The sequence below is a fragment of the Ranitomeya variabilis genome, chromosome 5 (assembly GCF_051348905.1).
Source record: "Ranitomeya variabilis isolate aRanVar5 chromosome 5, aRanVar5.hap1, whole genome shotgun sequence".
Taxonomy (NCBI): Eukaryota; Metazoa; Chordata; class Amphibia; order Anura; family Dendrobatidae; genus Ranitomeya; species Ranitomeya variabilis.
In genome coordinates this window covers 81,565,293-81,626,240 of record NC_135236.1, presented here as the reverse complement: position 1 = coordinate 81,626,240, position 60,948 = coordinate 81,565,293, and the positions used below count along the sequence as shown (strand labels likewise).

At 42.8% G+C, this 60,948-nt stretch overlaps 1 protein-coding gene across 4 annotated transcripts; it reads right to left on the bottom strand.

Annotated features, from left to right (window-relative positions):
• Nucleotides 1-275: 275 nt before the first annotated feature.
• On the bottom strand, nucleotides 276-44,138 carry PAX8 (paired box 8). Of its 4 annotated transcripts, XM_077262671.1 has the most exons (13): nucleotides 43,991-44,136; nucleotides 43,047-43,139; nucleotides 33,704-33,754; nucleotides 29,229-29,394; nucleotides 26,146-26,343; nucleotides 25,010-25,092; nucleotides 18,173-18,298; nucleotides 16,516-16,691; nucleotides 13,852-13,972; nucleotides 12,699-12,887; nucleotides 8,269-8,367; nucleotides 4,716-4,802; nucleotides 276-3,255 (listed from the first exon to the last, which is right to left on the bottom strand). In XM_077262671.1, the coding sequence occupies exons 2-13, from the start codon at nucleotides 43,069-43,071 to the stop codon at nucleotides 3,179-3,181; spliced, it is 1,398 nt and encodes a 465-aa protein (XP_077118786.1). In that variant the 5' UTR covers nucleotides 43,072-43,139; nucleotides 43,991-44,136; the 3' UTR covers nucleotides 276-3,178. The 4 variants fall into 4 exon arrangements, with proteins under 4 accessions (XP_077118786.1, XP_077118788.1, XP_077118787.1 ...); XM_077262673.1 differs by lacking the exon at nucleotides 12,699-12,887 and having other exon boundaries at nucleotides 26,146-26,346; nucleotides 43,991-44,138; XM_077262672.1 differs by lacking the exon at nucleotides 12,699-12,887 and having other exon boundaries at nucleotides 4,716-4,805; nucleotides 26,146-26,346.
• Between the last annotated feature and the right edge of the window lie 16,810 nt (nucleotides 44,139-60,948).

Below are 60,948 nucleotides of genomic sequence, written 5' to 3'. Positions count from 1 at the left end.
TGGAGTGCCACCGTCCTTTATAGCATTGGATAAATGGGATGGTGTGGGACCACCATTGGTATTGTTGGCCTTTTTTGTTGTTGTTGCTGCTACAATTACAGGAAATCTGCACAGACTGACTGTCCAAACCAAGTGCAGGCGATTGGTGCACCATGGCGTAGCCAAACGTTTTAGTTCACCTTCCCACCTACTTGTTTTCCATTGATCTCCACTCTTCTCTGGTTCTATAAAGCCAGAGCTGTCAATCAAAGAAGAGGTGAGGGGTGGACATAAAGAGAAAACAAGTAGGTAGGAAGGGGCACTTAAATATTTGGCCACATCATAGAGCAACGAGCGACCGTACTTAGTTTGAACAGTCATTTTGTGCTGACAGGGTCTTTTTAAGCGGGTAAATTGTAATACTCCAATTCCCCAGTGGGGGCACTGCAGGGAAAAGCAGATTTTGCCACAAAGTACAGCTGATCGCTGGGGATCAGCTAGTTATCTTTTATTGTCATATGACCTAATAACTTTTATTGTGCACAGCAGAGACCCCCTTTTTTGGGAATATTATAGTTATTTTTTTTTCCCCACACCCTCTTGTATTCCCCTTTATCCATGAAGACCAGGAGCCATATTATTTCATCATGCTTATTTATTTAAAATATGTTATCTTACAAATATTTTCTGTACATTGTGTTTTATCTCTTTCCAATTATTTACAAACCGTTCCGGTGGAGAAAGTCCCTTAGGAGGAGCACCACCCCGTATATACCGTATATATATATTCCTGTGGTCCTCTGGGCGGATCCCAACGTTATTACACAGCGACAGAGAAATCACAGATTGTGCCCATCCCCAGGCTTGAGGTAAAAATGTCTACAGGTAGAAAACTATCCCTGTTTTTTTTTTGTTACTTTGTTGCTTTTTATACACATATATTCTAGATGTTTACATTTTTGGAAGCCAAAAATTATTTTTGGAATTTTAGATTATTTCCCATTCTGGATAATTTGCACCCGCACTGAGAAGACTTGGAAGTGCGTCCCATATAGGATATATAGAACTGCAATAAATCCGGGTTATTATAATAAACAACCAAGTGTAGGTGCAGTAAATTATCAATGGCGGTCGTCAGAATGACTGTAGCCTTCCCGCAGGCAGATTTCATACCTGTGCCTACAAATAGTACTTCGGCATTTTTATTAATTACGTTCACATGAAAACTCATTTTCCGGTTTACATATAGATAAAACCTACAGAATAAAAAGTTATAAAAAAACTTCAAATGTTTGTGTTTATTTCTAAAGTCACATTATGGCTGTAACCAACGCTGGGCTGGAGTCTCCTCGCACGGACGGCCCGCAGGTCTCCTCGCACGGACGGCCCGCAGGTCTCCTCGCACGGACGGCGCGCAGGTCTCCTCGCACGGACGGCGCGCAGGTCTCCTCGCACGGACGGCGCGCAGGTCTCCTCGCACGGACGGCCCGCAGGTCTCCTCGCACGGACGGCCCGCAGGTCTCCTCGCACGGACGGCCCGCAGGTCTCCTCGCACGGACGGCCCGCAGGTCTCCTCGCACGGACGGCCCGCAGGTCTCCTCGCACGGACGGCCCGCAGGTCTCCTCGCACGGACGGCCCGCAGGTCTCCTCGCACGGACGGCCCGCAGGTCTCGCACAAACCTGACAGCCTCATATACGCCTATGAGGTTGTTGAGTTTGGGTCGGTCAGTGAATCCCAGATGTAGGATGCAGCGGTAGGGAAATTAAAGGTCCGCTTAGACGAGCCAATTACAGCCCAGTAACGAGCGCCAATAAACTATGTATAAGTCATTTAGTGCTTGTTTATTGTTTAATCTGTATGCACAGGCTGACCAATACTGATGGGGACATAACGATTGTTCTATCTCCATACAGTATCATGTTATCGACAGAACATTTACACAGGGTGATGTGCTGCCGATAAATACTGATGGGAACGGAATGATTGTTCTCTCCCGTACAGTATCAGGTTGTCGACAGCTTGTTTACGCAGGGTGATGTGCTGCCGATAAATACTGATGGGAACAGCACGATTGTCCTATCCCCATACAGTATCATGTTATAGACAGCTTGTTTACACAGGGTGGTGTGCTGCCGATAAATACTGAAGGGAACGGAATGATTGTTCTCTCCCGTACAGTATCATGTTGTCGACAGCTTGTTTACGCAGGGTGATGTGCTGCTGATAACAATGATTTTTTATGCTAGCATAAATGATAGTCGCCTGACAAACGAGCGTGTTATTCGTTCATCAGGTGATCACCGGCACCTTTACACGGGCTGATAATTGCGTTCTTCCGATTCTTGACTCCTCCAAACACTCCTTAACTGGCCCACTGCATTACAGATGCTCGGCTCATGCTTTTCACAGATTCTAATAGCAACCAGTAGAATTGTGAGTGCAGCTCTGGAGTATGTGATTTATGTGCACATATGGCGGATATGCCATGAATTTTCCATTTGGGTTAGCGTGCAGTAAATCTGTGTACTACGGTACTGGCAAGACTCATTGGCACGACAAGAAAACATTTCTTAGTGGAAATTGAAACCCAATGTTGATTTTTAAATCCACATTTTCACTACAGATTGTGATGGGGAAATCCACAGCAAATCTGCAACAAAATCCATGACAGAATCTGCAGTGGATTACCTCTGCCATGTGTGACGTGTTATTTTTACTAACTGTGGATTCAATTTAGGAAATATCTTCTGTTTTTCCGGTACTGTGCTTCTCTACTATCTGGACCCCAAATCTCTCCTTCCCCCTGTGAGTATAAGACTACGCCAAATTATAATTTAGGATCAGCACAAAAAAGTCATGTAGATTACAGCTATATATGACGTCTGAATGGTGCTCAATGGTGGACGTAGGCAGGAACGCCGATGCTGCGCTCCATTTCATGGGTGCAGTACTTTATCCAGTGTCGGGAATAACTATTTTATTAAGAGAAAGTTGTAGCATGCCGTGTGGGCACGGGCCGGCTGTACGTCTGTCTTCTACGAAACGTCTGCAATTACACGAGTCTTCCCTGCATTGTCGTTACACATAATAAGGTATAGTCCATGTTGTTCGTGGCGTTGGCAGCACCGTAACAAGCCAAGCTGATCTCCTGGAGCCGGGTCATGGTGACGGTGCTGCAAGAATAGCATCTGGGGAAACTACAGGAGGTCATATGCCCCGGCGGTGGTCGGAGGTGGCGCAGTTCTTGCAGTGGAGCTGTAGTAGTAAGGAGAACCTGGGAAGTAAAAGGGATAATGTTAACCAGGGTCAATGATGGGACTAGTAAGTATGGGAAGTGAAAGTCGTCCATTCGGCACTCTAGGAAACACATGGTGCTCATGACGGGGGGGTGCCCCTGTGTGGGGATGGTGCTCATGTACGGGATGTGTCCCTGTGCATGGATGGTGCCCCTGTGCGGTGATGGTGCCCTAAATCATATGAAAAGACTGGCACTCCCTTCATACAAAAACTGAGTGCCTGTTTTTTCTTTTCAAATAAGTATGGAAAGTCCAGTCCTTATTATGCTAAGATATGAGCTGGCGTACACATTAATTTACTGCTTTTATCAACTATACTGTAGGTTATATCCATTAAATAGGTGAGAAAATGATATCTGCGGATGGCCCTGAGCTTAGAGGCTCAAGTGAATGCTCCGATCAAAAGCGCTTTCTTCTTGTCAAAACAACGGGCCCCATTATAAATCGATGGAGGCTGTCAGGTACCAGGGACATTGGTTGTACAACAGATCTTACAGAGCGTGGTGGCCTCTGTTACAGACATCAGCAGTGAGGACAGAGCCTGAGAAGAACGGATATTTATCAGATAAGCTACATTTTTAAAGGAATCTGTCAGCAGGATTGTGTTATGTAATCTGACAGCAGCATGTTGTAGAGACAGAGACTCTGATTCCAGTGATGTGTCCCTTAGTTTACTGGGTGCAGCAGTTGTGATAGTCAGGGTTTTCTCAGTTTTCTCTGCTGTAGATCTAGCAGAGCTCTGAATGCTGACCTGTATATAACCCCGCCCACACCACTTATTTGCACCTTTCTGTGTATAAAGTATAGTGACAGAAAGCAGCCAGTCAGTAGTGGGGGAGGGGTTGAACTAGGAGACACCTAGTCCTGTAGTGATAATCTCCTGATGATAAAACGCTGATTGTAGTGAAACGGCAAAGCACAGCCCAGTAACTGATAGATCGTTGGAATCAGGGTCATGCTGCTGTCAGATTACATAGCCAAACGCTACAGACGGATTCCATATAAATGAGTCTTCCTATGTGAGGCCTGCATAAAGTAGTGACAGACACCTTATAATACGGTGTATTTTTTTGTGAAAATTTACTCAATTTACAACGCACCGTGAGCCAGGATTGTTTGATATTCATGATCTCTAGGATAAGCCCACCCATCCCTGCTCTTCATCTGATGATTGACAGACGGAGAAAACTTGCAGAGAAAACTGCCAGTATGTAATGTATTGGTTATAATGTGCCGCTTCTTATATATAGCAGCCCCCCTGTGCCTGTTTCTGTCCCCGCAATTCCCAGTAAGCACCCAGTTCGACACCAGGAGAAGCGGTGCCAGCAGTCTCCTGCAGCAAGCGATGAAGATGTTGGGAGTGATTGTACCTGGCTTACACCGATGTCCTTTTTGTGAATGAGTGCGGAGAAAATCCTATTATGTTTAATGTACTCACTTAGGAGGCTGGAGCTGGGGAACCGCCAACTGTCTCCATATGCCGCATAGGCCCCATGGCTATAAGTATTACCGGAGTAATCGCTTCCTGCTGAGAAAACAAGAACTGTCAGGTCAGATGGAACAGGCGTAGTAACATCTCACCCAGAGCACCGCAGCCAACGTCGTCCTCATAGCCCCCTCCTGCACGCCGCGGACCGCCGCTGCCAGGGCGCTGGAAATTATTACCCCATACAGAAGGAAATGTGACCATACGTCTACAAAGATGGAGCACCTTGTCTCCCCCTCCATCTACAGACAGGCCAGGTGTATCCATAATCCCGAAATCAGATTTCTAATATATCCGCCATGTACCCTGCTAAACAGCCATCGCCATTTTATTAAATGACTGCATTAAACAAGACCTCACTAGATACAGGATGGGTCGGAGAAAGGGTGTACAGGATTCGGAAGACAAGGCGGCTTTCTTCTAGAAGCAGCGCCACACCTGTCCAATGGTTGTGCCTGGAATTGCAGCTCAGCTCTGTCGAAATGATGAATGAGACTAAGTTCTCGTTCAGACATCCAATTTTCTCGTACAAGCGCTATCCGTGTTTTTCACACCAGTCATGGTCTATGCGGCCACTCACATGTCCGATTCTTTCCTCGGAAAATTGCGAGGACATGTTCGATCTTGATCCAAGCGTCAGAGCAAAATCGACAATTCAAGTCTAAGGGTCCGTGAAAAAAATTGGGAGTGGGCTCGGATGACATCAGAGTTTGGTCCAATTTTCACGGACTGACAGAATGGGGAAGGTGGAGAAACTTTTTTTTTTTTCCTTTACGTACAAGAAAAACTGATGACACTCGGACCAAACTCTGATTAACGGTCTGACCAGAATAATCGGTTCCTTTTTTACGTTTGTGAGGAAAACAGACGTCTGAATGAGGCCTTTTATCTGCAAGGCCACACACGACCTGATGACAGGTGTAGCAACGGGTATTTTAATGTTAATTTTTTATGTATTTAAATCACAATTAATTTTACTTAATACAAAATCATTACGTACTAGACGTGTGAGGAGCTTTGTAAATGTGTGTAATCTTCAGATTCCTGCCGCCTGCTGGTTTCACAAAACTGTGTATCGTGGTCCAAGAATGGACTGTGATGTACGGACCGTCCCGGGTCTTCTGGCCTAAACCCAACAGCCTCAGGCCACGTTCACACATTCACTATTTGGTCACTATTTTACCTCAGTATTTGTAAGCCAAGAATCGTCCCACTTTTCAGGATGATTTTTTTATACTGTCGTGTGAACCTACCCCTAGGCTAAGTTTTCATGAATGCTGAACTTATCGGACCAGTCACTTAGCGGCTATCACTGGCTCCACGTACCGTGCAGGCGTTGCCACCTATTTCCATCTTAATTGGACCAGACGAGTGCATTCTGCAGTCTGTTAAGCCAAGGCCAAAGTTGGCCTTATCCTATATTTTGACGCATTGCGAAGAATTGCACCCGCTATGGTGCCGACCAGATAAAAATGGAAAGATCTGACTCCTCTTGTGTTGGCAGTGGCTCCGACATTGTCGGGACTCTCTCCAACCATAGTTGTCAGCACGGCTCACCTCATCTACAGCCATTGACATCCTAAAACTAGGTATATCGGGCTTAAATCTGTCCGTCACTGACTCTGTGACCATCTGCAGGTTAGATGAAAGGAGTAAATGAGTCACCGGTCCGACACTCTTCTCCCGCCATCCGGGGGGATGTTTTATATGGCCCGTAGCAGATAATTTGTCCTTTTTGTGCATGTATGGGCATGTAGATTACAGGCGGTTGGGAACAAATCCGTCTTTCGCGCACACAGTTAAAATATAACTGCTCTTTTTTATTTATCTTGACCAATCTCATTTCACGCTCCAGGAGAGGAAGGAGGGTGTGCACGCGGGTGTGGGGAGCCGGGGAGGGGGGTAGAAGTACTTTATATTTTTAACGCTGCATTAAGCGCGTCTCCGTGGTAACACAGTAACACGCTGGCTCAGCAGGTTCCGGAGATGTGAGCCGAGTGGGTGAGGGACCCGCGGTTCTGCATTTCTTTTCCATTTAAATCTACCTGCAAAGGTCACCGGGGGTCAAACCCCTCCAAAAACACATCTTCATTTATAAACTGCGCAGTGTCGGACAGGTCTACGCTTATGTTTTGTCCAAATGTCCCCATGGGAACGTATTCAGTGCTGGGAACTAATACAGTACTAGAAGACCAGAGGGATAAGATCCAAAATGAATTAAGCGTTTGGATCTGCCATAAATCCTACAATAACGACAATAGATGACGGATTGGGACAAGCGATGCACAAAATGCCACCATTAACATAGATGTTACCTCAGGTTTGCTACAGATCTGTTCTTTAACCCATTGAATGGACAGAAAAAACATCATTTAAGAACCTTTGAGGTCCAGGAGGGCCGAGACATCTTGTCTAAACTGCTCTTCTCCCGTCTTAGTGGTGACACTGACCACCATGTTTGACTTTTTTTATTTGCTTGATGTTTCATACATCCATCATTCATGGTCCAAGTACAGACTCCGACATTTGGATTGGATGCGGGCCTCCTGACCCCAAGTCAACAGCCTCATAATTGCCTATGAGGCTGTTGCGTATCGGTCAGGAAAACCGTGGTCGTTTCAGACATCGTAGTCCATAGTCCGTACTTAGACTATGAATGCCGGATGTGTGAAACCAACCTTACTGTAGGTTACAGGGGCCTAGTTCAATACAGGCAGTAGGGTCTTCCTAAATAGTATTATTAGGGTGAGCCCATGCAAACTGGCATTGCCGGGGATTATTCCGGGTTGATTATTAGATGGAAAATCCCCAGTAGAATACACTGAGAAATCCCATCAACAAAAATTGACATGCCGCGGATTTGAAAATGTCCACCACCTTTCACATCAATTTTTGTTGATGATTTATTCCAGATTTCTCCATTGTGTTGGAAAGTCAAGTCAAAATCCGTAACAAATCCTAATTGTTGCAGAATTTGCTTCAGATTACCCACTGCAGAATCTGCAAGTGAAGATTTCGAAAGCATTTTTCTTTTTTTTTGCAAAACCTATAGGAAAATCTGTAGCTACAAATTAGCAACAATTCCCTCATGTGACTGAAGTCATCGGGCCTCCTTGGCCTCATTCCCACGTCAGTGTTTAAACACGTACGTGAAAAAAATGGTGAGAAGTGGATGACGCACTCGGTGGAAGAGTGCGTCATCTGTGTGTCCGTGACCCATACACTTGTATTGGCCATTGTCATCCGTGGAGCCAAAAAAAAACGTCACCATAGATTAAAATGGACATGGAATGAGGCCTAAGACTTAGGGCCATATTACTATATAGTAAGTCTCATCCAAAGGGGATGGGATTTTGCAAAACCGTGCCCAAAAGTGGGCATTTTGGAATGAGACTTAAAAGTCATGAATTTTTTTCTTGCGAACGTTGATTACAATTATGTGTTACTCTAAAACCGAGCCCGATCCCTCATTAATAACTATAGTGAGCAGCGGGAGATTACATACCAGCAACCATTCCAGCAATTGCAGATGAGGCATAGTTTCCCTGCCCACTTGGTATGTGCGGAGGGTAACCCGGCAATGTGGATCCTACAACATCGCGCCCTGGTAAAGAATAGACAGTTATTAGTATGACATATTCCCCAATCGCTATGCCATTATGTAGAGATCGTGACGAGTGATAGCGATAGTGATGAGCGAACGTGCTCGGATAAAGTCCTATCCGAGCACCCTCGGGTGTTATCCGAGCATCTGGGAGTGCTTGTATATTATGTGCGAGTCTCTGCGGCTGCATGATTTGTGGATGTTAGACAGCCTGAAAACATGCGGGATTGCCTGTTTGTTAGACAACCACAACACGTGGGGATTCCACATCCACAAATCATGCAGCCGCAGGGACTCGAACATAATATACCAGCACTCCCAGATGCTTGGATAACACCCAAGCATGCTTGGATAAGACGTTATCTGAGCACGTTTGCTCATCGCTAAGATTCGCTAGGCCTTATGTTTGAAATCCATCATGGATCCCATAGCAACTACCCAGAGTCCTCCATTCCTGTGCAGGTTAGAAATGACCACATCTTTACTGAGGGTTCTGACATGATTGGTTAGACCCATTTCTGGAGCTTCTTGCCACTGCAGGAACTCTACCTATGCTCCTTTATACCCTATAACCTTACAGTTCACACTCTCCCCTGATGATTCCTTCATACGGAGGAAGAAATGTCAAGGGAGGGCTACAATCTTTTTTTGGGTACTATTAAGGCAGTATTATACTTGGGTACTAAGGAGCAACACATGGGGCACAACGACAGGGTATAATATTAGGTCCCTGTTACATTCCGCTCCTGCAATCCAGCTTGGACGATATTGGTTCATCATGACACAGTGGTGAGATCAAACCTTTTTATATAAGCATTGATTTACTGAGCACTTGCACTTTATATTACAATTATTGATGGTCATTGTATGTGTTCTTTTTATTCTAGGTTCTTTTAATTATAGATTATTATTAATTATCATTAACAGATATATTTTATATTATAATACATTCATTGAGCGATCCTTGTAGATCTGTCCTATCATATCGGATCCTTGCTGTTTTTCTCCACAATGTCTATCTGATCTAATACTGGAGATGCCACGAGTGCTGAGGTGAGAAGAGGCTGCTCACACTGCTGTCTATCTGATCTAATACTGGAGATACCACGAGGGTGAAGGTAAGAAGAGGCTGCTCACACTGCTGTCTATCTGATCTAATACTGGAGATACCACGAGGGTGAAGGTAAGAAGAGGCTGCTCACACTGCTGTCCTCTCTATCTGATCTAATACTGGAGATACCAGGGGTGCTGAGGTAAGAAGAGGCTGCTCACACTGCTGTCCTCCCTGTCTATCTCATCTAATACTGGAGATACCACGAGGGCGAAGGTAAGAAGAGGCTGCTCACACTGCTGTCCACAATGTCTATCTGATCTAATACTGGAGATACCAGGGGTACTGAGGTAAGAAGAGGCTGCTCACACTGCTGTCCACAATGTCTATCTGATCTAATACTGGAGATACCAGGGGTGCGGAGGTTAGAATAGGCTGCTGACACTGCTGTCCACAATGTCTAGCTGATCTAATACTGGAGATACCAGGGGTGCGGAGGTTAGAATAGGCTGCTGACACTGCTGCCCACACTATCTTTATGATATAACACTGGAAATACAAGGGGTGCTCTGGTAAGATGACCCTGCTCACATTGCTATCCACCCTCTCTATATGATCCAATACTGGCAATACCAGGGATACTGAGGCAAGAAGATGATGCTTACAGTGCTGTCCACCTTGTCTGTCTGATCTAATACTGGAGATATGCTGAGATGCTAAGAGGCTGCGCACACTGCTGTTTAGCCTCTCTTTTTGATCTAATACTGGAGTTACCAGAAGTACTGAGGTAAGAAGAGGCTGCTCACACTGCTGTCCACCCTCTTTTTCAGACAGAGTGGGCAAAATAAGTATTTGATACACTACCGATTTCTCAAGCTTTCCCACCTACAAAGAATGGAGATGTCTGTAATTTTTATCGTAGGTACACTTCAACTGTAAGAGACAGATTGTTAAAAAAAAATCCATAAAATCACATTGTATGATTTTTTTACATAATTCTTTTGCATTTTATTGCATGAAATAAGTATTTGATATAATAGAAAAACAACTTAAACAGGTTGTCCACAACTAGGACAACCCCTTCTTGATCAAAATATTTGGCCCCCATAAAATAATAAAGCCTATACTCACCTGCTGTGTCGGCGCTGTTCCCACACTTGGCAGTCACTCTCCCCGGGGCTTTTGAGCGGTGTTGTGTGCTGGCGTCACTGTCCCCGCTTTCGGATAAGTCAATCATGAAGAGAAAGTCTGGGCTGAAGCTGATCCCGGACTTCCTCTTCATGTTCAATTTGTCCGAGGATGGGGGCAGTGATGCCAGCGCTAATTGAACACCGATGTCACAACACCACGGGAGAGTGACTGCGAACACCGTGGGAAGGGCGCCAGCACAGGAGGTGAGTGTAAGCTTTATTATTTTATGGGGGTCAAGCGAGGGGTATGACAAAAAGTTGTTTAAATAATGGACAACTTCTTTAATATTTGGTACAGAAACCTGTGTTTGCAATTACAGAGGTCAGACATTTTCTGTAGTTCTTGACTAAGTTTGCATACACTGCTGCAGGGATTTTGGCCCATTCCTCCATACAGATCTTCTCCAGATCTTTCAAGTTTCGGGCGGTCACTGGGCAACATTGAGCTCCCTTCAAAGATTTTCTATTGGGTTTAAATCTGGAGACTCGCTAGGCCTCTCCAGGACCGTGAAATGCTTCTTATGAAGCCACTCCTTAGTTGCCCTGGCTGTGTGTTTTGTGAAGAACCAACCACGATCCATCTTCGATGCTCTTACTGAGGAAAAGAGGTTGTTGGCCAAAATCTTGCGATACATGACCTAATCTTCCATTCAATATGGTGCAGTTGTGCTGTCCCCTTTGGAGAAAAGCACCTCCAAATTATGATGTTTCCCCCACCATGCTACACTATTAGGACGGTGTTCTTGGGGTTGTATTCATCCTTCTTCTTCCTCCAAACACGGCGAGTGGACTCGATACCAAAAAGTTCTATTTTGGTCTCATTTGACCACATGACCTTCTCCTATGCCTCCTCTGGATCATCCAGATGGTCATTGGCAAACTTCAAACGGGCTTGAACATGTGCTCGTGTGAGCAGGGGGACCTTGCGTGCCCTGCAGGATTTTAATCCATGACAGTGTATTGCGTTACTAACAGTAATGTTTGAGACTGTGGTCCCAGCTCTCTTCAGGTCATTGACCAGGTCCTACCGTGTAGTTCTGGGCTGATTCCTAACCTTTCTCAGAATCATCCTTACCCCATGAGACAAGATCTTGCATGGAGCCCCAGACGGAGGAAAATTGTGAGTCACCTTGTGTTTCTTCCGTTTTCAAATAATTGTGCCAACAGTTGTTGCCTTCTCACCAAGCTGTTTGTCTATTGTCCTGTTGCTCATCTTAGCCTTGTACAGGTCTACAATTTTGTGCCTGGTGTCTTTAGATGACCGCTCTTTGATATTGGCCATGGTTGGGAGGTTGGAGTGTGATTGATTGTGTGGACAGGTGTCTTTTATACAGGTACCGAGTTCAAACAGGTGCAATTAATACAGGTAATGAGTGCAGAGTAGGAGGGCTTCTTAAAGAAAAACTAACAGATCTGTGAAAGACAGAATTTTTGCTGGTTGGTCGGTGATCAAATACCTATTTCATGCAATAAAAGGCAAATTATGTAAAAATCATACAATGTGATTTTCTGGTTTTTATTTTTAGATTCTGTGTTTCACAAGTGAAGTGTACGTACGATTAAAATTACAGACCTCTCCATTTTTTGTAGGTGGGAAAACTTGCAAAATTGGCAGCATATCAAATATTTATTTTCCCCACTATATAATACTGCAGGGGTGCTTTTGTAAGAATACACTGTTAAGTTGGCAGTACATGGTATTGATTATCTCCAGGTCACAGCAGTTGAGGCTCCTACTGCACATGCTCACTAGCACTCTTCCTATCATTCTAGTATGATGACGCCCATTTATAACAGTGATTATCTCTTTATTCAAAACTGTTGTGATTTAGTAATTAAAGGTATTTAAGAATTTATTCATAAAATAAGGACCTCTTCTTTTTTTTTTTACATTTTTATCTATTCCCAGAAAACCCATTAAAGATGTTTGTTGGACATGTTGAATTCACATGATGCATTAGAGCAGGGTTATATATATATATATTTTATAGAAAAAAAATATTATACAAGGTTGTATAACTTCATTATTACACTTTATTTATATAAAACCAGGCGACATTACTCCCCGGGTCGGACACCCATGATCGTACCTGTGACCGTCTGACTGGTGAACTGTCCGTACACAGAGGACGCATGAGAAAATGCACTGAAAGCTGGAGCAGCAGCTGCTGATCCGATCGGCTGCAGGTCCAGGAACGTGGGACTATACAGCGATGGCGGGGTGGAGCTGGCGCTAGAGCTATCTGAGATCTCTTGCTTAATGGCGAAAGATGAGAGTTCTACAATGGAGCAATGAAATGGAGGCGTTACAATGAATAAGACATGGTACATGAGGGAATAAAGTGATGTGGTGTGGTGGATTGTCACAGGCCGATGACGTGTGTGAAATTGACATGATGACAAAGTTTGGTCTATGGAAACAGAATATTGCCGATGGTACTGTCATGTTTATAATGGCATCCAAGGCTGGACTGGCCATCTGGCAATTCTGGCTAATGCCAGGTGGGCTGGTCCAGTCGTGGGCCGCATTGTCTGCTATGCTGCTAACAGTATCAGCGTCCTCATGGTGCAGTTAAGATGGAGCATCGGGGGGGGGGAGGAACAACATTGGCCTATGCGCTTTCAAATGCCAGGACTCCCAGTCCGTCCCTGATGACATCCATGGGATTAACAAGTGGCAGCCTGGGGAATAACGATTATCCCTGATGATAAGCAAATCACCTCGAACCCCCCGGCAATCAGACATAAGGCCTTATTCGTAACACACAGGAACACACATTTGTGACTCTATCAGACGTTCCGTTTGAACCCCCTAAAAAAGGGGGACAGCCGTGCCCCTGTTGAAGCCCTTTACTATGAGGAGGCAGACTGAATCACTTTGTACTTTCTGGGAGTGTTCTTTTTTTATACGGACATATAAGCGTAGTCAATAACACTTTTGGGTCCGAATTTCAGATAGAACAACCCCCGACGGAGTCACAAACGTGTTGCCCGAATATGAGGTGAACAGGACCTAACTCTGCAGTGCCCCCACAGGCGGAAAAGAAGAATTACACAGCTCCCATTGAAATCAATGATCAGTATAAGATCTGGTTCCTCCAGAGTTTGAGCAAAACTTTGATGTAACTCTTTGATGTGGCTACTAATGGGGGTCCTAAACTGGCTAACCCTTCTATAAAATGCCTTCAAGTTTAGAAATTTTAGTAAAAATTTTGCCCAGATTGTATCAATTTTTCAGCTTACCTGACAAAGCAGAGTAGCCCTGATGTGCGGAGAGATTTCTACCTAGAGCAGCATTGGACGCGGTCAGCGCAGATTTCCCCTCGTCCATTGCATTATTTAGCAGCGGTAGTGGATACAGGGCCTGAAATCAAAGGACAGAAAATTAGTGACCTTTTTATATAAAATCAGAATCCTGCCTATAAAGGCTTACAATTCGAGACGAGTGATTCTCCTAAAATTAGTTTTGGGTAGAATCTCTCGATTTTAACCAGCTGATCTTATACGGTCCTAGTAAAATCGGCCCTAATTGAAAGTGCCCAGAAAAGACATTTATTATCTCTGAGGTCTCTTCAGATACCAAAGCATTATAAATGCAGGGAAGGGGTTAAAAGAAATAAACATTATATACTGACCCGTTTAGGCCGTCTTTACCTGTCCCGACGCCGCCTTTGCTCTCCAGGCCTAGGACAGATCAGTATATCGTGCTCATTGCTTTTAAACCCCTTTCCAGCCCTCAAAAGACAGAAAAATGGCAGCCAACGGGATTCTTGCAAATCATATCCAAAAATTTTCAGATTTGCCAGAATCTCCAATTTTTTTTATTTTAAATAAAAGAATATTCACAGAAACCGGAGGACTTAAAGGGAATCTGTCAGCTCAAATTGGCGGGCTATGTAAATGCCCTGTGTTCGGTCAGATGGGCGTTGTGTTTCGTCTTCTTTTCTCCACCCCATCCTTCCCCGCTGTCCGCAATATTTTCGGGAATTTGAGTAGGTGTCCTCCATAGCAATGCAATCTTGCCTCGCGCATGCGCAGTATGCTTTGACCAACTGCGGGCAAAGCCGAAAAGCATTACTGCGCATGCGCCGGCGCACTATGTCCAGGAACACAGCTAAATACTTCCAGGACATAGTGCGCATGTGCAGTAATGCTTTTCGGCTTTGCCCGCAGTTGGTCAAAGCATACTGCGCGTGCGCGAGGCAAGATTGCATTGCGCACGCGCGAACTATGGACGACACCTACTCAAATTCCTGAAAATATTGCGGACAGCGGGGAAGGATGGGGTGGAGGAAAGAAGACGAAACACCGCCCATCCGACCGAATACAGGGCATTTACATAGCCCGCCAATTTGAGGTGACAGATTCCCTTTAAGACAAAATTACTATACGGATTGGTGACAGTATGGATGTAAAATAGTAAGTGTGGTTGTAACATGATATCGATCTAAGAAATATCTGTAGATCGCCTGATACATATGTGTACGAAAAATACTGTGCAAAAGTTTTAGGCAGGTGTGGAAAAAATGTGACAAAGTAAGAATGCTTTCAAAAATCGAAGTGTTAATACTTTAATTTTTGTCAATTAAAGGGAACCTATCATGATGCCCAAATAGTGGCTAGCATGAGTCGCAGCTTGGCTGCATGTGTGCCAGATATACTGTTCTCTGAGATGCTAGCATAGTCCAGCTACACCCCCGGCCAGCTATTCCCAGTGCCGCTGCAGGTGATTGACAGGTCTTTCCTTTGCATGTCCATACCTGTCAATCACCGGCAGCAGCACTGGGAATAGCTGGCCGGGGGTGTAGCTGGACTAGTCTCATCTCTGGCTATACTTACTGGACAGATCTTCAAGGTATATTTTCTCTGACACTAAGAATCATTTCAGAGCATAATATACCTAGCTGCCATCATGTAGCCAGGCTGCGATTCATCCTGCCTCTGGTTTGGGCAGCATAAATTCGCCTGACAACTTCCCTTTAACAAAATAGAAAGTGATTGAACAAAAGAGAAATTTAAATCAAATCAATATTTGGTGTGACCGCACTTTGCCTTTAAGGCAGCATTAAATCCTCAATTCTTCTAGGTATATTTGTACTTGTACACAGTTTTTGAAGAAACTCAGCAGGGAGATTGTTCCAAACATCTTGGAGAACTAACCACAGATCTTGTGTTTATGTCACTTGTGCAAATCCTTCTGTCTCTTCTTGTAATCCCAGACTTTGTCTTGTAATCCCAGACTTTGTCTTGTATGACCTCTGACATGAAACTGTCTTCCACAACCTCACCTTTTTACTCACCCACTTTTAAGCCTCCTACTTTGTTGTTTCTGTTTCAGTTAATGACTATGCTTCAACCTACATATGAAAATGATGATCATTATCACCTGCTTGGTAAAATTGGTTACTCATACACCTGACCTAGAGAAATTGATGCTGCTTTGATGGTAAAGAATGGTCACATAAAATACCGATTTGATTTAGATTCCTCTTTCATTCATTTACTTTGGAATTTTGTTAATTAATAAAAAATAAAACTATGAACACTTCTATTTTTTAAAGCATTCTTTACTTTGCAGCATTTTTTCCACACCGGCCTAAAATGATTAAATAGAACTGTATGTATCAATGCTCTATACATTTTACCAGGGTGCTACTATGTACATATACAGGCTCGGACTGGCCCACGGGAGAACAGGAGAATCTTCAGGTGGGCCTCTCTGAAGAAGTGCAGAAAAAAGTATCAGCTTTTCATTCATTAAGCAAGATAACCAAATTAATATTACACAGAAGCAAAAGTAAATCTGTTTACTAGGGTCAGGGTCATGTAGCTAAACAATGGGCCCCAAGATTCTGGGCCTTTGCCGATCCAGTGTGATACTGCACATATAATGTATACACTACTCACTTGTTCAGCTTTGCTGTGACTGGCGGAGGGGTAAGATTCAGGAAAGTGTTGCCTCTGGAATGGGCACTCCAGTCCATCGAGTGGGTGCTGGATATAGGCTTCTGTCCGCATCTGCTTCCGGCTCAGACCGCCGCTGCCCTGAGAGTCTATGCTGAGCCTGCAGCTGTCCTGATCACCTGGGAAAACCAACAAGGAGTTAATGCTATTATTGCACTGGCACCTATATTTTATTCTTTTATATATATTTACATTGTCTAGTTTTTGTGTTTTTCACCTGTCTTTCATTTGTGCCCAATTCTTCGTTTAATTTGCGCCTTTTTTTTTTTTAAGTCTGATTTTGTTCACCTTTTTTATTCATTGATGTCGATGGAGCCTGGGGTTCCCTAAATGCTTTTGTCACATACATCATTTGTGACTTTTTAAAAAGTTTGGTGCAAATATACTCTAGTCACCCATGTAGTGGTTTTATATATAAAATATATATATATATATATATATATATATATATATATATATATATATATATATATATATATATATATATATACGGTATATATATTTTTTTTTAAATAAAGATTGCACCAGCGATATTTGTGTGCAATTTTTGTGCCATTTTACCAAAAGTGAGACTTTTTGTGCTAAGGTCAGAGACAAAAATAAAGACTATTTTTTTTACTTTGTGTCAAATTCATGAACCGTTTGCACCATTTTGAAAAATATAACACAATAGACAGCAAATTCCATACCCTAAAAGTGTATAACCCCCCTGCAAATGATGAATTGGGGACAAGAAGTTGCTATAGTGGTAAAAATACTTTTTAATTCCCCTCTTTATTATTGTTTATAATTCCATTGCAAATAGTCTTGATTATGATTGCAAATATTTTGTGTATACAGCTCCCATGCAAACCTATGTGTGCTTTTTGCCGCAGTGTAAATTGACATTCTGTTTTTGAAGGGAACCTGTCACTTGATTCATGCTACCTAAACCATGTCCAGCATGAATTAGTTCATGATTGCAGCCAGGTATGTTTTGCTCTGAAACTGTCTGGCGTCTCACAGAAAATATAGTTAGAAGATCCGGTTTTTGCCAGCGCTGCTCCATGTGATTGACAGATCTATTTCATATGTTTACTTAGACCTGTCGATCACCTGGAAGATTCGGGGAGAAGTTGGGGTTGGAGTCATTAGTCTCGTCTCCGGCCATGGTCTCCGGCCAGATCTTTTAACCAGGCTTGGACTGGCACGTCGGGTAACAGGAGAATCCCCTGGTGGGCCTCCCACATGAGCAAATAATTGCAACATCTCATCATTCATTTAACAAATTACCCAATTCAATATATAGAAGCATAAGCAAGTTTTATGAAGAACGAGGGTCGACTAATATTGCATACAGCTGAACAGTAGGCCCCCAGTGTCTTTGTTACTGGTGGACCCCTGGCACTCCAGTCCGACACTGCATCTACCTATATTTTGTCAGAAATGCCGGAGCGTTTCAGAGAGAAGTCTACTTGGCTGCAGTCGTACTGCCCCATTATGCCAGTGGTTTGGGCAGCTTGAATCAAGCGCCAGGTTCCCTTTAATATATGTTAGTGACGATGGCGCACAGTCTTGTGGAATACGCAGTCTCCCGGACACGGCAGGGGATTCTACTCACTGTCATCTAGTTTTCGTTTGCCATCTGTAGACGGATGAGAGATTCCTAACAGACCATTGATGGAGTAAGTGGATCCAAGAGAGTCCGAGTGTGGAGACTCGGGAGGTGTCACTGCTGAGCTTGGAACTAGGAGAAAAATACTCAAGATTATCCATCAATTTGGCTCCTCATTAGTAGATATTAACCAATTATATTTACTAAGACCAATATTTGGAATGTTTTGTCATCAGCTTCAGGATACAGTGTGTTATTGCTTAAAGGGAATCTGCCAGCAGGTTTTACTATATAATCTGAGAGCAACATAATGTAGATGCAGAGACCCTGATTCCAGCCAGGGATGTGTCACTTGCTTGGCAGCTTGCTGTAGTATCAATACAATTAGTGTTTTATCAGCAGGAGATTATCATTGCAGGACTAGGTATTTCGTGCAGATCAGTCAAGCTAATCTTTGCAACCACGCCCCCCCCCCCACACATACACACTGATTGGCCGATTGCTGACAATACACAGGAAGCTGCCAATCAGGGGTGTGGGCGGGGTTATACACAGCTCAGCATTCTGACCACTGCTCATCTACAGCAGAAAAAACAGGGATTATATCAAAACTGCACCAAGCAGCCCAGTAAGTGACACATCGCTGGAATCAGGATCTCTTCCTCTACATCATTTTGCTCTACGATTACAAAGCAAAAACCTGGCGACAGATTCCCTTTAAGTAAAGAGACCATTTCCTTCCTTATTACTCTCCCAGTACATTCTTGACTACCTTATGCCACCACTAGAGGGCGATCTATTTATTGCTTCTATTGACTTCTCCGAATCCACGTAGAGACTGGCCCTTATAAGATTTTATGAAAATGCAGAATACTATAGATTTGTTCACACCAAGGGTGTACTATTGTGCATTTTTCACATCAAAAATCCTGAGGCTGACTCTTGTTTTTCCATTGTGGGCATGCAGCTAATTTGCAGTTTGCGCTGCTGTCCCCAATCCCCAATGCAATAGGGCGAATGCTTGCTTTTCCATACTGTGTCTGCAGGAAAAAAGTAACATGCTATATAATGATACACCTGATCTTTTTCCAGGGCGGCATGCATGTGGTAGGTTTGCAGAAATCCTATTTACATGCATGGGATGCAAATTTCACACAGATTGAGGCACAGAATTCAATCCAAAATTTACATGAGCTAATCATGTGAACTTACCAAGATATTATATTATAATTTATAATACAAAGTAAGTCGTAGTCCCCTTAACATGACCCTGACCACTGGACTATTCTTATATGCTGAATCAGTAAAGCAAAGTTTTCCCATGTGCCACAACTCATTGTGAAGTCCCAATCTGTGGCTTTACACAGGACTGCAGATAAGGCATGGCACTGAGATATCAAGGGCAAAAAAAAAGACAGTAATACCAAATCCAGATCTGCTACATCTGTTGATTAAAGATAATAAATGGAGACATACTAGCCTTTGAAGACTTCATGGACCCAATTTAGGACCCTCCGGAGGTCTCCACTGCAGTGGTCAGATAATTAGGAGAGCGCAACATCGGATGTTTCTCCAATGAAACGCTCTTCAGCCCCCATGACTGCTGCAGGCAATTACAGGCTGAGGCTATGTGCAAACGATGCGGATTTAGTGTGGATCCGCAGCGTTTTTTTCTGCGCAGAAACGCTGCAGATCCGCAAAGTGATTTACAGTACAATCTAAATCTATAGGCGAAAAAAATGCTGTGCTAATGGTGCGGAAAATTCCGCATGAAGAACGCTGCGGATCAAAAGAAGGAGCAGGTCACTTCTTTTGTGCGGATCTGCAGCGTTTCTGCACCCTTCCATTATAGAAATCCGCAGGGGTAAAAAACGCATGAAATCCGCAACAAAAACCCACAAAATCCGCATAAAAAACGCATCAAATCAGCAACAAAATCCGCAACAAAAACGCACAAAATCCGCATAAAAAAAAAAACGCGTCAAATCTGCACCTGCGTTTTCTGCCAGGAGATGCGGATTTTGTGCAGAAAATTCTGCACCCCAATCTGCAACGTGAAGGTGGCAGAAAACCTCCAGGAACATTCGAAGACCTAAGGAGTGGCTTGAGCTGGATCCACAGTGGCGCTGGAAGATGAGTATGCTGTTTACTGCTAGACAATCCCTTTCAGAACACAGACCTCACCGTTATAAAATTCTTGTAAACTCTTTAAAGAAGGTCTGTCACTTGCTATAAATATAAAGTTGGGTAAATGCTGCTGTTTTCCAGAATCTGTTGCTGTTTTTCATTTGTTCCTGCTCCTCTTCGCCGCTGAGTAGAGATGAGCGAACCCGAACTTAAAAGTTCATGGTTCATTCCAGTTAGTGTCCGGAGCTTAACGACGAACATGGACTTCTCCCGGAAGTCCCTTGCAATGTACAGAGTACCGGGGGAAGTCCGGGAGGAGAGAGACGGAATTTTCCAGCTCAAAAGTTCGGGTTCCCATTCTTTTCAATGGGGTTCTGGTTCAAGTTCGGGTGCAGTTCTGGTTCCCGAACCAAACTTTGGAATAAAGTTTAGGTTGGGTATCAGAATCCAAACTTCCCCAAGTCCACTAATCCTTATTCCTGAGATATGGCCCCTCTTCTCTGTAAATAAATATTTTTTAGCCAACTGGGTATGGTTATCAGCTCTACCTTCTACTAGATTTATATACCAGGAAGAGGGGCCATCTCATATCACTTCTCCCCTATGCCTCAAAACTACTGGAGCAAAATGTCCATTTTGAACTGTCCTCCCACGTCTCCTCCTGCTCCCTCTTTGACTGGTTACAATCTGGCTTCTGACCGTACTATTCCACTGAAACTGCCCTAACTAAAGTCACCAATGACCTACTGACTGCCAAATCCAAGCGATGCTACTCTGTCCTCCTCCTCCTGGACCTGTCCTCTGCCTTTGACACAGTGGACCATTCCCTATTACTACGGACCCTCTCATCTCTTGGCATCACTGACTTGGCCCTATCTTGGATCTCGTCATACCTAACAGACCGGACATTCAGCATCTTCCCCTCACACACCACCTCCTCACCTCGCCCCCTATCTGTCAGAGTCCTGCAAGGTTCAGTCTTAGGTCTCCTACACTTCTCCATCTACATCTTCGGCCTGAGACAGCTCATAGAGTTGACGCTGATCTCTCATTCAAACCACGTATCCAATCCTTTTCCACCTCCTGCTGACTCCAGCTCAGAAATATCTCCCAGATCCGCTCATTCCTCAACCAAGAATCTACAAAACACAAGTCCATGCCCTCATCATCTCCCGCCTCGATTACTGCAACCTCCTGCTCTGTGGCCTCCCCTCTAATACTCTTGCACCCCTCCAATTTATCCTAAACTTCGCTGCCCGACTAATCCACCTGTGCCCCCGCTATTCCCCGGCCTCTCCTCTCTGTTAATCCCTTCACTAGCTCCGCATTGCCCAGAGACTCCAGTTCAAAACTCTAACCATGACCAAGACATACAAAGCCATCCACAACCTGTCTCTTCCGTACATCTGTGACCTCGTCTCCTGGTACTTACCTGCACGCAACCTCTGATCCTCACAAGATCTCCTTCTCTACTCCCCTCTTATCTCCTCTTCCCACAATTGCATCCAAGATTTCTCTCACACATCACCCATACTCTGGAACTCTCTACCCCAACACATCAGACTCTCACCTACCATCGAAACCTTCAAAAGGAACCTGAAGACCTACCTCTTCAAGCAACCCTACAACCTGCAGTAACCACCGATCAACCAAACCGCTGCACGACCAGCTCTATCCTCACCTACTGTATCCTCACCCATCCCTTGTAGATTGTAATCTCTCACGGGCAGGGTCCTCTCTCCTCCTGTACCAGTCGGTGACTCATTTTGTTAAAGATTATTATAATTTGTTTTTGTTATGTATACCGCTTTTCATATGTAAAGCACTATTGAATAAATGGTGCTATAATAATAAATAATAATCTCAGGATTGGAGAGGCACAGGAACAAATCATAAACAACCCTGGATTCAGTACAACAGCGGCATTTACTCCATTTTATATTTTTGTCAAGTGATGGGCCCTCTTTAAACCATAAGACACTACAACTCCCAACATCATCAATATAGAATATTTTGGATTATTTTTTTTTTATAAATGCTAACAATGAGCGTTAGGCTATGATCACACTAGCAGTATTTGGTCAGTATTTCACATCAGTATTTGTAAGCCAAAACCAGAAGTGGATGAAAAATGTAGAAGTGGTGACGTGTCTCTATTACTTTTCCTCTGACTGTTACACTTCTGATTTTGGCTTACAAATACTAAGGTAAAATACTGACTAAATACTGATAGTGTGACTGCAGCCTTAGGGTAAGTATAGGATGCGTTTTTCCCATTTTCCTTGCAGTGGCACTGTCACGGTCTTACCGCAACAGAGAGGAGCCAGAAGACCACAGCGTCTGATTTCCCGCACTCCTGCACTGACTAGAAGCACCACACCATCATATTACATGGTGCAGGTTTCTGCTAGCAGTGCAGGGGTTGAAATGTTCAGTTGATACCTTCTAATAGCTTTCCAGGGTTGATGGTCTCAGCTGTTCAGTGTTGGTCACTCCCCTCTACTATATATGCTTGCCTCTAACTATCATGGATGCCAGTGTTAGTTTCATGCTGCCTGGACTGGAGGAGTTGGTTTGGAGTGTTTATCTAAAGACTGTTGCTTGGTTCTTTGGTTGTGTGCAAACCCTCATTCTCTCCTATTTGTTTGTTAACCCTTCCTTCACTCCCTGGTGTTCCACTCTGCTTATGAGAGAATATTTGTATGATTGGTATTTTTCTTTATCCCTGTACATCATCTCTTATTAGTCTGGTTGGTGTATTTACATACACTACTACTCCCCACTTCTCTTGGTGGGGGAGGGAACAGATAAGGGCTGAGTCAGGAGCTCAGCAAAGTACGTGGCCCTAGCATCTTCACCATTAGAAGTAATCCAGGGCGAAGGGATAGCTAGGGTGGCCCTAGAGTTTGGTACAGGGAAGGACCTCTTGACACAAGGATATCCCACAACAGAGTCGTTACTGGCACTGGAAGAAAAATGAAGCATTTCGTGACACCTAGTAATGAATGCTGCTGGTCCCCAAAAATAGTCATCGTGCATAAAGAAACCTTTTGTGAGTGTGCAGCTTATAAAGTGGAAGGATCCCGGATAATATGGAGGGATACACATGAGGTTATTGGACACTCAGCTGAATTCTTGTTATCTCAGGAAGTTTTGGCAAGTGCTTTTCCTGCCAAAATGGTCCTGGTTTCCATTCACTTGGTTGTTGAGTAGAGTGGGGTTAGGTTAGTGATGGCAGATGATTGGGTCATTGTTTGAACTATAGGGCGGCCATCTCAAGGGGAATTAAGTTTGGGTAGCAATGGGCAGTGATGGGGTCTTTGTTTGGACCTATGGGGCTGCTGTTGTGGGGGGCAAACCTGCTTACCAGCCTCGGTAACTGGGTTGAGTAAATCCCATGTGAGCCACTGCTACCGTATAAAATGTGTACTATGGATGAGGCTTTATCTGTTCTGAAGACTGTATTCTTGCCTCTCCCCCCTCCTCCTACCTTTATATTATTGTGTCTGAATTGTTTCATAACGGCCTCTTTGTTATAAAGTGGTGAATCGCTTGCGTAAAAATATGCAAGTGGACCGTTCATGAGATAACCAGATGGTTGGCTCGGGCATTTGGCTGAACTTTTTGAGCTTTGGTGATTGTTATTTTTTATGAAGGTATTTATTAAAGTTGTGGTTTGATAAGCTTTTCATTAAATATGGTCGAACTGGCCCATCGGGGAGCAGGTAAATTCCACGGTGGGCCCCTGTGAAGGAGTGCTAATAAGCAGTACTAATTTACTTGATTCAGTATTTACAGAGAAAGGAATCAATTAATCATCCATTATGCAAACTATTTTGTTTAAGATTACATAGAAGGAAAAAAAATTTGTGTACTAGGGTCAGGTTATTTTTGATGTAGCCCTTGCCACCCCAGTCCAACACTGCCTGTGGCCAATTTCCACCACTATAAAGCACTGTCCACTTGTTCGTTTTAGTTATTAAGTGTGAACAGAAGATTTGGGTGTGACATACTGTATAATCCCATGAACTCTCAATATCACTCATTTATGAAAAGATTTCTGGAGATATATGAGCGCAGGTAGCCCCACTCAGGAATACTGCAGCCTGAAATGGTTGATACCTGGGAACAAGAGTGGGCACAAACAGAAGAAGACCCCTGTGCAGTCTAATGGCTCATCATAATGCACAATTCCACCTACTTTGGAATAAGCTGTGACCCCCAAATCTCTTGGGCCCCTGTGGGGTTGAACAAGTTACACCAATGGTATGTCCGCTCCTCCCTGGGAATGATATAGTATATGAAATTTTAACATAATACAAAGTATAGATCGATATGAGTTACAGCTTCCAAAACAACATCAAAAGTCACATACTTTTGTCACAACTTGAAACTACGCCAAAATCTTGTGGCTTTTGGTGTTTTTACACCAATCCCGGCCATCCATGGATGACGTATGGGCATGGCTTCCCGTCTAATTCTTCCAATTCACTCCACGTTAGTGGCAAAAATTGTGCCAGAAATATATGCCAGAGCCAGATTAGAAAAATATTTATGTCGGTGGCGCTCCGAGGCGCGTACCGAGGTGTGCCGAATTCATTAAGAGGCGCCCCTTACTCCAGAAGTCCCAATCATTAAGAATAGGGCGCATCATGCCAGTCTTAATGAATCGGAGCCTACGTATAGCATAGTCAGCAGGCAACATTGGCCACTTACTCAGAGTGTGTCCAGGACTTAAAGACTTCACGCAGCTCTCCATGGGCAGATTAAATAATTGCTGGACCTTTGTACGGATTATCCTAGAAGAGAGAATGACGTGTAAACTGATAGCAAGGACATGGGCACAGATGGGGTAAAGATTCAGTATGCCTCTAGATACCCAGATAGTAGTGACTTCTTGGAGCAATCAAATTCCCCTGGCCTACTATACCTTTGGCTTGTAATCTGCCCATACTTTACAACCCTCCTTGGCCTCTGCCAGCAAGTTTCCTTCTCAAAACTCCAGCAAGGCCGTGCTCCCCAAACAATACCTTCACCATCACACAGTCCTGTTCATACGTACATATGGGAGGCAGGAAAGGGTGGATGAGGGTATTTGCTGTTGAAAGGGGTTTGTGTAAGCAGGGGGGGGGGATTGAAGCTGACAAGTATAGATTAAAGGATGTAGAAAACACCCTTTGTTAACTTTTTTTACTTAAATGCATGTGTTTTAAGCTAAAAATCTTGTTTTGCAATTGGGATTCATAAACAATTTAGCTCTGTTTGCATTGTTGACCACAGAAAGAGTTAACTAAGAATCTGTCAGTGGGCTCCTCTTAGTTTATGTTCAGATTAGAAAGTTCACCTCAACATTCATGAAGTCATACAACTACTGAAAGGCGCTCAAAGTCATAAACTCTCTCATCTCAACCAGCTCACTGACAGATTCTCAGTTAGCTCATTCTTCAGCCAGCAATCGACAATGCAAAACAGAGGCTACAGAAGCAAAATATTTAATGAAAACCATTTGCAAAAAATTATTTTTAGCCAAAAATAAATGAATTTAAATAAAAAAGAACCAGCCAAGGAGGATGTCTATATCCTTTTAAAGTGTACCTGTTATTTCACTCAACAGTCTTAAAAAATGTGCATGTATTATTCAGGCTGATTTTTTTTCTCATGGCATTAGCCACATTCATACCTTTCACTTTGCCCCAATGAAATTGCACACCATCTGTCCGTACACTAGATTTCTATGGGGACTGGCATCTGCCAGTACTATATGTACTGGTACTTGACGCTTCCTTCCAGCTACTAACAGTCATACATTGCACCTCTACCAGTAATAATTAATGATATATCTCTTTTGATACCTGTTGATGGAGCTGACACTGGGCACTGTGTCATTGTCACATACACCTTCTGCCAAAAGCCGATCCCTGATCTCCCAGGCAAACATGGTCGGATTTTGCCTCTTATAATCTCCAATCTTCTCCACCACTTTGGGGGTTGCAACTTTAGGTTTGGACCCACCGATGACTCCTGGTCTGATACTGCCAGTTTCATAGTACCTACTCCAATACAAAGTAAGATATAATTACCCAAATCCATTGATCTTCTAAGCATGGTTTGTCACTAGGCGCCAGGGCTAATGTCCTACGGCCTAGAATGTGCACCATGAAAGAAGAAAAGCACATTTACAATATTGATATTCAATGAGACATATTGTATAATGATTGAATTCCGATACAGAATGGCTTGGATTGCCAATACTAGGCAGAGTGAACATTTATGCTTATGGTGTCGTAAGTGTTGTGACTTGCTGTCCTTGCTCCAACCGTTTTTGGGGGAACCTAAATTGCTTTCCTTAAGGGGGTCATAGATTGTGCGATTGACTTGCCCTAGGATACTACACTATAGATATCTGGCCCTTATGGCCTTAGAGTGCACTAGACTTATAAGCTCCCCATAGGTGACACACGTCACCAGTGTTGGACTGGGATGCCAAGGGCCCACCAGTATCATCAACTCCAGGGCCCCACTTTTCAGTGACATGCAAATATAACTTTATTCTCTTTCAAAAATTTCTATATTAATAAACTGGGTTCATTCTTACATAAGTAAGATGCCGTTTTTGACTGTACATAGTGAATCAAGTGTATTGTGCCAAGTACTGCTCAGATAAAATGCTGGTGGCCCACCGGAGAATTCTCCTGTTCTCCTGTGGGCCAGTCCGAGCGTGCATTTCATGGACTACCTTGGACTGTATATTGTTTAGACACCAGAACTAAAATATACAGAGCTGGTGCCCCTGCCGAATTCTAGAGGTTAGGCAACTACTGATCCTATTGAGTAGGTAATTGACCTTTATGGTTTTGCTCTAGAAATCATGACCTGGTCTCTGTCTGGTGGGTCAGACTATATAAATACCGAATGTGCCAAATTTGCTGTGACTGTTCCGGCATGTTTGTGGTGTCCCTAGACGAAACAAAGTGGACTTTACACAAATTAAGCCCACAAATGGGTATTTCTGGGTGGGATTTGTGGCCATCCCAAACCCAAATTCCTCAAAAAGGGGCAGATGTAGATCACCTCTGATTTGCCAAACACCAATAACTATGAGACTCCAATATGGATGCACCCAGTGGCGTAACTTGAAGCTCATGAGTCCCAAAGCAAAAGCTCTGAATGGCCCCCCAATTATTGCAAGTCTTTAATAGCATTATAGGCCAAAGGGACTTTTTGGGGCCTCCTAGGCTCCAGGGCCCTGATACGACTGCAACTCCTGCACCTATTGCAGTTACGCCCCTGCATACACCATACCAACCAAATAATACCAATGTACTTTGCCCAAATGTTCCAAACCAAATAATACTGATGTACAGCGTCTATATAATACCAACAAACCAAATACTAACATAGAAAACACAAATAATACCAATATATGGTGAACAAATAATACTAATTTACAGTGCCCAAGTATCACAAACCAAATAATGCCAAAATACAATGCCCAAATAATACCAGTAAAATACCAGTATAATACAATATACAATACCCCTGTATACTAGAGAAGACGTCTGGTCCTAACTCCTGATTATAAGGACCATCATGCACCATAGAATGCAGTTTGGAATTCCAGGACAATGTATTTCTGCCTATCAATGCCCAAGTTCGCGGTGCCATCTCTAACTATGTGATTGACTACGTCCACCTTTTATTTAGTCTTTACTCCCTATTGAACAGAAATGTGACCATAGTCTCACATGGATTAGCAATCCTAAAGTCTATTCTGTATGACTCTAGCTCACTGTCCTGCAGATGGCCGGTGACTGAAATAGGAAATAACAGGGCATGAGGTATATCTGTAGGAGTCTTTATGTAATTTTATAATGTCAAAAATATGACAGACTGGTATAAATGTTGTGAAAGTGGTTGGAATATTGTTCTAAGTCCTCCCTCAACTCCATGACAACATATTACAGCGTCTATGTAATTGTCTATGTACCGCGTCTATGTAATACCCATATGAATCACTTTAAACAGTATGTACGCCATTAATGGACTTCTGCACCAGTTAGGGGTTTGCCACTTGTCAACAAGTAGGGCATCACATCATTGATGGGTGAATCTCCCCAAATCCAAAAAAGTGTTATAGATGGAGTTGGATGAATATCATAAAATGATCTAGTTATTTCTTAAATATGATAACTAAAGCAGGACATATCTCATTGTAATGAAGGTTCCATTAGTGACGGCAGCAGTTAAGTGCCCTCTGCCCTGATGAATCCACTTGCTCTCACAACACATTAGTTGTCGCTGATATCTACGCCATTTACATTCACTAGAGGCTCAACTCAATATAGCAATGTGAAGGTCATCTGCCGATCTGCACGAGAGCCTCAAGAAAAAACGAAGACAAGCTTGCATAATGTTCATTAGATAATGGGAGATAAAGATGCCAGATATCTAAAGATGTTGAGGGTAGAAGAAAAATTGAATTGATATTTTGGTGGAGAAATCTACTTTATTGAGCTTCTTTAATCACATGTGAAGTTTTCTGCTAAATACATTTTCGGTGCTCAAGGGCCGGACTGTGCACTGTGTCTTCTCCTCCATGTCTGTGATTCCTCGGACCCCTCTGCCTGCCTCCGGTCTGTGAAGGACATGCCTCCTCTGTTTGACAATTCACCAGTGACCTGTCATTCAGGGACCGAAGCGGTAGGAGAACACAGACATGGAGAAGACCCAGTGCATAGTCCGGCCCCTGTGCAGCAAAATTTAATTAGTAGAAAACTGATTAAAGAAGAACTACAAAGCAGATTTCTTCACCAAAAGTAAGAACGTAATCAGTATTCCAGCACCGATACAGCCATGTCTTTACTATACATTGCAAAATCTTGCTGGAAGGTTCCCTTTAAGTGTCTTCTCAAAGATTGATCTTCTAGCATCTTACCTGCCCAGGATCTTGCTCACACAACCATGACTGACCCTCAGCTGCCGAGAGATGTCACATGGACGTACTCCTTGGTGTGCTAGGTCTACAATGCGCTGCCTCACTACTTCTGGAAGTGGGCGCCCATTTACAAAAGCCCCACCTAGCTGGTTTAGTCCACCATGACCTGGAGAGAAAGATAAAAACTCTGTTTTATTAGTCTAATCGTTGTACTGAACCTAAGCCCCATTAGTTCTCATATGCTTTGCCAAGCAAATATCTAGTCAAGTAATAGGCAATATCATACAATTTTCCCTGTGACTGATAGTGAGGACACTCTATTTATTAGGGGTGACTTTCTGAAAGAGAAGGATCTGTCCTATAAATTGGCGGTCTACTCTCCCGATTCACATGGGTGTATAAAGGCTCTATACAACTTCCAAGTTATTTAGAATGGGTCAGAGCTGAACAGGTTAAGTGTAGGCCCTGTATGACAGGGATTGGACCCTGAATAAAATGATTGGAGATAGGAGGTTATTGGTTTGAAAAGAAGGGCGAGGGACTAAGGGAGAGGCCATTTTAGGGGATCCTCAAGGTGAAGAGTCCCAACCACTAACCTTGGTTGAATGGATATTTACATTCCAGTTTTATATCAAAAAGTTAAATATAAGGGACACTTCAAGGATATTGACATCTTGGGTCACAGTGGCTGAGGCGGTGGAGGGGTCTTTGGAGTTGGTGTGAAAATTGGTTGGGTGGGGAATCAGGTAAATGGTTCCTTTCAGAATGGAACTAAGGAAGGCTGATCTGGCACTTAGGCTACGTTCACACTAGCGTTGTGCGCCGCTGCGTCGGCGACGCAACGCACAACGCACGCAAAAACACGGCAAAACGCACGCAAAAACGCTGCGTTTTGCGACGCATGCGTCGGTTTTTGCCGAAAATCGGACGCAAGAAAAATGCAACTTGTTGCGTTTTCTTGGTCCGACGCTTGCGGCAAAAAAGACGCATGTGTGGCACAACGCAACAAAAAAAAACGCATGCGTCCCCCATGTTAAGTATAGGGGGCGCATGACGCATGCGTCGCCGCTGCGTCGCCGACGCAAACCCGACACACATTAGCTTAACGCTAATGTGAACGTAGCCTTAGTGGGGTTCTTGATGGGGTTGGACCCAGGGAGCTGGTGCGTGTCATTATTTTAACGACCACTTGTGTGGTGCTCTCGAGTGTGGTTTTCACGGATAAGGGTAAAGATTAGTGATGAGCGAGTGTGCTTGTTACTCGGGTTTTCCGAGCATGCTCGGAAAACCCGAGTAACGAGCACACTCGCTCATCACTAGTAAAGATCATTCCATTTTTGAATAATTGATTAACGTGTGCCAGATCCGGTAGCTAAAAGGACCTCCCTCTTTCTCTTTTTCGGTAATTTGCAATGGTTATTGTTATTGTATTATTTGTTAAATAAATGGCCGATGTGACCAATTTTATCCCAAATATGGTCTCTTGCGTATGTTAAGGTCAATTGGGGTAATTGTCCCGGGAAATTTAGTAATAGGGGAAGAAGTTTTTTGAATTGCGTGAATCGGCCAGACCATGTCAACATCTATGATATAGCGCCTACAGACGTCGTAGAGTGCCAATGACTCCATTGTACCTAGCCACAGAGACACGATCAACTTCACACAGACTCTGTACGTAGGCAAGAAACTTTCACCAATCATTCATCAGATTCCACAGACTAACTGCGTACATTATTAAATAGATCGCTTTAATGAGGCTGGTTTATTTAATTTTGAAATTATTGCCAAAATTATCTTATAATCCATTTAGAAAGTTCCAACCTACAGTAATATTAAAATGAGGATTTTTGGGGGGGATAGTCCAACTCTTACTGGAGTTTTAAAATGCCTATATTAATATCAGGATTGTACAATCATTTTTACATGAATTATCAATGTATTTAATGTAGTATGCAGTTTATATTGTGGAATCTGGTGAGAGATCTGCTTTAATGGTAACTCTAATAGAAATGATGACTATATACAACCTAGAATGTTAAATATCTTGCCTGATCTACTGTATTTCATACTGACGTCTTCATAAATGTTTCACTTAATATATAAAAGAGGAGCAGTGTTGGAAATCCCACCAGTAAATTATGTTTGCAGGGGTTACTACAGATCTTTCTTTGGTGGAAAGGTGTAATAAGGCTCACTAAGTCGTAGTTGTAGTGATAACTGATATGAATTGGGTCCTCATTGCTTCTGGCATCACTGTTAAGGGTGACTATAAAAATAAATCAGATCCTTTGGCCATTATTGGTCTAAATGTCCATTTTCACCAGGGATCTGTTTTTCTCATATGAGCATTTTTCTTTCTGATTTGGCAGTTTTTTTTATGGTTTTTAAAATGTCTTTTTTATTAACTGTCATTTTGCTGTTGTGCTTTTTTCACTGTACTAAATAATGAAATAAAATAATAATAAAAATAATAATAATATAATACATTAAAATAATAATACAAACAATAAAATAATAAGAATTAAAAAATGTGTCAAAACATTCCAAAAGTTGTCCGGACGTCTTTTGAGCTTTACCATTGACTTTTATGGGAAAGTACAGAGCCCCTTCCGAGTGGAAAGCGCCAGAAAAATGGACATCACTTCTTTTAACCAATTGGCGTTTTTTAAAACTGAAGATGTTCATTAACCTCAACATATGAACAAGGGTTTTTTTTCGTAGAAATTAATGTTTATTCTTTTGAATGGTTTCTAATATATTTTTCAGGCGGTTTTCATGGCGGAATCCACCTAAAAATGACATTGTGTGCATACACCCATTGTAAGAACAAGTTATAACCTATCGGCAGGATCGGTGGGAACTGATTGATCGGTGGGGGTCTGACTGCTGGGACCTGCACTGATCGGTGGGGGTCCGACTGCTGGGACCTGCACTGATCGGTTGGGGTCCGTCTGCTGGGACCTGCACCGATTGGCAGAATGAGACATTTTTACCCCCTTTCAGCCACTTTTATCCCTGTTAGAATGGCGGGGAAGAGTGCATGCCTTACTGCCGCTCTCTTCATTCTCTATGGGGCTGCCAGAAGCCGAGCGCAGTGTTCAGCAGCCCAATGGGGTGTGAATGGAGTGGCGGTAGAACATGCATAATACTGCTCCAATCTAATGTTCTGTCTATCAATGCGGGTCCCAGTGGATAGGTGATAACTTTGTTTTCACTTGTCAACCCATTTAAAGGGGTTGTCCGGCCTTGGGGTACCAGTCTGCAGTCACTCTATGTTACTGCACCCTGAGGCCACTGACAGTGTTAACAGCATAGCAGACAATGTGGCCCACGACTGGACCAGCCTATCTTGCATTTGCCATAATTGCCAGATGGCCAGTCCGGCCCTGTCGGGAATGGTGGGGACGTGATCTCAAGTATGCGATGTGCATACACGTGGTCACATGCCGACTAGACGTGCACGGCCTCGCTCAATGCAAGCACGTTTAGTCAGAATGTGACTGGAATTATGTACATTGTGTACCTACCACTTCCGGTATCGGCACTGGAGAATCCTCACAGTGTGCACTGCAAGGATTCACAAGTCTGCAGTCACATAGAGTGACGGCAGACTTGTACCCCAAGGCCGGACAACCTCTTTAAGGATTTGACAAGTGAAAATAAGTTATCTGCTGTTACCCGCACCGATAGGCAGAACAGGGAACTTTTATCCCTATGCATATATTCGTCAGCCACTCAATCCCAAGCAGTTGTCCCTTGTCCAAGGCTGGACCACCCCTTAAAGGCAGGACAGCCCCTTTAAGGTTGGAAGAGCTGATCTCTTTTCACTGTAAACATGAAGTTCACACCAAGCTTACTCCTTTCTCCTGAAAAGTTTCACATGTACTCCCACCAAAATGAGTGTGCATGTGTATGGAGGGGACGAAAGAATAGCTGAGGCGTTAATAAATGTTCTGCCACCAGTTGGATAACTTTAGGCTTGGGATTGAGGCCCAGCAAAATATGTTTGTAGTAATTTTCATGACCAACCCTGCCACTGAAAACAATGACAGCATTTACTGTCATGTTATCAATCATTTCATTGCTTTTCAATACACTTTTTTTTCCAGTATAAGGGCTGCACTCTTGTTGCTATGGCCACTTTTCCATTCAATAGGTGCCCGTAGAAACCAATCATATCAATGATTTCACATGCTATCCTGTAATGGTTGGTTGCTAGGGGCAACTGCTTTCATCTTTAGTTATATTATGAAAGTCACCGTGGAGGGGGAAGGGGGCAGATTTATGAAACTGAAAGAAAAACTGTCTGTTGCCCACAGCAACCAATCCTAGTGCAGCTTTCATTTTGTTTTATGCTCTTGAAAAATGCAAGCTGCACTGTGATTGGTTGCTCATAACGTGGCTCATGGCTGTGGTCGGCCAGGTGTGTGGCATAGACTATGGCATATGTGGCATGAATAGAATGAACCGCTGACCTATGTGCAGTGAGCTGAAGGTTCCTGTGCAGCCTCTCTCTGTGATGAGCTCTGTGGACAAACGTATTGTTTAGAAACAGCAAAACCCAGTTAAATAAAGTTAAGACAAAATAGAGGATGGGAATCATTGTAATAGGCCGTTATTATCATACATGTAAACAACAGGATCGCGTCGTCAGCGCCTCGTACCTCAGTGAGGCTCCTACTAAACTGATACGTACACTTCCACTCTAATATATAAGAATAACTTACCATTTGTATATATATATACAGTATATATACATTTTTATTATTTTTTTTTTGCACAATTCAGGGCTAACGTGTGACATTTTAAAGCTTATTAAAAGGATAGTGTGACTTTTTCAAAAAGTCAAAAATAAGCATCTTTGATTTTGCAACAAATCATCAAATATTGTTCGCCCATTTTGATGAATCGGGGTATATGTCTATGCAAAGTTACATTTTGCGCTATGTATAGCTTACCTGTAAAAATAAAACTGACAGCATTAACAGCATTATAGGAGAATATTAACAAGCTTGTTTTTGACGGCAGCTAGCAGAATTGTGAATGCAGCTCTGGGCTATTATTTTCATTATTAATAATAATAATAAAATAAAATTATAAGATGTCAACTGGTGATTTACAGTGAGGTACAAAACAGCTAAAAGGGCAATACAAGTACAACATCAAAAGTAAACATGGTGCCATCGTGGAGAGATACCCGTCCATATAATCTTTTCATTAATTAAGATAGTAACAAAGTGTTAATTAAGTATTATAAAGCAGTAGTCTCTGATCAGAAGCCCTCAATCTTTTCTTGCATCCACAGATCTATATTACGTACCCACTCTCTATACCGCCATATGGTGCCACCACAAGACAATGTATTCCCACGTGAAGAATACAGCCTATAATATGCTACATATATTTTTCTCATGGACAGTATGAGCCATTACTATGGGTGCCATATTAAGGATTCATAAAATCGGGATTTATAATAAGGCAGTGGAGGTAAGACCTTAGGAGGAGACATCTCTGTCTCTGGACGGTATCCTGTACAAAAATGACTGAAGATTCTGTGGATCGAACTCCAGATGTTGCCCTGATACGACGGCTATGTGAATGACACCAGACGGCGTCAACATTCAGCATCTGGTTATTAAATCTCTTATACGAGTGCTGCAAATCAGGATCAATTAAGCCGGAGAGGAGTGGCATCGAAGGATCAGGAATATTTCAGGACTATTTTTTTAACATTTTGTAACGTGTGGAACTATGTATTTTTAAAGGGCAACTCCATAGAGAAAACCACTCCTCCCCTATCTGTTCGTAGCTTCCATTTCATATAGATCCTACAGAACTCTGCCAAATCCATCATTGGCGGACACCACCTATGGTGACGGACCCCGTTGATCCCTAATGAGGTACGTCGGGGCTCATGTTGGTTATTGTCGCTTTGATGGGAAGAATAGTGCTGAATGCATTTCTATCATTACCGTCAAATCTCCAAGACTACAGTGCAAATACAGCTTCTCATGGCAGTATGAACAGGTCTAAGGGTATGTGCACACATTGCGGAAAGGTGTGTTGATTTTTCTGCACTGATTTTGGTAAATCTGCCGGAAATCCGCACTGCGGATTTACTGCGGAATTACCTCGGATTTACCGCGGTTTTTTCGCTGTTTTTGTGCCAATTCCACCTGCGGTTTTACACCTGCGGATTCCTATTATGGAGCAGGTGTAAACTGCTGCGGAATCCGCACAAAGAATTGACATGCTGCGGAATAAACAACGCTACGTTTCCGCGCGTTTTTTTCTGCAGCATGTGCACTGCGGATTTTGTTTTCCATAGGTTTACATGGTACTGTAAACTCATGGAAAACTGCTGCGAATCTTCAGTGGCCAATCCACTGCTGATCCGCACCAAAATCCGCAACATGCGCACACAGCCTAACATTTCTATCATTACAGTCCAGTTTGTCAAGACCACAGTCCAATCGGCCAAGACTACAGTGCAAATACAGCCTGTACTGGCAGTGTGAACAGGGTCTAACATTTCTATCATTACAATCCAATCTGCCAAGACTACAGCGCAAATACAGCCTCTAATAGCAGTGTGAACAGGGTCTAACACTTCTATCATTACAGTCCAATCTTCCAAGACTACAGTGCAAATACAGCCTCTAATGGCAGTGTGAACAGGGTACATTTCTATCATTACTGTTCAATCTGCCAAGACTACAGTGCAAATACAGCCTCTAATGGCAATGTGAACAGGGTCTAACACTTCTATCATTACAGTCCAATCTGCCAAGACTACAGTGCAAATACAGCCTCTAATGGCAGTGTGAACAGGGTCTAACATTTCTATCATTACTGTTCAATCTGCCAAGACTACAGTGCAAATACAGCCTCTAATGGCAGTGTGAACAGGATCTAACACTTCTATCATTACAGTCCAATCTACCAAGACTACAGTGCAAATACAGCCTCTAATGGCAGTGTGAACAGGGTCTAACATTTCTATCATTACAGTCCAATCTACCAAGACTACAGTGCAAATACAGCCTCTAATGGCAGTGTGAACAGGATCTAACACTTCTATCATTACAGTCCAATCTACCAAGACTACAGTGCAAATACAGCCTCTAATTTCTATCATTACTGTTCAATCTGCCAAGACTACAGTGCAAATACAGCCTCTAATGGCAGTGTGAACAGGGTCTTAATAACACTTCTACCATTACAGTCCAATCTGCCAAGACTACAGCCCAAATGGCAATGTGAACAGTGTCAAATTGGCTATGCACATGCACGTGTTTTATCAGTGTTTTTCACTACATGCCAGTACTTTTTTGCACACTGCAAGTGAGTCACGCATCAAACTCGCCCATTCAAATCCGCAATGGCTCCTTGAAAAAACTGGGCAGCACTTGGATGCCATCTGTTTTTTAATATTTATTTTTTATTTTTTTTGCAAACCAGAATAAAGGATAGATTGTGAGTCCCGATGGGGACAGCAATGATAATATATGTAAAGCGCTGCAGAATATGATAGCGCTATATAAGCATAATAAATAACTAAATAAAGATGCAATGCTGAAAATCCAATCCAGCACATGTGTTTTTTTTCTCAATGTGAATGAGGCCTTACCATACCATATAAAAGGCCATTCACAGGTGACCATACTAATATACAAGCAAAGGCGATACAGGGTCACACTGGTCAATAGTGACAAAAAATGATTATTTTTACTGTTCATAGATGTAAACGTGACCACTATTCGAAAAAAAAGCATGGTTTTTTTTGTGTTTTTTTTTGGTTTTTTTTTAAGGAAAACCTTTAGGCGAATAATAAAAATCATTTTTATGCAAAAAGAGAAGGTTACCCAATTCAAAAACCAGCCGATCATTAAACTGATTTCACACTCCACAGTTTCTTATTTCGAGTCATTTTCACGGCATTTTGGGTTTGTGCATTTTATTTTTTACATTTCATTTTTTTTGCCAAAATATCGCGGCAAGTTATTACCTTAAAATTTATAGGGAAATAGAAAACAGCCTTCATATTGATATAAAGGCTTTTCATGGCATGTGTTTCCTACAGGCGGCAGTCTGGGTATCGTGGTTTTTATCTGGCATTTTTATTAAGCTTTATAGACTTAAAATATTAGCAAAAAAATGTGTTTTAAATAATGCAAAAAAAAAAAAAAACTCAAAAACGAAATGTGTATGATGACATTAAGGCTATGTTCGCACGTTACGTTTTTGCAGTGTTTTTTTGGGGGTAGTGCAAAAAAAAACAAAAACCTTTTGGTGCCAAAAACCTAATGAAGTTGAATCCAATTATTTTTGTATGCACTAAACTTTATCAGCATCACAAAACACAAATGTATCTGGACAAAAACGCAGCAATAAGCACGCAGCAACAACTAAACAAAGAATGAAGAAAAAGCGAAAGCAAAACCTGTTTTGTGCAAGCAGCTTATAAAAAAGTTGCAAAAACACAGCGTGTGAACATAGCCCAAATCATGTCTCTGAAAAAAATGCTTTCTATAATGGTTTATAGGGCTCCCCAGTCACCTATCTGACCAATGGGCAGCCTCATCTGAGAGGACAAAAGTGCTGATAGTGGACTGACAGCAGAGACCCTCCCAGGGCAGCTCAGCCCACTCACCCGATCCTGGTAAGACTGGCACAGCAAATGACAAATAAACACCAACATTCCTGTACAAACGCTATAAAAACGCTTGACATTCATTGTGGGGTGTTTTTTTTTTTTACAAGTGTGAACAAGCACTTTTTGTGCATTGACTGTTTTTTTCTGGAGGTTTGATTCTTGATCTGATCATTTTTTAACTGTTGATCTCTCTAAATCGATCTGTGGTCGGCTTAATCTGTTGCAGTCTCTCTAAATCGATCTGTGGTCGGCTTAATCTGTACCTCTCTCTCTAAATCGATCTGTGGTCGGCTTAATCAGTTGCAATCTCTTTATATCAATATGTGGTCGGCACAATCTGTTGCAATCTCTCCAAATCGATCTGTGGTCGGTTTAATCTGTTGCAATTTCTATATATCGATCTGTGTTCAGTTTAATCTGTTTCTCTCTAAATCGATCTGTTGCAATCTCTTTAAATCGATCTGTGATCGGTTTAATTTGATGCAATCTCTTTATATCGATCTGTTGCAATCTCTATAAATCCATGTGTGAGAGGCTTAATCTGTTGTAGCCCCTTCTATACTATAAGAGGTTGTTATGTTATTTCTGCTCTTTCTTTAACCATGCAGAGTATCGGCCAAAATTACAGTTGAACGACCGATCTGTGTCTAGATTGCCACTTTTCCATTGTCACATGTGTTACCATTGCTCTAGTTTCTATGTGTGATGACAGCACTGATGGGAAACAATCGTTCTCTCTTTTATCGTTTGATCATCTATTTAGTAAATACTAGCTAAAGTCAATGGCTGTTTAGATTGTGCGATTACATGAAGCCGATCTCCCCTTCCATCCACTATCCTCTGAAGTCAGAGATTGCCGCTGCTTTTATACATATTGATTGCGGGGATTCCGACCAGAATAACTCGGAATTCTCCAGAAAACTTTACTCTCTCTTCTCTCCATAACCACAATGTCGGGAGACGATTAGTGCGCGATCTGTCAGATATTGCTGCAAGATAAGCGATCTGTCCACTGAATATCCTGGATTTGCTAGATTTTCCAACTCATCATCTAAAATCCCCTGATCTGTCAAAAATCTCACTCTATAATACAATAATACACACACCAAACTGGCAAAATAACAATAATATATAGAGAGAGAAGATGAAAATCTAATTATATAGACAATGCGATGTCCATGATGTTTGCAGTGTAAGATATCCACAGTATTTATCTATCATCTCTCTCTCTCTCTCTCTCTCTCTCTCTCTCTCTCTCTCTCTCTCTCTCTCTCTCTCTATATATATATATTGCTGAAAGATAAATAAATATAAGTGAAATAAAAAAAACCCAGAAACAAATTCTACTGACTGGCGATAAGGAAGCCAAAATTACAATACTTCTAGAATTACCAGAAAATTGTAGTGTAGTTATGTCATGAAGTGCTGCTAGAAATATCAAAGAAGTCCCTAATGCCTGTAAAATAGATAGATGGATAGACAATGGCTAAATAGATAGATGGATAGATACATGATAGATAGATAGATAGATAGATAGATAGATAGATAGATAGATAGATAATAGCTAGACAGAGATATTAGATATATAGATAATAGATAGATAGATAGATAGATAGATAGATAATAGATAGATAGATAGATAGATAGATAGATAGTGATATTAGATAGATAGATAGATAGATAGATAGATAGATAGATAGATACATGATAGATAGATTATAGATAGATAATAGATAGATAGATAATAGATAGATAGATAGATACATGATAGATAGATAGTAGATAGATAACAGGTAGATAGATAATAGATAGATAATAGTAGATAATAGATGATAGATTAATAGATAGATAGACAGATAGATAGATAATACATAGATAGACAGATAGATAGATAATACATAGATAGACAGATAGATAGATAATACATAGATAGATAATAGATGATAGATTAATAGATATATAGATGGATAGATAGATAGATGATAGATAATACATAGATAATAGATAGATAATAGATAGATAATAGATAGATAGATAGATAGATAGATATGAGATTGACCGATTATAGAAGGATACTTTAGATAGATAAATAGGAGATATAGTAATTTCACACATGAAACAATTGGAGCATATCTACAATATTTCTTGTTTCTATATGTTCAAAATACTTTTAGTTATCCCAATCAATCATAAGATAAAGTTAGAATAGATATACAGAAAGAGAAGAGAGACAGTAAATTACACAGTTTAATTTTGTACAAAAAAAAAAATCAGTCAAACATTTTTGTAGTGCAATTGAATCAGAGGAAAAAAAGTAAAAAGCGCAGACTGCTGCATTTTTTTAAATTTCCAAGCTTTGTAATTAAAACATATAATTAACGACCTAATATCTCGTTATCTAACCTTATGATTGTGTGGTTCTATATATATGCCAATACACATCAGATACATCATATATATACAGGAATCTCAGGAATGATGATCGCATGCTAATAATTACACGAACATAACAATCCTATTATACCTCCCATATAGCCCATCCATATGCACTATGCATCTATCTATCTATCTATCTATCTATCTATCTATCTATCTATCTATCTATCTATATATCTATCTATCTACATATAGATGGGATATGTGGGAGATATAATATGATTGCTATTTTAGTGTAATTATTAGCATGCGATCATCATTTCTGAGACTTCTGGGCTCAGATGTCAGGATAGAATCTCTCCATCCCATCCTATAATAGGAATAGACAGTCATTATTAGAAAGGCTTCTCCCTCTTGTCAGCTGTAACTTTAGATCCACACAGATAATAAAAATCTCCACTTTAAAAGGAAGAAACTAAATCCACATAGTTGAGATGACAAGAAAACAATGTTCTCCTCCCTGATCCCCCCTGAAGCTGCATCCATCACAGGGGCTGTTAATGTGTCACACAAGGGGATGGGGGAAGACAGTCATCAGCCCAAATTATCTGCTAATTAACTTGTATTCAGATGTATGCAGGACTGTCCTCCCAGCAAGCACAGAACACCAGAACCAGCAGCCATGGATATATATGTATATATACTACCAGGCAATGGCCTGACCAGAGAGCACAGAGGCTGTCTATGATATGATGGTGGAATAACAATAACAAAAAATAATCATATGCAATACATATAATAATTCGAATATTTATTTGTAGCAGGGAAATGGAAAAATAAATGATGCAAGAATAACAATATATTCTGCATTAATCATAGTTCACAAAGTATTATTAATATTCTTTTGGTATCAATTATTAAATATTAACATATGAATAATCTTTAACAATAGCAATATTTATATGAATATTGGCAATATTAAAATTAATAACAATGATGATTACAATAATAATAATAATAATAATTATTATTATTATAAATAATGTTACAGCAACTGTATAGATATTAGTAGTGTAAAAAGAAAATAATATGTATGGGTATATGAAAGTCTTAATGGGAATTAATGATTTTTAATAACAGTGTAATCATGATATTAATAATAAACACATGATCAAATGTTAGCAATACCACTACTTACACTAAAACATTGATCGAGATGATAAATGTAATAAGGGCAATAATTCATATCATATCAATATCATATCAATCAATCTAGAAATGACACCATTACTGTAGGATTCCTACAATTGTCGGTAGTAATAATAATAATGTATTTACAATATTGTTAGAATAATCATTCATAATAAGAGTAACAACAGCAACATTGTATTATTTGGGCTTTTTGCTCTTTGATGTATAAGCCCAGGTCTACACAACACGTATCTCATACACAATATATTGAATTATTCCTTATTATCACTGGTCGCTCTGCTTTCCTATAAATTCTGCTGGTTAGATTATAGTGAGTAATGACTGATCATTGAATGGTCATTACAGAAAGTCGGGGTGCACTGTAAATAACAGAGGAGCACAGCTTCCTAACCATGGACATGCAGTCAGCTCAGGGATAGAGGCTTCATTATAAGGACACAGAAACAGCCAAACTAGGAAACTGATATCTTTATATCCAGCACCAGGACCATCAGTAATGGAGGGGGCAATATAGTGCTGCACAATCATCAATGACACCCTGCTATACACTGACACCACTTGTAACCAGTTTGGGTGCTGGATAGATAGATATAATAAACAGACAGATAGATAGATAGATAGATAGATAGATAGATAGATAGATAGATAGATAGATAGATAGATAGATAGAATAAATAGATAGATATAATAGATAGATAGATATAATAAATAGATAGATATAATAGATAGATAGATAGATAGATAGATAGATAGATAGATAGATAGATAGATAGATAGATAATAGATAGATGATAGATAGATGATAGATAGATAGATAGATAGATAGATAGATAGATAAATATATTAGATAGATAATAGATAGAACATAGATAGATGATAGATAGATAGATAGATAGATAGATAGATATAATAAATAGTTAGATAGATATAATAGATAGAATAGATAGATAATAGATAGATAGATAGATATATTAGATAGATAATAGATAGATAGATAGATAGATATAATAAATAGATAGATGATGGATAGATATAATAAATAGATAGATAGATATATGACAGATAGATATAATACATGATAAATAAATATGGTAGTGAATAAATCACAGATAATTATGCATTGACTGATACACAGATAATGGAGAGATGCAGAATATTAGACAGATCGGAGATAGCTATGTCTATAGATAAAGACCAGATACTAGAAGGATAGATTGGCAGAGTGTGGATGACAGATCAGGTCACAGCTCGCACATGTCCCGGTACAATCATAGACTATGATGGACCCTTCCCACAGGCTCCTGTGACAGCACCAGCACCAGCCATGTCCCACAGTGTCAGCAGCCATGATTGCACCTGTCCTTGCACTGACTGGGGCTGGGGGGCTCCACTCTGACACAGGAGACAGATTGTCAGCTCCTCAGCCAACACTGAGCTTCCATCCTGCCGACCACCTCCATAGCGGCTGCCCCGCACTGACCGCTGCTAGCAGTCACATGGTGGGGAATCAGTGAGGATCGGTCGCAGTCCCCCTGATGAGCCCGGAGCACTGAGTGCATGTGCTCAGCACTTACCGGATCTGATGCTGTTGTGGGGCATGCTGCCTGCTCCGTGTCCTCTGTCACCGGCGGATTCCTCTGTGCCCAGCAGTCCTGGAGGAGACTGACCTGCAGAGGAGACACCGGTCACTCACCGAGGAAGGGGGGAGATGGGACCCCAGACAATACACCGACCACAACCCTCATCTAAAGCAGGAACACATCTACTGGAGACATGGCATGGGGGCAGACATAGAGAGATCGATAGAGAGATATGTGATAGATAAATAGAAGATAGATAATAGATAATAGATAGGTAATGGATAGATAGATAGATAGATAGATAGATAGATAGATAGGTAATAGATAGATAGATAGATAGATAGATAGATAGATAGATAGATAATAGATAGATAGATAGGTAATAGATAGATAGATAGATAGATAGATAGATAGATAATAGACAGATAACAGATAGATAATAGATAGATAGATAATAGATAGATGATAGATAATAGATAGATAATGGATAGATGATAGTTGGAGATAGATAGAAGATAGATTACATAAAATATATAGATAAATATAGATTAACTATACTAGATAAATGGATAACAGAAAATCTACAGTATGTAAATAAATAACAACTACATATTACATAAAGTAGGTAAATAGATGTTAGATACAGTTGTTAGATAGATAAATAGATGATACATAATAGATACTAGATATGAGACAGATAGATAGATGATAGATAGACAGATAGATAATAGATAGATAATAGATGATAGATAGATAGATAGATAGATAGATAGATAGATAGATAGATAGATAGATAGATAGATAATGTCTTAGATTGAGAAGGAAGGGGCAGATGGAAGCATTTCTACAGACAGATGACAGAGGTGGATGTAGTCTCAGGAGGATGTGAGGAGCAGACACTACCCAGGCAGTGGGATGAGGAGATGTCAGCTCTCTACCTTGTCTCTGGAGGACCTGTCCTCACCCTTACACTTTGCTGGAAGTTTGTCCTCTTACAATAGGATGTGAGGAGGAGGATTTATCCCATGGAGGGGGTCTCTGGCATGTCTGGCACAGGACACAGGGCAGGGATTGGCTGCAGGTGTTCCAGGGCGGCTGGGAGGTGGGATCTGCACATGGATGGATGATTCCCAGATTCCTGGAGACCCCAGCATCTGATAGAGCCAGGGAATGTTGTCTCCTGATAGTGGGGACATGGTGATGGGGCTGATACTGTCACTACCTCCATGGTGTCTTCCCAGGAGCACATCCTCTTTGTGTATTGCACAGTGCATAGATACAGAGAACTCCTGGCAGGTCCCATAGGGCAGAATGGCAGTCAGTGATGTGTTCATTGGTTCCTCTTCTAGTTTAAAGGGCAACTGTCTTTTAATTCTATTATGTCTCTATCTGGAGACCCCCTTCAGCTGTGTCCATATGAGACGTTCTGGCTCTTATTTATATTCTATTATTTTAGGTGAAAAAATAAAAAATAAAAAAATAGATTATTATCTTATTCATCTGAAGAGGGGATGCAGAAATCCATGTTCTTGCAGCCAAAAATCCTTTATGGTGTTTGCTTTCTCCTGTCTGATCATTTGTTGCCCTGGAGATAAGCAGCCATTGCATCTTGCAGCCACTTATCTCCCGTTTCACTAGTGAAATAAACCCTATGGAGCAGCCTATATGAGCTTGTACTGTATGTCTATGGGGACCTGCACTGTTTTTAGTCTGTAGGGGCAACTTTTCCCTTTGGAGTGTGGGAGGAAACCCGAGACCCCGGAGGAAACCGACGCAAACACGGGGAGAACATACAAACTCCTTGCAGACGTTGTCCTTGGTGGGATTTGAACCCAGGACCCCAGCGCTGCGCAGCACCAGTGCTTACCACTTAGGTGGTCCTAAGAATTAGGGCCACCATGCTGCCCTAATTCTGCCCTTTATTCTGTGCACAATTACATTGATGACAAATTTATACATTTTTTTGTTCTACCATTTTAAAATAAAGTAAGAAAACTAAAATAAAAAAGTGTTGTGTACCGCCATATTCTGCCACCCATTACTTTTTACTTTTTTAGTGATTGACCCATGAAAGCACTTTTTTTTGGGGGGGGGGGGGGACGAGCTGTAGTTTTTATTGATACCATTTTGCTGTAAATATGATGTTTTGATCACGTTTTATTCCATTCTTTTTGTAGGTGTGCACTACTTGTGCCGCCATATAGTGACCTAGAATACCTTTGCAATATTGTGGAATTACAGGGTCAGATTATTAGATTGTGAGCCCCATGGATGACCAGGACAGGGCCGGATTATTAGATTATGAGCCCCATGGATGACCAGGACAGGGCCAGATACTTAGATTGTGAGCCCCATGGATGACCAGGACAGGGCCAGATACTTAGATTGTGAACCCCATGGATGACCAGGACAAGGCCAGATACTTAGATTGTGAACCCCATGGATGACCAGGACAGGGCCAGATAATTAGATTGTGAGCCCCATGGATGACCAGGACAGGGCCAGATACTTAGATTATGAGCCCCATGGATGACCAGGACAGGGCCAGATACTTAGATTGTGAGCCCCATGGATGACCAGGACAGGGCCAGATACTTAGATTGTGAACCCCATGGATGACCAGGACAAGGCCAGATACTTAGATTGTGAACCCCATGGATGACCAGGACAGGGCCAGATACTTAGATTGTGAGCCCCATGGATGACCAGGACAGGGCCAGATACTTAGATTGTGAACCCCATGGATAACCAGGTCAGGGCCGGATATTTAGATTGTGAGCCCCATGGATGACCAGGTCAGGGCCGGATATTTAGATTGTGAGCCCCATGGATGAGCAGGACAGGGCCGGATATTTAGATTGTGAGCCCCATGGATGACCAGGACAGGGCGGGATATTTAGATTGTGAGCCCCATGGATGACCAGGACAGGGCCGGATTATTAGATTATGAGCCCCATGGATGACCAGGACAGGGCCAGATAATTAGATTGTGAGCCCCATGGATGACCAGGACAGGGCCAGATACTTAGATTGTGAACCCCATGGATAACCAGGTCAGGGCCGGATATTTAGATTGTGAGCCCCATGGATTACCAGGTCAGGGCCGGATATTTAGATTGTGAGCCCCATGGATGACCAGGACAGAGCCGGATATTTAGATTGTGAGCCCCATGGATGACCAGGACAGGGCCGGATATTTAGATTGTGAGCCCCATGGATGACCAGGACAGGGCTGGATATTTAGATTGTGAGCCCCATGGATGACCAGTTCAGGGCCGGATATTTAGATTGTGAGCCCCATGGATGACCAGGTCAGGGTCGGATATTTAGATTGTGAGCCCCATGGATGACCAGGACAGGGCCAGATAATTAGATTGTGAGCCCCATGGATGACAATGACAGGGCCAGATAATTAGATTGTGAGCCCCATGGATGACCAGGACAGGGCCAGATAATTAGATTGTGAGCCCCATGGATGACCAGGACAGGGCCAAATACTTAGATTGTGAGCCCCATGGATGACCAGGACAGGGCCAGATACTTAGATTGTGAGCCCCATGGATAACCAGGTCAGGGCCGGATATTTAGATTGTGAGCCCCATGGATGACCAGGACAGGGCCGGATATTTAGATTGTGAGCCCCATGGATGACCAGGTCAGGGCCGGATATTTAGATTGTGAGCCCCATGGATGACCAGGACAGGGCCAGATAATTAGATTGCGAGCCCTATGGATGACCAGGACAGGGCTGGATATTTAGATTGTGAGCCCCATGGATGACCAGGACAGGGCCAGATAATTAGATTGTGAGCCCCATGGATGACCAGGACAGGGCCGGATATTTAGATTGTGAGCCCCATGGATGACCAGGACAGGGCCACATAATTAGATTGTGAGCCCCATGGATGACCAGGACAGGGCCGGATTTTTAGATTGTGAGCCCCATGGATGACAAGGACAGGGCCGGATATTTAGATTGTGAGCCCCATGGATGACCAGGACAGGGCCGGATATTTAGATTGTGAGCCCCATGGATGACCAGGACAGGGCCACATAATTAGATTGTGAGCCCCATGGATGACAAGGACAGGGCCGGATATTTAGATTGTGAGCCCCATGGATGACCAGGACAGGGCCACATAATTAGATTGTGAGCCCAATGGATGACCAGGACAGGGCTGGATATTTAGATTGTGAGCCCCATGGATGACAAGGACAGGGCTGGATATTTAGATTGTGAGCCCCATGGATGACCAGAACAGGGCCAGATACTTAGATTGTGAGCCCCATGGATGACCAGAACAGGGCCAGATACTTAGATTGTGAGCCCCATGGATGACCAGTACAGGGCTGGATATTTAGACTGTGAGCCCCATGGATGACCAGGACAGGGCTGGATATTTAGATTGTGAGCCCCATGGATGACAAGGACAGGGCTGGATATTTAGATTGTGAGCCCCATGGATGACCAGAACAGGGCCAGATACTTAGATTGTGAGCCCCATGGATGACCAGGACAGGGCTGGATATTTAGATTGTGAGCCCCATGGATGACAAGGACAGGGCTGGATATTTAGATTGTGAGCCCCATGGATGACCAGAACAGGGCCAGATACTTAGATTGTGAGCCCCATGGATGACCAGAACAGGGCCAGATACTTAGATTGTGAGCCCCATGGATGACCAGGACAGGGCTGGATATTTAGACTGTGAGCCCCATGGATGACCAGGACAGGGCTGGATATTTAGATTGTGAGCCCCATGGATGACAAGGACAGGGCTGGATATTTAGATTGTGAGCCCCATGGATGACCAGAACAGGGCCAGATACTTAGATTGTGAGCCCCATGGATGACCAGGACAGGGCTGGATATTTAGACTGTGAGCCCCATGGATGACCAGGACAGGGCCGGATATTTAGATTGTGCGCCCCATGGATGACCAGGACAGGGCCGGATATTTAGATTGTGAGCCCCATGGATGACCAGGGATGATCTGAGCTCACTCTGAGCTCACTGAGCTACATGGGAATATATGGATACAAGAACATGAAATGGTGCCATTTACAGCTATAATACTTCCAGACGCTGCAGAAAGAACCTTCTCTGAAGTATCAAACTTCAGTTTACCAAATTCATGGAGACGCCATGTTATCTGTGCCTTTACATAGGACTGCAAGTAAATCTACTCCATTATCATTAGGAGACATCTCTCAGTGCATGATCTCAATGAAGGACTGAGCTCTGTTGTTCCCATCCGAGCATTACTTACATATTATCGAGGTATTATTTGTGCCAGGAGCACCATCTCTCTGTTGGGGCGGAGATGGCGCATTTGAGGTGGGCAGTGTATTCTCTAAACAAGTACAAAGAACTGCAACATGACCCCTACATTTGTGGGGGGACCATTCCCCTGTCACATAAAGGTATAATCAGTGGGAATGGGCTGAGAATGCCTCTGTTCTGTCAGCTTTATGACCCCGAGCATGGGAAGACAGAATCTATCAATTAATGAAAAGAAAACACCACTTTATAACCCTGGCTAGAAAAGTTTAATGAGTTTGGGGGCAGAGGTGATGTTGTGTCCGCTCAGTCCTTCATCTTGTATGGACGCTGTAGACTCGATGTGAACCTGGCCTGCAGAGCTTGCACTCTAATGAACTGTATATCAAGGTTTACTTATTACTAGCACACAGGCAGCGCTCACAATTGAAATCTGGGTACTGAGGGTAGGGTCACATATCCACATCTGCGAAAACCAGTCAGATTATTTTGATCTGATGTTGATCAGAGTTTCATCAAAGAGGGCATCAGTTTTTTTTTCTTAGATGTGGAGAGAAAAAAATAAAGTTTCTCCACCTTCTCCTTTCTGTCATTCTGTGAAAATGTGAGTTCTCAAGTCTCCTTCAATGGAAGTCTTTAAACAGAGGCTGGACAGACATATGTCTGAGATGGGTTAGTGAATCCTGCATTGAGCAGGGAGTTGGACACGATGACCCAGGAGATCCCTTCCAACTCTAACATTCTATAGTGAGGGTGATCAATGAGTGGAACAGGCGGCCATGAGAGGTGGTGAGTTCTCCTTCAATGGAAGTCTTCAGACAGAGGCTGGACAGACACCTGTCTGAGATGGTATAGTGAATCCTGCATTGAGCAGGGGGTTGGACACGATGACCCTGGAGGTCCCTTCCAACACTAACATTCTATAGTGAAGGTGATCAATGAGTGGAACAGGCAGCCACGAGAGATGGTGAGTTCTCCTTCAATGGAAGTCTTCAGACAGAGGCTGGACAGACATCTGTCTGAGATGGTTTAGTGACTCCTGCATTGAGCACGGGGTTGGACATGATGACTCTGGAGGTCCCATCCAACTCTAACATTCTAGGATTCTATGATGTCATCCGAGTGGGGTCCAGTTTTTTTCACTGACTCATTGACAAATTTGATCACTCACTCGAAACAAAACTGGACATGTGTCAGATTTTTTCAATGGACCACTCAGTCCTTTAAAAAAAATCAGACATGTGCACAGGTACGAGGGCTATCACAGGTACGAGGGCTATCCCTGAAAAACATGTTTAGCACTTGTATAAGAAAATTGGCAGTGTCCACGTGCCCTTAGGCCTTTTTTAAAATAGGAAGGTGTATTTTCTTGGTGCTTGTCCATATGTGTATGGTCTATGGGAGTGGTGTAATAATGTGAATCTCTCTCTCGACGGATATGTATGTCATCTACTCAGATAAAGCTAAGTTTCCATACATCCTGCTATTCAGCTTTTTTCCTTGCAGTGAAATCCCGAAGGAAACTGATGTGAGAATGTATCCTATAGTTTGCTATGGGATCCGTCATACTCATCCACCATTGCAATGGACTCTTCAAAAATCTGGATCAGAAAAAGCTTCATGTCGCATTTTTCTAGCCAATTCGCCAATTTTGCAGTAGAAACTGGTGAAAAAGGCGGACGGCTATCCCATCCAGGATAGTGGTACGATTATTTATCTCTTGCCCTCCGCATACAATCCGTTTTTCTTCACAGCAGCTATTAATCATTTTCAAGACCATTTACAGAATCCTTTGCTACAGAATTGTAATGTATCCACAAAAATCGGATGCTGGACTGATGGTCCGTAATTCATGCAATTTTTTTTCTCGCACTGTCCGATTTTGGAGTGACATCTCAGCATGCTGAATACAGCTGAAAAAAATGACATAGCTCTGCACGGCCTCATTGCATAACATTGGTCCGAGTGCAATTAGATTTTTTTCTCGCATTGCACTCGTCCAATTAATACGCTAGTGCAGCGCCCCAGAGTCCTGGTCGTTGCAGTACTGATGCTCCGCCGCTAAGGGGGGCTATGGTACGTCTGATGGCACTGAAGGAGTTCACCTGACCAGGTATCACAGACACCAATACACTTCATAGTCTGGCCTCCAGGGGGAGCTAAGGGTGCTATGTATTAGGCCACTCCTCACAATCTGGTAAAACTGGGGGTTGGATAGAAAGTTAGGAGAGAAGCTGACTGGGTTGGAACCAAGCAACATCCTGTGGCAGGGGGTGTTGCAGGGGAAGATTCAAGGGGGTCCCTGTCAGGGGTGGGATCCTGACAGAGGCCTAGCGAACAGGAAAGAACGTTAAGGAACCGCGCCTGCACTACATCGCGGCGGTATCTCAAGAAAGGACAAGAAGCGAGGTTTATTGTGGAGAGTGAGAAACGAGATCAAAGCAAAAAGGAGAAAACACCAGTAGGAGTCGTGCTGTAAGATCGAGGCAACATCCTATTGAGGCGCGTAGCCGGTGGCCGGAACGCCAAGGAAGTATTAAGCTCCAAACATTACTTCAAACCAACGGCAGGACATTTAATTATAGGTTGGCTGTCTCACCTAAATCACCTAAGCAGACATAGGGGGCAACTGTGGGAGAGGGGCGTCACTAGGGTCCCGAAAGAACTCCAGGCCTACCCGTCATACGGGTGCGTCCTAGCCATATCATCTGGGGGATGGAGAAGAACATCAGAATAGACATAAGTTGTGGGAGAAGAACATCAGAAACAGACACAACAGTTGTGAGGACTATCCCATGGTGCTCAGCAGGGAAGTACTACAACACACAGGCGCTAGAAGGTATGCACCGATTTCCACCTGCAAAGGGAACTCTGGAGGTGCCATCGGACCGGCCGGTCTCAGACAGCCCTGTTAACCGTACTCTGGATTGAGGACCTTGAAGCCTTCAGTAAAGAGGTAAAGAGACTGCAACTCTGTGTCCTCATTATTCATCGCGACCTGCACCACGCACCACCACTTACAACTTTCATTGGACGCCCCTTAGCAGGGTCACGGACCGGGTCTAGCCACCGTGACAACCCCAGAACTGAGACAAAGAAGCCCGGTACCGAGTACCCCGTGGCCCTGCATCTGGGGGCGCTCCACTAGTGTAAGCGAGCCCTTAAATTGATGACTTGGAATAGGTATTTCACAAAGATGTCTATATCCCCGAATGGCAAAGGTGCCCAACAAACATGTCCTTTGAGGAACTTCACATTACTAGGGCCGCGTTTCCACTTACTTTTGGCATCAGGATCAGTTTTCTTGTGTCGCCCTAAACTGATCAAAAAGTGGCATTAGCTGTCATTAGGATTTTTCAGCAAAACTGGTGAGTCGAATCGAAAAATGAAATATGTAGCACGCTAGTATGAAACTAGCCTAACTAGGTGGAACAAGGACTACTCTAACTGCTCTCAGTTTCTCCAGTCCCATACTTCTGCTAGAAATCTGATCCCTTCTTTCATCCATTTCCCACAAACTTCATGCCTACAGTAGATAGTTGGAGCACCATTGTTGCAACCTGTGCAGCTGTAGAGGGGCCCTATAGGTTGGAGGGCCCACTGTCATGTTAAAAAGCAGACTATTAAGACTGAGTATAGTAGGTAGTTATACTGCATCAGCAAGATCTCTCCCAGGCAAATATTTCAAAGCAGTCTGGTATTTCAAGATGTGCTGTTCAAGCTCTTTTGAAGAAGCACCAAGAAATGTGCAGTGTTGAGGACCAAAAATGCAATGGTCACCCAAGGAAGCTTAGTGCAGGATATGAAAACACATCATATTTACCTTCCTTCGAATTTGGAAGATAACCAACAGTGCCATCAGCTCAGAACTGGCAACAAGTGGCACCAAGTTACACCCATCTATTATTTGGAGAAGTCTGACCACAAGTTGTCTTTATGTAAGAATTGCATCCAAAAAGCCATACCTACAACATGGAAACAAGAACTAGTGACTGTGCACAAAAATATATGAAATGGGAAGCAGAAAAATATCAGCAGGTGCTCTGGACTGATGAGTCAATATGTGAAATTTGTCAGAACAGAAGGCAGTTTGCTGAAGTTCTGGGGAATTGCACAATAATGAGAATTTGCAGGCAACAGTGAAGCATGGTGGAGGGTCCCTGCAGGTTTTGGGGTTGCATTTCAGCAAACAGATCTCAACATCATCAAGTCTAAGACTAAATTAAGAAACAGAATGATTTGTACAAGTGACATCCATAGAAGATCTGTGGTTTATTTTCCAAGATGTTTGGAACAATCTCTTTGCATAGTTCCTTCAAAACCTGTGGACAAGTACAAGTACCAAGACGAATGAAGGCAACGGATGGTCGCATCAAATATTGTCTTAATTTAGATTTTTCGTTTGTGCACTCACTTTGCATTTTGCTAATTAATTAAAAAAAAAGAAAACTATGAACACTCTTGTTTTTTAAAGCATTCTTAGGGTATGTGTGCAAATGAAGTATTTGCCACAGAAACGTCTGAACCAAAAACACATCTCTTGTCAGGACAAACACTGAACAAAAAAACGTGCTTTTTTATGCGTTTTTGACGCAGATTTTTCCATGCTTTTTTATGTTTTTTTTCTCCCATTCTTCTGATCGGGTGAAGAACGCTAAAAAATTGACAAGTTGCAAATGTGAAACTGCTTCAAATCTGCAAGGAAAAAATAAGCAGCGAGTGCATGAGACTTCAGAAATCTCATTCATTTTGCTGGTGCAGAAACTTCAGGAGACAATACTTACCATGTGCACATAGCCTTACTTTGCAGAATTTTTTCACACCTGCCCAAAACCTTTACTACTGTGTATATAGGGGATTCATATTTGACACCCTGCAGTTTGGGTGTAATCTTATCTTCTCTGGTAGATTGAGACTTAAGTACATCACACTTTGACCTCTGGATCTAGAACTATTTCCATTTCTTGTTGTGTGAAATCCCTAATGAAAAGGTCAGAACTCAGATTGATGTAGAAACCTCCAGATCTGTTCTGTTCAAAGCTTTCCCTTATCAGAGGAAGTGACAAAAAAAGTGACCTTTATTCTTTTGTCATGTCCCATAAACCCCTCTAACCATTCCTCATCTGCCAGATCAGAGGCCATGCATGATAAGGAATGGGCTTCAAATTAACCCCCCTAACAAAAGGCAAGGTGTTTGTAAATAAACATGATGGGTACAGTACAAGGGAGGACGAGAGGGGGCCGAGGTCCAGTTCCCAAAAATGTTCCCTGGGATGAGCGGAGAGGTTACATCAACTAATGTATCTTACCAATACACATCCTATTTTATTCCCAACTACCTGTCTGAAATTAAGACAAAATATGGAGCTGGAAAATGCGATTATGCTCGATGGCCGTGTGCTTCTCCTGCTATACAAAAGTACAGCTGCCTGCGGTGGTCGGAAGAAGGGGCACATATTACACTGTGGAAATTTATTTTTTACATTTAAGCCACACTCCTAACTTTGTCCAGTCTCCACAGAAATTGGGACCCTAGTGGTCCCCTTGTGTTCCCATCTATATGGCCCCCAAGCAGTATGATGCCCCCCACAATGCACCTCCACACAGTATGATTCTCAAAAGATGCACCCTAACACAATGATGCCCTCACAATGCGCCTCCCACATAACCCCCACAGTGTTTACCCCCCACATTATGTCCCCACGCATGATGACTCCACAGTGCCCTCCAAACAATGATGCCCTCACGCAATATGTCATCCCAGTATCCCCCCACAAAGTATGATGACACCACAGTGACCCCATTTTATGACGCCTTGAGCAGCCCCTACAAGGTATGATGCCCTCACAGTGCCCACCACACATTATGATGCCCTCACTACATCTCCACACAGTATGATGCCTCCACAATATCCCCCACATAAATATCCCCCCACATAGTAGTATGATGCTCCACAGTACCCCCAATGATACCTCCACAGTGCCCCCCACATATTATGATGCTTGCCACATTATGATTCCCCTAGTGCACATCCGCACTGTATGATAATCCCACAGTGCCCCCCACATAGTTACTCCTTGCACATAGTTTGTAGCCCCTGCAGTGCACCACTACCACACAATAATGGTCCCCACACAGTATGATGCCCCCCACATACACAGTATGAGGCCACGCAGTGCTTGCCCATTATGGTGCCCCTCCCCACCCAGTATGATACCCCACAGTGCCCCTCACATAGTATGAAGCCATCACAGTGCTCCTAACATGTTATGATGCCCTCATAGTGCTCCCCACACAATGATGCCCCCACAGAGCCCCCCACATATTATGATGTCAATTGTGCATCTTCACACAACACGATGCCACACAGTGCCCCCCACAGTGTTCCCAAAATGTTATGATGCCCTCCTAGTGTTCCTCACACAATGAGGCCCCCCCCCCCACAGAACCCCACACATATTATGATGTCAGTTGTGCATATCCACACAGTAAGATGCCAAACAGTGCTTGCCCATTATGGTGCCTCTCCCCACACAGTATGGTACCCCATAGTGCCTCCCCCCCACAAAGTATTAAGCCACCACATGCTCCCAACATGATGTGATGCCCTCAAAGTGCTCCCCACACTGTCACCAATATAACATGAAAAGGTAGGAGGACTTCTTCAATAGTTGATCATCTGTATGAAATCCCAGAATTAATAAATATCCGTTTATTTTTATGGGGTCCCCTTGCTGTGACTGTTATGGGAGCTTTTAACTGTCAGTAACGCAGTGGCCCCGGGCAACTATGTCAGATTGCACCAATCCCTAGGGCTGCAATAAAACATAAGGTGATATTGCCATCTGAGACTTTTACAGCTTCTATAAAATATATGGCACAAATGACTGATAGGTGCCAGGACTCTCACATATGGGGAGAATGGAGGCTCACTTTCCTCTCTTTGTACTCCAGAAAGGAAGAGACCATGGATGTGTCTCTCCACATGTGAATGCGGCTCTCGTACATTGTGCACCTCTGCTGTAAATGATGTGGAGTCCTCCTACTGTCATTGTATGGTCACTGTATTGTCAATGTATGGTCACTGTATGGTCAATGTATGGTCACTGTATGGTCAATGTATGGTCACTGTATGGTCAATGTATGGTCACTGTATGGTCAATGTATGGTCACTGTATGGTCAATGTGTGGTCACCGTATGGTCACTGTATGGTCAATGTATGGTCAATATATTATTATTATTTATTTATATAGCACCATTAATTCCATGGTTCTGTACATGAGAAAAGAGGTTACGTACAGGGTTATAGATATCGTTTACAGTAAGCAAATTTACAATGACAGACCGGTACAGAGGGGAGAGGACCCTGTCCTTGCGGACTTACATTCTACAGGATAATGGGGAAGAGACAGAAGGTCGGGGGTGCGGCAGCTCTGGTGGTGGTGAGGCGGCAGTTCTGGTGGTGATGTGGCAGCTCTGGTGGTGGTGACGCGACAGCTCTGGCGGTGGTGACGCGGCAACTCGGGTGGTTGGTGAGGTGGCAGCTTGGGTGGTGGTGAGGCGGCAGAATGGTTATTGCAGGCTGTAGGCTTTCCTGAAGAAATTGGGTTTTCAGGTTCCGTCTGAAGGATCCAAGGGTGGTGAATAGTCGGATGTGTTGAGGCATGGAATTCCAGGGGATGGGGATATTTTGGAGAAATCTTGGAGGCGGTTGTGTGAGGAACGAATAAATGTGGAGGAGAGTAAAAGGTCTTGGGAGGATCGAAGATTACGAGAGGGAACATAGTGGGAGATTAGTTCAGAGATATAGGGAGGGGACAGGTTGTGGATGGCTTTGTAGATCAGTGTTAGTAGTTTGAACTGGATTTGTTGGGAAATTGGGAGCCAGTGGAGAGATTTTCAGAGGGGAGAAGCAGGGGAGTAGCGAGGAGAGAGGTGGATTAGCCAGGCAGCAGAGTTGAGGACAGACTGGAGAGGTTCAAGAGAGTTAGCGGGGAGGCCACAGAGGAGGGTGTTACAGTAATCGAGGCGGGAGATGATGAGAGTATGCACAAGAGTTTTAGTAGATTGTGGGGTGAGGAAGGGACGGATTCTGGCAATATTTTTGAGTTGGAAGCAACAGGAGGTGGATATAGTTTGGATGTGCGTTTTGAAGGACAGGGCAGAGTCGAGAGTTACCCCGAGGCAGCGGAATTCATGGTGCGGGAGAGAGCATGATGCCGTTTACCGTAATAGATAGATCAGGTATGGGGGACACGCGAGATGGGGGAAAGATGGTCATTGTATGGTCACTGTATGGTCAATGTATGATCACTGTATGGTCAATGTATCGTCACTGTATGGTCACTGTATTGTCATTGTATGGTCACTGTATGGTCAATGTATGGTCACTGTATGGTCAATGTATGGTCACTGTACGGTCATTGTAAGGTCACTGTGTGGTCACTCTATGGACAATGTATGGTCACTGTATGGTCACTGTATAGTCATTGTATGGTAATTGTATGGTCAGTGTATGGTCAATGTATGGTCACTGTATGGTCAACGTATGGTCACTCTATGGTCACTGTATGGTCAATGTATGGTCACTGTATGGTTACTGTATGGTCAATGTATTGTCACTGTATGGAGATTCTGTAGCTGGAACTGTTATGGGGTTCTGTAATTGTTACTGAGGACACTGTGACTGGTACTGTTTTATGAGGGTCCTTTTTGGTCCCTTGCAGGGGAGAAATCGCTGTGCTATCACTGTATGTTGGGGGTGATGGCTGCCATTGTTCTAGGGGTTCGGCTGCTTGCGCTGGTGTAAAGGTCCAATGAGTGTGGCTGACACTGTTATGGAGACCCTGTGACTGCCATTGTGTTTGATGAGTCCACTTGCTACCACTTTATTTGGGGTCAATGAATGTAACTCTAAAATGGGGTCTATACTTACTGGAACTGCAGACTATACTGTATTTGGGAGTACTTTGGGTGTTATTGTCAAAGGGGGCTAGTAACTGCCATTGTGGGGCTACGTTCACAAAAGCGTATAAAAAATTGTCCAGAAATTTGTTTTCTCACTTGTCATCCGTATTATACAGCAGCAACTATTAAAAATGTACAAGACTAAATACAGAGCCCTCTGTCAAAGAATTGTAATGTAGCCGTAAGATACGTGAGATGTCTTGGAGAAGGGATTGGGAGGTTAAGATTATTGAGGATGTTAGTCTGAGGTCTTAGCAGAACGGAGGGCACGGGTAGGGTGTTACAGAACTGTGGAGAGATTTGTGGGTGAGTGATAAGTTTACATTGGACTCTGCAGCAGATGGGTAACCAGACTTCAGCGTGCTTGAATAATATGCTCGAGTCCATGTGCCAGGAAATCCCTGCATGTGTTGCTGCTGTCGAACAGCCACGAGACATGCAACCGTGAGGACTCGAACATATTATTCGATCACGCCAAAGAAACTCGGTTAGCACACAAGCATGCTGAGATAACACCTTATCCGAGCACGTTCACTCACCTCTGTTGGTGATCTTTGCTATTTTGCTGTGGATTTTACACTCTCCACTGGAGAGCACAAACTAACGCAATGCAAGTTTAAAATCCGCTCTACAGGTCAGTTTCTGCTGCAGATTTTTTCACATGCATCGATGAGATTTGGTGAAGTCTCATCCACTTTTGCAGCTTAAAGGGATTTTATCCTAAACATTATTTAATACCTATCAACATGGAAGGTGAAAATTGTATAATTGCTAGGACCCTCACCAATCGCAAGAATGGAGATCCCAAAGTCCCGCATGTGAATGGAATGGTAATGCGCATGTGCGGAAACTTTTTCATTCATTGTCCATCCAGCTCTCGTGTCTCCCCTTTTCCTCATAGTTTGTAAGCTTGCGAGCAGGGCCCTCATTCCTCCTGGTATCTATTTTGAACTGTGATTTCTGTTATGCTGTAATGTCTATTGTCTGTACAAGTCCCCTCTATAAGTTGTAAAGCGCTGCGGAATATGTTGGCGCTATATAAATAAAAATTATTATTATTATTATTATGAGACTGATTGATACATTACTTGGCGATCACATAGAAGTGGATAGTTCCTTCTCTTTGGGATAAATAGCCTGGGCTCCAGTCTGATCCTCTTTGTCTGCGCTGATACAATGTATTGAATAAAGACGAAAGAAGCGTTATACATAGGGTTTGTCCATGACAGTCATAATGATAACCTATCCTTGGGATAGGTCATCAATACCAGATAGGTGAGGATTCTTTGGGGATTTGTATACTTCCAGCCACACTCCGACTAGACTGTGTCCAATTTCGCTCAATACACTTGCATTGAACAAGGCCGCGCCCAGCTAGTTGGCATGTGACAGCAAACATGCAAATCACATACTTATATTCACGCTCCCATGACTGCAGACTTGTAGCCTAAGATCTGACAACCCCTTTAAATATGTGCTGAGGGTCACTATTCATGTAATTACTGGGTGGCCTTACAGAAATTACATTTCTCAACATTAAAGTTGCAACTCCAAGAAGCAAAAGTCTTGGCATTAGGAAAATCACCAGATCAATACATATGTTAATGATCTGCAAATGATGAAAAAATGTAAACCAAATTTTCAAAACATCTTGATTTTTTTCAGTATTGAGTATGAATGTCACATCCAGAAATCCCGGCACTTACAGCCTTGGCTGCTATCAATGAGGTTATTAATGGTCGTTGGAGGTATGTTCTGCCTCACTGAATGCACTTGGGCAGATCAACAAGATCCTCTGCTGGCAGCTCCCTGTGCAATTGTTGATCGATGACATCCCAGATGTGATGGGAGACAAGTCTGGAGACGCTGCAGGCCACGGTAGCACATTTAGACCATTCAGACCACTAACAGTAATGTGAGAAACGTGGCCTGCCGTTGCTTGTCATGAATTTTGATGAATAATCGGTGTGTTTCTGTTGTTTTTTTAATTGTAATTACAGTATTTCTTACTTTTGTTAGTTTGATGGGCACTACTTTTGGAGACATTTTTACTATTTATACCACATACATGTGCCCTTTTACAGTATTTGGCCTGATGAAAATACCAATGCGGTGTTGAAACGCGTTGCCTCAATGTCTTACCAATAAAGGAGCCTTAACTACATCCTCTATTCTTTGAATGGTCATTATCAGCAGCGTCCGTAATTCAAATTTTCTTCCATATTATCGAATTTTATTAAAGATGTATGAACTTGCGGTTCAGCAGGGGTTCTGATCCTGAAAATATGGCTCTGAAATGCCCTGTCAGAATGGAGCCAAACATCGTAATGGGTCCTACTCTTTGTAGGACTGTAAGGTGCCAGGGGTGGTCGCTGTGGGCGAGCTGCTGTTCTCCACCCCCTGGCACCCCACAAGTAAACAGGGCCCCAGTTCATCAGTGTTGTGCTGTACGATGCAGTGTACTCACATTCAGGCAGGAGACCTCTGCTGTCTACACGTCCATGGGTCCAGGATCATCAGAGGACACCCGAGTCATTATGACATGGACAGTTCAGATACATCAGTCTTTAACACGCAGTTTTGGGCACAGCACCCTCCAGTTCCAGTTTCATCAACACAGTACATTTAAAGCCTCTGCTTACGTTCATCTTGGACAATCCTACTGTCAAGCCCTGGAATTTCCCATCCGGCCCCACAGCACTCCCGAGATCAATTACATTCCCTCACGTAATTCCCCATCCGGCTTCCTCTGTATGGAAGGTAATAAGGCACACTTCTCAGTGCCTAGTTCATGCCATAGGCCCAGGACGTTGCCTGAATTTCAGCAGGAAATCTGGAACGACCTCATGCTGCCAGAACGATATGTACATGTGCCTCCAGCCCACTGCAGCTTGAACCTGAACTTCATACGAACCTCTCACTAACTCAGACTAACTAAACCAGGAAATGCTTACCATTTTTTGCTTGCCCACCCCATCCCATGCTGGGCTGGTCCCAAACATTTAACTGTATCCTAACCTATTCCTGTACCTGACACACTAATCAGCCTTCCAATGCCTATCTGCCCTAGTGTTCCTATCTATCACTAACTAAGTACTTATCTACAGTATATCCTATTCTTTCCCTAAACCTGAGCTGAGTCTACAGAGTTACATTAGGCATTTTTCCCTGCAGTCTGCGGTTCCGGCTCGTTATATATGTATTGATATAGCCTTCACAACTACCACAGCTTCCCCAAAGCCCTGAAGGAACATGTGCCATGTCATTTAGCAATATATAGGATGTCTGTATATGGCATAACGTCAGGTTTGCTGTTCAGGAGTATGGGAAAGCTGAATGATAAACTATATGGGAACTATAAATGCTGCCATATGGTGTCATCCAGATTTCCCTACATCAGATATAAGAAGCGGTTTTGCTCTTTCTTACAATGGAGGATAAATCAAAGACTTATGTGATTTATTTCTCTTCTACCTGCTTTTTATACCAGAGTCCTCATGCAGATGATTCTCAGATTTGCTATGTACCTGATGGTGCGATTAGTGACATGAACGTCAAGTGCATGTACATCCAGCATCGTCCTGAAATGTGTGGCGTCAGCCATTCAATGTGCGGTTTTCTGGAAGGTGACTGCGACATCTGCGGG

What these genes read in the sequence shown, in the direction of transcription:
- PAX8 (XM_077262671.1), bottom strand. Translation starts at nt 43,071, where the DNA reads ATGCCCCACAACAGCATCAGATCCG. An exon ending in CCACAACAGCATCAGATCCG is followed by an intron (nt 33,755 to 43,046) that starts GTAAGTGCTGAG and finishes GTTTGTCCACAG; the next exon opens with AGCTCATCACAGAGAGAGGC. An exon ending in AATTGCTGGAATGGTTGCTG is followed by an intron (nt 4,803 to 8,268) that starts GTATGTAATCTC and finishes TTTTCTCAGCAG; the next exon opens with GAAGCGATTACTCCGGTAAT.